The sequence below is a fragment of the Sceloporus occidentalis genome, unplaced genomic scaffold (genome assembly GCF_023333645.1).
Source record: "Sceloporus occidentalis isolate IW3139 unplaced genomic scaffold, rSceOcc1.0.p SCAF_191, whole genome shotgun sequence".
NCBI lineage: Eukaryota > Metazoa > Chordata > Lepidosauria > Squamata > Phrynosomatidae > Sceloporus > Sceloporus occidentalis.
In genome coordinates this window covers 1,583,137-1,639,330 of record NW_028317171.1, presented here as the reverse complement: position 1 = coordinate 1,639,330, position 56,194 = coordinate 1,583,137, and the positions used below count along the sequence as shown (strand labels likewise).

The window sequence follows — 56,194 nt, the reverse complement described above, 5'->3', positions numbered from 1 at the left end:
GACTTTGCAGGGACTAGAAGAATACTATTAGCCAAAGTAACCTTCTAAACTGCTTAATTCATTTTATTTATTTCATTTATATACTCTATTTCTCCCAGAGTGGGACCCAAGGTATTTGTCAGAAAATCAATTTAAAAACTTTCACAAGATAGTCAGGTGTTTTTTTTTTTAAATCACAAACCTTCACATTGTACCCAGAAGGGACCATGTAGGCATGATGTTATGGTGGTTCTGGTCCTTTCTGGAAAGACAGATCAAGTCATCCCTGCTTCTCTGGAACCAACCCACAGAGGTTCATATCCTGTGTAGATGTGACCTGTAAAGCATCAGTCCTTAAGCAATGTGAAAATAAGTTCTATTAATTACAATTAAACTTATTGCCTTGCCCGGTCTTAACTATGTTTACTCTTGAGTTAGCACCACAGATTGCATTAGGACTTATTTTGATGTCATTATGTTTAAACTAAGATTATGGCCTTCATCCACACAGGTGGAGTATCTCTGGAGAAGCCATTCATATTTATTACGTTTCTTAGACCTGTGCCATGTGAAATGGGGGGAGACACCCCAGGTTCTCACATTTTAGATAGGCCCTCAATACAAGTTCCTGCTCAACTTGTATTGGCTGCTACCACGCTTCAGCATTAATGCAGTTTGGCACTGCTTTAACTGTCATTGCTCTGTCCTATGGAATCCTGGAATTTGTAGTTTGTTGTGGCACCAGAGCTCTCTGAGAGAGAAGGCTAAATATCTCACAAAACTGCAGATCCCAGAGTTTCAAACCCTTGAGTCATGGCAGTTAAAGCAGCGTCAACCTGTATTAATTCTGCAGTACAAATGCAGTATGTATTTAACATAAGAGGTTTGCAGTCATCCAAAGCTGCCATCATCTTCTTTTTGGCAGTACTTCTGTGACTTTTAACAGCTACATAACGGACAGAGCTTCACCCAAGTGGTGATGTAACAATGGAGAACATTTCTCTCATCAAATTTCTTCTAGCATGTAGGCCCAGAGGTGCTGCCAGTAAAAAAGGTGCCAACCCAAGAATACTCAATGAATGGACAAGTTCTCAAAGTTGTAGATAGAGGTGGAGGTGAAAGAGATTGGCCAGGCATAGCTTTGCCCTTTAAGAGCAAGGTTTATTCATATTTTATCTTCAATGGAAAGGAAGGGTGCTTCTTTAATTTTGTCTCTGGGTTCACTGTCAATTCTACATTTTACCAGTTTCCTGCAGTTGTAGGTAGACTTGTAAAATCTTTTGAGAATCTGTGCCTAGCATCATCAAGGTAAAAGCATCAAACTCTCCCCCCCCCCCCCCCAAAGTTAGGGCCTAAACAGACAGGCGAAAATAAAGCTGCTTCAGGTCACTTTGGAGGTATGCTGTTTAAATGATGCATGCATCTTAAGAGGACGGAAGCCACACCAAAGACACATTCCAGTCCTAAGGACTGGAGTGCAGCTCTGGCACAGTTTCTGGCCTCTTAAGATGTGTGTGTCGTTTAAACAGCATACCTCCAAAGTGACCCGAAGCAGCTGTATTTTGGACTGTCTGTTCAGGCCCTTAAACATATTTAGTTAAGTTTCATTTCCAACTTGCATGCTTTTTAATTATCAAGTGCAGATGTTTAGGGATAATTTATTAAATCTTGTAAAAAAAAAAGAAGGAGAAAGATATACAATATCTTGTTCGGAAGATCTGTTTGGTTCCCTTTTTATTCCTTTTTTTGCTTGTGGTATCAAAGCTGCATCTTGTTTTACCCTCCTATTCCTTGAATTTTAATATCTGCTTTTATATTCTGCTCATTTTTTGTTTTATCTATAATATTTAATAGAGTGTATATTATTTTAGCTGAAGTTGGAATATAAAATATTTTTAACAAAATCAATGCATAAAATATAATCTCCACTGATTCTGCAGGAGAGCACATCCATGCATGCTCATCACTAGTCAGGAATGAAGCAGGCATGTAATTAGGCATTTAACACAGAAGTACTGGTAAATAAATCAAGCAGATTTGAAAGAGAACCTTTAATGTAGATTTTAAAAGATGGAAAATAGCATAGTTGGTGAGTCACCCAGATGTCTTCTTTGTTGGCCAATGCTGAAGTTGAGCAGTAGTGCTAAAGGCATTTCTCAACTTTTTGTGGAGGTCTTCAAATGATGGTGCAAACAAATAGAGTTCAGCAGACCAGATAGGTCTTATATATTAAGATCTTTCACTGAGGAGGGAGAGTTTTTTCCTTTTAAGCCTTTGTTCCCTTCATAATGATAGTTAACTACCTAATTGTTAATTATGGTTTCATAACCTGTGTACCGATTTTGGCAGGTTTCAGTTAGAACAAGAGTTTGGGGGGGGGGGGACCTTTGGGATGACAACTTCCAGAATGCACCAACCAACACTTGTCCCAGCATGAAATACCAATTAAACTAGGCAGTTTCTAAACCTGTTGTTGTTCTGTGCCTTCAAGTCATTTCATTTCTGATTTATGGCAACCTTAAGATGAACCAATCACAGGGGTTTTCTTGACAGAATTTGTTCAGAGGAGGTTTGACCTTGCATGAGAGCTCAACCAGTGGGTTCCATGGTTGAGCAGGAATTTGAACCCTGGTCTCCTAGAGTCCTAATCCAACACTCAAATCATTACTTCATGCTGGCTCTTTAAGCGTACCTAAAGGTGACAATATGTAAAAACTGACTAGCTATCTGATGGACAAAAGCTCTTTCTTCACCCTAAAATTAATATATTGCATTAGAATTAGAACTAGTGGTATTAGCTTGTACAAGAGTAGGCCTCTAGATAACTACTGTATATACTCATGTACAAGTCGGCCTCATGTATAAGTCGAGGGAAGGTTTTAGGATCAAAATCTTGGATTTTTATATGCCCCGTGGATAAGTCGAGGGCAGAATTTAGAAGACAGATTATAAGGTTGGCTTCAAAGTGGAAGTGGAGGGGGAAAAGAGAAGTTTGGTTTTCAGAGGAAACGCAAGGAGGAGGAGGAGAAGCAAAGGTTTGGATATCAGTTTGCAAACGGAGGGAAAATGGGGAAATGCAAAGAAGAGGCAAGGTTTGGAGACAGTTTGCAAACAGAGGGAAAATGGGGAAATGCAAAGAGGAGGCAAGGTTTGGAGATCAGTTTGCAAAGGGAGGGAAAATGAGGAAATGCAAAGAGGAGGCAAGGTTTGGAGATCAGCTTGCAAACAGAGGGAAAATGGGGAAATGCAAAGAGGAGGCAAGGTTTGGAGACAGTTTGCAAACAGAGGGAAAATGGGGAAATGCAAAGAAGAGGCAAGGTTTGGAGATCAGTTTGCAAAGGGAGGGAAAATGAGGAAATGCAAAGAGGAGGCAAGGTTTAGAGATCAGCTTGCAAACAGAGGGAAAATGGGGAAATGCAAAGAAGAGGCAAGGTTTGGAGATCAGTTTGCAAAGGGAGGGAAAATGAGGAAATGCAAAGAGGAGGCAAGGTTTGGAGACAGTTTGCAAACAGAGGGAAAATGGGGAAATGCAAAGAGGAGGCAAGGTTTGGAGACAGTTTGCAAACAGAGGGAAAATGAGGAAATGCAAAGAGGAGGCAAGGTTTGGAGATCAGCTTGCAAACAGAGGGAGGGGAAATGCAAAGAGGAGAAAGAAAAGTTTGAAGATAAGATTGAGAAGGGAATCACTCCATGCACACTCACACTGGTGTCTCACAGCTCTTTCAGCAAGCGCTGCCGAGGCATGGAGAGTGGGACATCAGGGCTACTTTTTAAAGGAGCTTTATGAGCATTATTACTGTTTGTTGTTGTTCTTAACTGTCCTCCAGTCAATCTCAAGCCATGGTAACTGTATTGACCCTTGTATAATTCAACCCCAGATTTTAGAGTCAATATTTGGGCATAAATTTCTCGACTTATAGTTGAGTATAATATACGGTATATGTTGCATGTGATTCTTGTGCGTGGAAATGCTACTCTAGATGTCAAATTGCAACTCCCATGATCGACCATTGCCATTTGCTCTGCTGGTGAGGTCTGCTGGGAGTTGCCACAACTCCCACCCTTAATTTTGGAATCAGTAGACAAAATTCACATCATCAATCTTGCTCTCTCATATATGTATGCATGCACACCCACATTCAAACACACTTTTAAACAGCACACTTAAACAGCACTCAGTCCCTGCCACTTCACAAAAGTTTTCCCCCTTCTCACAGGTTTTGGACCTGTAGTTTCAGGGAATGGGAAATTGTTGACCTGGCAACCCTATCAGCATTTCTAGTATAAAAGGGCCCGTTTTTGCATGTGGTGAAAAGATAACTGTGTCCACTGCCATTAGATCAGAAATATCTGGAACAGCAGAATAAATGAGCAAATCTAGAACATAGCAGCTTCCTAACAGAAGGGGTGTTCAGTTCCTCCAATGTTATGATACTAAAACCATTTGCTTATGTCACAGTGTGTTTGACAGTTCAGGATCATCCCAGGCCCTGAAGCTTCTGAGCCAAAACTGAGACGTAAGCATTATGCATTAAGTACCAACTACAGTTGTTCACAGTTCATTATTTAAATGCACAACATATATTTTTGTTTGAAAAATTAGACAGAGATCTTAGCTAAAAGGCCTGTTCCCAGATCAAGATAATATAATGGAGTTATTCTCACTTACTTAAAGAGATGGGATAAGGAACATTTAATCTATCCTATTTGACTTCAACCTGAAGGTGAATGCAGAACAGAGCTTTGGATTCATGACAACTAGGATGGAAGAAGGAAGCTAACTATGTAGACCCCTTGAAGAATCTTTGCAAATTGCATCAATGAATCAGTTGAGCCTTGGAAATCATAGCAGGCTTCCGCTTTAATAGCTGAGCTGCAGATCTGCACACATTTCTCTCCTCTTATTTAGAGGCAAGCTCACCAAAACTAGAGAATTTGCAACCCTGTCTCCCACCTGGAGATGACCCACAAAAACTGGTCAAATATCAGGCCTAGAGATCTTGAATGGAATCTCAATTAGAGTAGAATCCCTGAAATCAATGGGATTTATCAGTTATGAGTTACATAAAACCCATTGAGTTCAGTGGACCTAATCTAAGTATATTTGATTCTGAGTCCAATCCCTTCTCCATTATAGGTCCTGGATAATTCATTGGAGCTTGCACTGTACTTTTCTTTCTCTTTTTCATAAAATGGCATCTTTAATAAAATAGAAGAATCAAGGTTCAAGTCCTTGGGTAGATAACAATTGTCATATTTGGTGTATGTCTGTTTTGCATTTTTGGAATGACTATCATAGACGGAGCGCTGCAAATTGTGTTTCTATGAAAGTAGTTCAAGTGTTCTGCTTTCAAATCATCATGAGCTTAATAATCAAACAAGGTGAACACTAGTAATGCTCATATACATATGAGCAAATGAGTGGGCAGATGTAGTTGGCCAGATGTTCTTGGACTGCAATTTCTATAATCCCTTATTATTGACAATGCTGGCTAGGGTGATGGGAGATCTAAGCCCAAAAACTTTGAAAAGGCCACACACGGTTGCTCACCTAACTATCTGCACATAATGTGGTCACACACATGTATTTCTTTTCATGAAATCAAGTGATCTCAGACTTTAGATGCTACAGATTCTGCAGATACTACAATACTTCAAGTGTGTGTGTGTGTGTGTTTTACAATACCTTGATTGTTTGTCTGTTTATTTGTTTATCTCCTAGGCAACAGAGACTTTGCAGTAAATGATCCTTTGGAATTCAAGTCAAATCAATGGTTTGGGGCATCGGTGAGAGCAAAAGATGACAAAATTTTGGTAAGTTCACATGTCATTGTAGATGTGTGCATGCATGTAAATAGAGTGGTCTGAGTTACCTGAGTGCCAGTGCTTAAGTAAGCAGTTCACACATGAAACAAGTATCAGCAAGCTTTAGGGAATCCAAAAGTTTGCAGATGTATCTAATATATGGGGGCGTGTGTGGGGAAATTTAAGTGGGAATGCAAAAATATCCCTAAATATCAGTGAGAACCAAGGATTCTCATTGGACAAAGAATGTTGACTAGCTGTTGGAAGGAAAGGTGAAGAATTGAGAGGAAAATGCACTGGACTGTCTGAAGCACCCCACTCTGTCAACATGAGTGATGTAAAATCTGTTATTATTGAAGCTGCAGTATTATTATTATTATTATTATTATTATTATTAACCTTTAGTTATAAAGTGCTGTAAATTTACACAGCGCTGGACATACAGTCTTTTTAATTAGATGGTTCCCTGCCCTCAGGCTTACAATCTAAAAAGACACAACACAAAAGGAGTAGTGGTGGGGAAGGGGATGAGGGCCAGCAGTTTCTCTCTACCTCCAAGGCCTGGACCAAGGCAGGTGGACTAGAGGGAGGGCTTGACTTCATAATGGATGGTTAATCTTCATCCAGGGAGGCAAGTGACAATTAAGCAAGGCCTGGGAACGCTTCTCTGAACAGGATAGTCTTCAACTCCGTTTTGAAGCTGGTTAAAGAAGTGATAGCTCTTGTTCGCGGGGGGAGAAGGTTCCAGGAGTGAGGGGCAGCGAGTGAAAAGGGGCGAATCCAAGATGGGGCAGAGGAAATCCTGGGCTGAGACAGTAGACCTTGACTACCAGAACGGAGGGCCCTAGTGGGAAGGTGAGGAGAAAGAAGGTCTGATAAGTAAGGAGGGACCAACCCATGGAGGGCTTTAAACGTGGACAGCAGGAGCTTATACTGAATATGGAAAGGGAGGGGGAGCCAGTGAAGGGATGCCAACACAGGAGAGATATGGTCAGAGCGGTGGGTGGAAGTGATAATGAGTGCAGCTGAATACTGGACAGAGATTAAAGGATGGAGGTGAGAAAGAGGAAGCCCAGCCAGGAGGACGTTACAGTAATCGAGTCGTGAGACCACTAGGGCATGGACCAGGATCTTGGCAGTAGAGGCGGAGAGATATGGTCGGATTTTGGCAATGTTGTACAAAAAGAATCTACAAGCCTTGGTTGTGGTCTGGATCTGAGGGATACACGGCAGAGAAGAATCAAAGATGAAACCAAGACTGCGGGCTTGCTGGACTGCTTGAATAGAAATGTTGTCCACAGAGACAGAAACGGAGTGTTGAAGGGTGGGCTTAGGAGGAAAGTCAAGAAGCTCCGTCTTGGACATGTTGAGCTTCAAATGCCGATGGCACATCCACTGTGAGACAGCTGTGAGACAAGATGAAACTTGCTGGTCAAGCCTTGGAGAAAGGTCAGGGATGGAAAGATATAACTGGGTGTCATCAGCATACAGATGGTAGGAAAAACCAAAAGAGCTAATAAGTTTACCTAAGTCTTCTAGCTTTGTCATCCATTAAACACACCTAGATCATATATGTGCCTTATCTGCACTAATGGGTAGATATTATATGTAAACTAATAAATTTCTGTGGAATTCTGAAACAACAGCATAGTTCTGTGGGAAGTTAAACCTGGCAGAACTCCTAAAGCCCCAGAGACCTGTTGTGATCTGGGGCATAGGAGATAGCATCTGGAGGATCTGGAGGCAGATTTAAGTCCTTTGAGAAGAACCTTCTTCCAATGTTCTCATTTAGAGGCTAAGGAAATAACCTTGTGGAATTGGGTGCAGTTATCCATAATGAGACATAGGTTCGGCATAGAGCTGCCAGGCATTCAATTTTTCCAGGACATCCCATATTTGGGGGCTTACAATCTGGTCACATATTGAGGGGATACAGGGTGCCCCAAATCCTGCTATCTCTTGATCTGTTGAGAGTGAGCATCAGCTGCTCTCACAACTGACCAATCCCCAGCATTTGATGTTTGCAGCACATTGGGCTGTTATATGCCAAATGCTGGAGGTCCATCAACTGTGTTCACAGCTGGCATGGTGAGACAACCGTTCTTTTTCTGCTCTGGCAAGTCCAATAAACTTATTGTCTTGTGATGGCTGGCCTACTGTTATAAGATTTACATTAGTTTTGTTGGTTCCCATGGGAACCTGGAGATCTTGCAAGAGGCTTCTCTGTCACAAGACCTGAGGAAGCCTTATATAGATCTGCCTCCCATGTTCCCACCCAGTCTTGAGCTGGCCAGGCAACCAGGTCAATGACAGACCTCTCCTCCAAGAGCAAAACACTGAAGTTCTTCATCTTTGGGTGGCCTGAGGAGCTTTCTTAATTTGCTTCCACTAAAGGAGGTGCTTTCAGCCCTTCTATTTCCAGAGCCAGAGGAATGGCTGGCAGGTTGTCATTTGCTTTGGCTTTTGGGTCAGTACAGCTATTTCAGGTCTCATGACAGGCAAACATTCCAGGAAAGTGGAGGCAGGTACCATCATGCAACTGCTAGACATTTCCCACCAGCCTCCTCAATTCAGGGGGAGAGGGTGAGGAGGAAGAGGAAGAAAGATAGCTGGAACTTGTCAGGCTCATCAGAAGCCAGCAGCTTATTTTTCCACCAAATGCAAAACTGAGGCATGAATGGAATACCTCCAACACCCAGTTACCATGCTCTTATAACCCCCACAGGTTTCCCACAAAACTTCATTTTCAGAGAGAGTCTGTCCCATATTGGTGTTAGGGAAATCTGGCAACCAGTTCCTATTCCTCCTGTAAAACTAATTTGCTGTTGTATGTCTTCAAGTCATTTTAGACTTATGGCAACCCTAAGACAAACCTAACGTGAGGCATTCTTGGCAAAGTTTGTTCAGAAGAAGTTTGCCTTATCCTTCCGTTTCCCTTGAGTCTGGGTATAACTTGCCTAAGATCAGTAGATTTCCATGGCTAAACAGGGATTTGAACTCTGGTCTCCAGAATTGTAGCCCAGTACTCAAACCACTACTGGCTCCTATAAAACTATATATATATATATATTTTTGGTTTGTTCTTATGTGCCTTCAAGTCATTTCCAAATAATCGTGACCTGAAGGCAAATGTATCATGGGGTTTTCATGGCAAGATTTATTCAGAGGAGACTTGCCATTGCCATCCCCTGAGGCTGAGAGCATGTAAAAAAAATAAAACTTTTATTTTCATCCCATTTTTCTGTAATAGAACAATCCAAGCATCTAGCAACAAGTTAAAACATCCACATACAATATTACATAGCAACATCCCCCCCTTAAAAATAATGAAACATAATACATTTAAAATAGAGTACTAAAATATCTATTAATGATAAACATAACATGGGTAGTGTTGTACATGGTGTGAGAGGGCAGTCAAACTATGGCCTGGCAGTTTTATTCGGGAAAGGCCTGCTGGAAGAGATCTGTCTTGACAGCTTTTTTAAAGCTGTCTAAGCTGGTCATTTGACAGATCTCGTCCGGCAGGTCATTCCATAGTTTGGGACCAATTGCAGAAAAGGCCCTCTGGGAGGTTGCAGCTAGTCTGGTCTTTAAAGGCTGCAGTAGATTCCTCCCAGAGGACCTGAGTGTGTGGGGTGAATTATATGGAAGGAGACGATCCCACAAATAGGTTGGACCCAAGCCATGTAGGGCTTCATCATGCAACTCCCAGACAATGTGATTTGCCTAAGGCAGTGGTTGCCAACCTGTGGGTCAGAACCCCTTTGGGGGTCGAATGACCCTTTCATGGGGGTCGCCTAAGACCATTGGAAAACACCTATTTAATTACAGTTATGAAGTAGCAATGAAAATAATGTCACCACAACATGAGGAACTGTATTAAAGGGTCATGGCATCAGGAAGGTTGGGAACCACTGGCCTAAGGTCACCCAGTCGGTTTCTTGGCTGAGCTGGAAATCGAACCCTGGTCTCCAGAATCATAGTCCAACACTTAAACCACTATGTCATGTTGGCTGTCTATAAGAAAATTAGATTTTTGGCTCTAAGTGACCTGTATTAAAATCCCATTTTTATCACTGAATGCCTAGCATGACAGTACTGTACAGTATCTCTCATCCAAACACACTCATCCCAGTGACACGTTTATTCCACAGGTCATATTTCTCATCTGTGCAGTTGATGTTTTGAGGAGCTCCAGGTTATGGCAGATGCTGACACAGCCTTGGCAGTTGGGTGGTGCCAGGGAATTAAGAGTTAGAGCTCACTGGAAGTCAGCTGGCATTAGGAATTTGACTTGCATATTTCTTTTAAAAGCCACAGTCTCCACCCCAGTTGCTTTACAGAGTAATTAATTTACAAGAGCTTTCATCAAGCAAATAATTTTCTTAAAGCTGCAAACAAAGCAGTTTTCCCCCTATGTTCTTGATGCAGCTAGCCAACGTGTATGTAAATGCAGTTGTAATATTTTGTTTTGTTAGTTTTGCCTAACTGTTGTTCGCTACAGATTTTCCCAAGTCTGTAACAACTTGCCTATTCTGAAGAAACAGAATTCTAAATGCTGCCATTTTACTTTATCCTCAGGCATGTGCCCCACTATATCACTGGAGAACTGAACAGAAAGCAGAGCGGGAACCTGTAGGAACTTGTTATCTGCATGACGGGTCTAATACTGTTGAATATGCTCCCTGCAGGTCAAGTATGTGGAGAATGTCTTGCTGTTGTAATTACAGCTCTGAATCTATATTATGTGTGCTTTCATCTTTAATGCACAACTTGAAGGGATGAGTTTTCCTAAAATCCACAACAGTGATTTTCATAGGCGCCTTGGTGGGGGTGGAGGGATGAAGAGAAGACAGAATCTTCTTCAGCACTCCTTGAAATTCACACTGGATGCAGTTATCAGAGTAGACAAAAAGATCCAAATTTAGTAGTGAACTGAAGGTAGTGATGGAAATGTGGAAACAATGATGTGTGAGACTGGATTTTGGCTTTTATTTTTTCATAGGACCATGGCAGTTGACTAGGCAGTCCCAGTGGGCCAAATTAAATATGTTGTTAAATCTGTGGCTGATATGATGCTGTCATAAAGGACAAGTGTTGATAAATGTGTTATGCGTGGCTTTTAAAAATGGCAAATAGCTGTTGTGGGGGTTCAGTCAAAGTAATAGAAAACATTGAAGGAAATTAACCTTTTCCTCTCATGCTATAGCCTTGATGAAAATCATTCCCAAGAGCTGCTGTTTGGCATGTTAGAAAAGCATTCACACAGGGTTAGTCAAACTATAGCCCGAGGCCTGATCAACTGTGTCCTGCAGCTGAATTTTGAAAGCCCTCTACAAGTGATCAGTTCAAGCCTCTCCAAAAGCAATTTTCCCTTCTCCATCAGCCTGTTAGATGGAGGGGAGAGGTAGAGATGGAAGGAAGGGGAAGGGGAAGAGAGAGAAAGAATAAGGTGGGAGATGGAAAGATGGTGACAATGAGAGAATGAAATTGTGACTTGGCTGCTTTGTCGTTTTGTCCCATCAACTGCTGGTTCCAGCCCTATCTGTTATTAGTATGATAGCCTGACATGTCACATCCAAGTGAATGTGGCCCTTGACAGAGAAGAGATTGCACACCACTGTTTTTATAGATGTGGGAATAAATGTTGAGATGCTCCTTCATATTTATCTGTATAGGTAGGTCATAGAAATATTTAGGCTAGAAATCTCTTTCTAAAAAATGCTACGGGTTTATTTTTGCAAGGTATAATTTAAACAGCAACAACAGCATTAAAAAACACACTAAGGCAACATCCACTGATATTTTCATAAAGCCTGCATAGCTGCTCAGCATGTAGAAGTTGAGATACAAGATCCATCTTGTTTGTTCTGTCAAATAACGTTGTGACTTTCTAGGTCACACAGGCCATTGTTCATTGGACTGTGACAAACTGGGCACCCAGAAGACTTTGTAAAAAAAGGAAACCAACCATAATAAACTAGTCAATCCAAATTTATTTGTGAATTATAAGAAATACATTTCACCCATCCTTATGGAGGCTCAGAAGAAGTCAGAGGTATGTTTTGGAATGACTAACTTCTCTCCTCCCTGCTCTGTTGCATAAGCAAGAGATAAAGAGGGAGGGCATTCCAGAATGTTTTCCAGGATCCAAGGACCATAAAATGCAAAGTGAGCATTTCATTCTAATCAGTGATAAAGATAAGAGATTGTTGGTATTTCTGTTGTAAAGCTCTGTACTCAGAGGATTAACCACATCATAAAAAGACTCCTCAGACTCACTTGTGGTATGCAAGGGATCAGCTCTGGAATTCCCTTTCTTTTCCTATTTTAAAGACAAAGGATATCTCAGAACTATGCATGGGTTCCCAATCTGTAAATAGAAAAGAAGAAGAAAAGAGAGCACATACTTACCATTTTAGAATTTCCATACACTTTGAAAAAGGAAATATTTTAATTAAATAGTTATTTTATTATATTCAAAGGGATCTGGTAATGCCTTTGAGACTAGCTGTGTGAAAGAAGTTGTAGCATAAGCTTTCGTAGACTTGGGGTGAAACAGACTGCCCCTTTGAGTGCTGGATTGGGGCCGTGGCAACCACATGCTGTGGCCCCGATCTGGCATTTTTTTTGGACCAAAAAGAAGTGGCAAAATATTGCTTCTATTTGGCTCAGAAAAAGGCTGCCCTTGCCACTGCAGTGGCACTTTCCCAAGCTCCTTTTGGCATGCGGCGTGCGAACACTGTGCCAAAAGAGTTCCGTAATGCCACCCGCTATGTTGTCAGGCAGGTGACATGACGCTGGCTTGGGGCTGGCGTCAGGGCATGCATTGTCCAAACACTATGCCCCACACCACCACCAAGCTGGCACTTACTGCCGGTCTGTACAGCCTCTTGGTCTACCTCAGACCAAGACTATGAAAGTTTATTCTACAACTTCCTTTGCACAGCTAGTCTCAAAGGTATTACAAGTTCCCTTTGTTTACTGATATTCCAGACTAATATGGCTGTATCTCTGGATTCTACCCCCTTTATTTTATTGTATTTTTTAGTACTTTAAAAAAAATCTCATTTTCTATTTTCATTGAGATAAGGTACTTGGAAGTCAGTCTTGTATAAAATACAACCAAAAAGCCAAATGAAGCCTATTAGCATGGCAGGGGGTCTAATAAGGCTATTTCACCAGGCGTATTGAAAAAGCCATCTTCCTGAAATACTATGGTTCAAAACAACTGCAGAAATAATCCAGTTAGAGACCACTTTAACTGCCCTGCAGTGTGTTTTGGATTTTTGTCTCTTAATTCTCACCACAAGCAATCATTCCAGTTGGCTATAGCAGAGAGAGATGTGGCCATTCCTCCAGCCCTGCTAATGAACAATATATTTTCTCCTTTTTCCCAACCCCCTTTCCTTTTGTGTTGTATCTTTTTATTTTTTAATCCTGCAGGCAGAACAAGATCCCCCCCCAAAAAATATCTATATATAAAGTAATCCTGTAGTATTTTTTAACTAATGAGTGAGATAAAAAGAGTTTAAATATCTTGGGTCCCCAGATCTTAGTGGACTACAACTTCCAGAATTCCTGACCACTGGCTACATTGACTGGGGCTTCTGGAAGTTGAAGTCCAACAACACTGGGGGACTGAAGTTTGGGAGTTGCATGCTTTAAAGATGCCTCCTTTTACCACCTAACTGGATCTTGTAAAAACAAAATAGTTGACGCGATCTGTAGAAGCTATGGCTCATGGACTATATTGTCCATGGCAGGCCACAGGTTGTGAAAGCCTGTCACACTGGGACCCTTTAGCACAGCTGCTGGTGCTGGAGTTAGGCCTTGCTTTCACAAGGAACAGGTGAGGTGGTGAAGCTGTTTCTGGATTGTATGGCTGCATTTCCCAGGCTCATTTAACTTTAAAACAACAACAGCAACAAATCATGAGCATGGAAGATGAGTGCAGGTGAGGTAAGGTTATACTAAAAACTGCAGGCTGCTTCTCTCTTGCTGGAGAAGTGAAGTAAAAAGGCTCCAGTTGTTGCAAAGAATCAAAGAATGGAAAACTTGCACACTCTTTTAACTTAGAGAAACTCTGAGAAACTAGGGTGGCACTGTCTTTAAGAAATTGCAGGGAATGTGAACTGCCTTGGGTCCCACTCCAGGTAAAAGGCAGTGTATAATTAAAATAAATAATAATTAAATAATAAATAATAATGGCCTGGTCCAGACGGGCCAAATGCGCCATGCTGGCGGCCTACTAGGGTTAAGGGACCGTGCGGCAACCACATGGTCCCTAACCCTAGTACAACGCGGCGCCATAACAATAGTGGCGCCCGGTGTATACGGGCGCCGCCATTGTGACATGACGGACGCATAGCATCCGCACGTCGCGCCATGTCAGTTACGTCATGAGTGCACCATTGGCGCACTTGGGCATAACTGGTTCAGCACACAAAGAACCTGTGGCTTCCCTGCGGGGGGGGGGGGGAGGCACCAGCAGGCCTCCCTTTTTGGGAGGTCTGTACTGGGCCAAAGTGACCCCTGGCATTTTCATAAGGTAAAGTGGCTTAAGGGTGTTGCTGTGTGAGGAAAAATGGAGGACTAAAACTAGTTGTCTTCCTTTCCATGCACACATTCACAAAAGTTACTTTCTGAAATGGAGAATTTTACAAATTTGGAACAAAAACTGCAGACTGATAATGTGGCAACACTGAATAGACCTTGAAGGCTTCAATTATTGTTTAATCTAGGTTGCCTCTAAAGGCAGAGAAAGATGGGGTAAAAAGGTGGTTTAAATATCTTGGGCTCCCAGAAAAAAAGACAAATCCATGTAGATGCCTTATTTAACAGCACCACTTGTCTCCCTCTAGTCCTTCCACCTCAAGCACTGTTAACAGCCTCCTTACCATTCACACAGGGGTGGTGGTTTTACGACACTAGAGTTGTGTTGTAATATACTTGCAAATCAATTTCATCTCATCTTCTTTCCACAGCAAATATTGATGCAGAAGGGCAGGGCTTTTGTCAAGGTGGATTTAGCATTGACTTTACCCAGGTATGGAAGCATGTATTGTGTGTCTTCTTCTTTCAGTACTTGACAGCAAAGGGGATAAAAGATACTGTAGAAATCAGTTCTACACAGCCATACGGTGTCATGCCTTTGTGAATTCTTATCACTTCATTCCTGTTGTCTTAAATTTATACTTCTGGAAGTCACTGCAAGACTGAAACAATTTATTCAGTTCAGAATTTCAAAGGAAATGTGAGCAAGTCATAAACAATAGAAATTAATAAAGGGAAGATAGCATCTTTCCTACCATGTTAGCCCTGTTACAGAATATAAAAACCTATTTAAGAATTTCCATTTGCTTTTGTTCAACAAGCTTGTTCAATCTAAAATCATAATTTTGGGATGTTACAGCAAGAAATATATTGGTCACTATAGTGATTTCACAGTGTAACAAGATGTGCATATATTATTAATTATGGTAGCTAAGGATGAATCCTTTGTAGGAGAGGCAAAATGTTTATTTCCATTCTTGTATGTGCACACTTGGAATAGTTCTGGTTAATGCATTCAGAAAAGAATATTGTAGAAGTAGGAAAGATGCAAAAAAATGGAAATCAGATGACCAAGGGGCTTGAGTAACTCCCTTAGGAAGGAAGATTGCAACACCTGGGGATTTTTAACTGTAATGGAGAGGAAATAAGAGGCATGATAAAAGTGTATAAAATTATAGATGATGCAGAAGAGATATATGTTTTTTCTTACTTTCCCATAACAGTAGAACTTGGGGTTATCTACTAAAGCTAAATGGGAAATTCAGGATAGATGAAAGGAAATACTTCTATATTTAACACAGCACATAGTTAAACAGTGGAATTCACTGCCACAAGACGTCGTGATGGCCTACAACTTGAAAAAATGTAAAGGACAGTTAGACAAATTTATGGTGGAGGTAGCTGTTGGCAGCTCCTAGTCAAGTTGGCTATATGTGTCCTTCAACAAAAGAGGCAGTGTGCTTCTCAATACCAATTCCTGGGGAACATGAGTAAGCTAGTGACCATTTTCCTTTTGTCTTATTTGTGGGCTTTCCATATACTCTTGTTTGGCCGCTGTGTGAACAGAATGCTGGATTAAAAGATCCCTTGGTCTGGTCCACCAGGGTTCTTACAGAAATGTTAAAACAGGGGAAGGGTCTCCCCAGTCCATCATGGACATCTGGATGGTCAACTGTTGGAAGTATAGTGCTGGACCTGATGGTATTGTGGCTTCTACTTCAATGAGACGATAGCCCTCATCTCAATATCTCAGATAATATCTATGGCAAACACACAAAAGAGGAGTGGAAGTATGCCCCCTGGCCATTTCCCACCCTTCTGATGCAGACACTGGACTAAGGGGCTGTGCAGACAGGCGGCTAAATGCCACTCGTTTTTGCCCCAGAAGGAAGCTGTGGCAACCACAAGCCATGGCTGCCAGAGGGATCACAAAGAACTTGCTTCTGGCCCAGTTCTCTTTGCGTCCCGGAAGGGGCACCATAGGCGTGCTCACACACTATGATGACACCCCTTGTGTGCAGCGCCGTTTGGGCACTGGGCATGACGAGCATCATCATAGTGTGTGTCGTATAAATAGGCATGCACCAAGATAGCACCCGGATGGAAGGGTGAGGGCTTGGAGCGTCCAGATGCTCAGCCCTCACCATGCCTACAGGCCAGCACAAAGTGTAAGATATTATCTCATGTAAGGCCACACACTCAGTTCATAGCAAAGAGGTGACTTAAATCATGCTTTCTTGCTTTGTAGCCCAGTCTCCTGAGGCTTAAATAAATAAATAAATAAAAGTTGCTTAGAGGTCAAATGATAAATACATGAAACTTTTAGAAAAAGTAGCAACTTGGAGGTTAAATAACAAAATATAAATACAATTTAATATAATACAAGATAAGTCTAACTAATTCCCTACCCTAGGTTGAAGAGGAGCAGGAAGAAATTTTACCAGCCTACAAAGAGAGGCGGGGGGGGGGGGGGAGAGATGATATTGCACTGTGATGAGAACAGTTGATCAAGGGAATTCAATATCTAGGAATGTCCCTCTTGTTGCTCAGGTCTCTGATAGTTCTAATTCCAAAATACAAAGAGCTCATTTTGGAGTGTATTGAGATACATGTTCCTTTACATATTGAGCTACAATTTTACTTATCCTAGAAAAACAAAAACTGACCTTTTATTTTCTTTGTAGGGAGACAGAGTACTTCTTGGAGGACCTGGCAGTTTTTATTGGCAAGGTAAATCAAGGCACATGGCTAGCAAAATGATGAGCATCTGACTAATCTTCTGGGGGCCTGACTACATGATATGCATATATATGTAAACACCAGTGACTTTTTTTCTTATAAAGTTGCCAGCGTGGTTAGTGGTTGGAGTCTTGGGCTATAGGAGACTAGAATTTGAAGCTCTGCTTGGCCGCTGAAACCTACTGTGTGACCTAGGACCAGTCACATTCTGTCAGCCTCAGAGGAAGGACATGGCAAACATCCTCTGAAGATACCTTGCCAAGAAAACCCTATAACACGGTTGCTATAAGTTGGTCAATTTGACGGCAAGTAACAAATGCAACAACAACCATTTTGCTTCAAGAGAGGACAATAGACCTGTCTGCACTGGCCAAAATAAAGCATTCTTCCCCTGTCCTCTTGGCATGGAAACTTTTTTATAATTTGGAGTCAATTTGTTGGCATGTATCAACAGCAACAACAACCATTTTGCTTCACAAGAGGGCAATGACCCTGTCTGCACAGGCCAAAATAAAGTGTTTTCCCCCCTTCCTCTTGGTAGGGAGACCAAATGAGACATGGCCAAACCCTGTTTCTGGTGCAAACAGACTGAAAACCAGCCCATATAGCACCAGAACCAGGGTGTACCCCTCTTAAACTATATTAATACCTCCCTCTTTGCTCCAGTTTTTCCAGGAAGATCCAGAGCTCTCCTTTCCAACACTGTGTGGCTGTTTAAAACACATCATTTTAAGCCAATGCCATCACTGCCAGTCATTCATTCTGAGATCAGAACAAGGTGCCCAGCCATGCGATTGTTGCTGAGCACTTCATTCTGACTTCAGAGCAAAGCAACCTGTGGCAGCATCAGGTGTGCCAGGCGTGGAAGCATCAGGTGTGTCAGGCAGGTCAGCAGGACAAATATGTGAACAGCTGCCCCATGGTAGAATGGAGGGTCTTTGTAACAGGGAGAGGTGAGGCAGATGCCTGGCCAAAATACAGCAGACTGTCCCCGGAGTATCTGGCCAGTGCAGGCAGGACCAAAGTAGGCCTTAACCCCTAGTAGTTATCAATGCTAGAATAGAAGCATTGAATCAGTTATGTAGATCTCATTGATTCAATGAGTCTACTCTAGCTGTGATTGCCAGTAGGATTTAGACTCCTGAGCAAAAGAGGGTATTGCGTGATCACTCACTATTGGCGACACAGGCTAGGGCTACCAACTGTATCTGGAGGGCTGCATGATTCCCACCTTTGGCACAGTGAAGAAGTGGGAAGGAGTGCTTAAGCCCTTTCCTATCTGCTTTTTCTTTATTCCAATTGCCTTCATTTGTAATGCAGCATCACATTTTCACCATGTTTTATCTTTTGCCAATATGTCTTGGATGAAGAGTGTGATGGGTGGGTAGGGGAGAGATTTAAAGAGGTTGGTGAGGAAAGGGTTTCTCTGTTCAAAATTCAGAGGTGTTTTAGAGGTGAATTATTTGAAGGATAACAATTACACATCTCCATGAAATAGATGTTGTTGTTATTAGTTCAGTTTACATGCCACATAACTGTATTTCAAATGTTGTGGTGTATAAAAGAAATTAGATAAACTTAAAGTGCAATCTTCACATTACAAAACATGAAAAATCATTGAAGTCCAAAACACACTGCAGAAATAATCCAGTTTGAGACTGCTTCTTCCTACCTATGAGTGCTTATGCCACAATGTTGGTCTTAAAATGCCACAAGACACTTAATTTTTCTGCAATAGGTTGGCACAGTTACTTTTCTAAAATACCTATATATTACTTCCCTATTTTTTTTAAGTTCAAGGAGCTTTCCCCTTATTTTAGCCAGAAGTGGAAATCATTTGGCCTTCCAGATATTGTTGAACTACAATTCCCAGTATTCCTACCACAGGGCTATGTGATTCCCACCTTTGGTTTGGTCTGATCTCTCTGTTATAAAAAGCCTTAAAAAATAAACAATATAACACAGAAGCACTGTTCTAGGTGGCTGTTTGAGGTGTGCCTCTTTTGTGTTTCCTTGTGTTGTAGTGTGATTTTCTTGGTGCTACCCTCCATTACCTGTTTACCTCTGAGTCAGTGGGACTGACAGCTAAGTAGACTTGTATAAGACTGTGCTGTGAAGGGGCAACAAAATTCCTCTCATTTTCCATTTCATAATTGTACTCTTGCTTATATGTCCTCCCCTCTCCTTTTCTCTAGGTCAGCTTATTTCTGATCAAGTGGCTGAGATTGTGTCGAAGTACAACGCTAAAGTCTATACTACCAAGTATGAGAACCAGTTAGCAACACGGTCAGCAAGTGCTGTATTTGATGACAGTTATTTGGGTGAGTTTCTTGAAAGTCAAATAGTAAGTTGAAGGTACCTGATTAAAACTGCAAATTCTTTTAGTGGTGTCTGTCTGCTCTGAACCCTGATGGGTATAATGTGCTGGAAAGAGGGATTCTGGACAATTATGAGCCACCTGATGAGGTAGTAGGCATGCAGAAGTCTCACTATTGGTGTTGGCAGTAATCAAAATAGTCAAATTAGTCATGACAGCATAAACTTGTATAAGACTGTGCTGTAAAGAAACAACAAAACTTGTTTCTGTCATGACAGCATAAATCAGAAGATCTGAAAGTTCAACGTTCTGTACATCTTATATTGTCCTGTATGTATAGCTCATTCTTATTTCCAGGTAAACAAGCAGAAACACATATTTTTATATTTCTTGAGACTGGCATTAGGATATTTAAAAAAAATATCAACTAGTTTTGCACCTCTTTTTTTTTTCTTTATTTAAATAACATCAGTGTTAAGTTCTTTGTTTAAAGCAAGGATGGTCAAAGCACAGTTCCTGGCTGTTTTTGGCAGCCCTTCAGACTGCACATTTTCCGGCAAAAAATTGTGAAGTACTTCTCATGGAAGAATCAAGAGGAGCAATTCACCATTTAAATAAGCCATTGCTGCCCCCCCTTGCACATTTTAACTTTGGGAAATACTCTTTCTCCTCCCTCTGAACCAGAAATCAGTTTTTGATAACTACAATATTTTTGGTTTGTTTGCTTTCTTGCTTGCTTGTAGTCTTTGTATAGCCCCTGATGGATCCCAGGGCAGAAAATTAGGCCCCAAACCTAGCCCAGTTGCCCACCCCTAATCCAAAATATGTTGGCTAGATAAGACTAGTCTAGAAGTAGACTATCCCACTTCTTCTCACTGACCACATGGTGGAACAGCATCCCCTACTGGAATTCCTGTTTATTCATGTGATAATCGTGGGAAAATCATGATATCACGCAACATCAGGTGAAAACCTCCTCACTGTTGCATGGTATTGATAGGACCATCCCACTATGGTCCTGTCTTTTTTGTCCAAGTGATAAAGTCCCAGAACTGGGTGTGTTTGTGTTGTGTGCCTTCAAGTCTTTTCCAACTCATGGCAACCCTATCATGGTATTTTCCTGGCAAGATTTGTGCAGAGGAAGTTTGCTTTGCCTTCTCCTGAGACTGAGGCGCTTTACAGACTGCCCTTGTTTGCTGCGCGAAGGAGCCGCAGCGGACAAACCGCGCGGCTCGTCTGCGTAGCAAAAAGAAGCCGCAAAAAGCGCTGAGATGTGCGGACGCTAGGCGTCCGTCACGTCAAAATGGCGGCGCCCATCTCTAGGGCGCCGCCATTTTGAAGCCCTCGTTACGTGCGAGGGGCAAGGCGCGTCAGGAAGCGCCGCCCCTCGCGCGTAATGACAGTGCCCAATAGGGCCTGTCGGGAACACACCTGAGATTGTGTGACTTTCCTAAAGTCACCCAGTGGGTTTCATGGCCAAGCTGGGACAGTACATATACACTCTTAAAATACAGTTATCATACATCTAGTAAGTTAAATGAATGGGATTTTTAGTTGACAGAATTTTGAAAAATGGAACTTCACCATACAAGATACATGTGCCCAAACAGACAGGAAAAAATAAAACTGCTCCAGGCTACTTTGGAGGTTTAAATGACACACACATTTTAAGAGGCCAGAAGCTGCGCTCCAGTCTTTAGAACTGGAGTATAGCTTTGGTGTGGCTTCCGGCCTCTTATGCATCATTTAAACAGCATACCTCCAAAGTGACCCAAAGCAGCTTTATTTTGGCCTATCTGTTCAAGCCCACATGACAGCTTTATAAAAACATGGCTTGCCTAACTCTTTATTTTTGCAGTGATTATTAAGTTGAACTAGGTCTCCATTCAACTACACTGGATGATCTTGGTCCACTCACTATGGGCCCGAACTAATAGGCCGAAATAAGCTGTTTCGGGTCACTTTGGAAATATAATATTTATATGATGCATGCATCGTAAGAGGCTGGAAGCCACGCCAAAGCCATTCTCCAGTCCTAAGCACTGGAGCACAGCTTTGGCACAGCTTCTGGCCTCTTAAAATGCATGTGTAATTTAAACAGCATACCTCCAAAGTGATCCGCAGCAGCTTTATTTTGACCTGTCTGTTTGGGCCCTATGTTTCAACCTAACCTAACTCACATGCGGTATAACAACTTGCAATTATTATGTAGCAATTGTCAGAAGCAAAGAAATGCCTCCATGTAGCTTACCTCAAAGACCAAAGAGCATCATATATACCATTGTGAGATCCTTGAAAGAAAGGCAAACTGTAACCATAATAAATTAAAGCGCTTTCATCCTGAGAACCACAGCTTAGAAAAATTATCCAGAATCTTGCCCAACAACACCCAGTAGGTTTTGTGGCCGAACTGGGAATCTAACTCTGGTCTCCTGAGTTGTAGTCCAACCCTCTACTACAGTACACTGACTCTCTGTAGGATTAGCTAATTACTATGACTTATATGGAAGGGGGCACAGTCCTTTTACACCACACAGTTACAGTGCTGTTATTCCACTTTAACAGCCATGGCAACAGCTTATGTAATTCTGGGATTTGTTGTCCAGAAAGGGACATTACGAATTTTCTGCCTGGGAGCTCCTTAGGTACCTTTGACCATAGCCATGGCACTTAAAGTAGAATGAAAATTCTTTAATTGTGTTATGTGAAATGGGCACAAATGAATGTACATAGATGCTGAAAATTATCTCATGGTATTTCATATTGTAATCCTTGGGTACTGATGACTCCTGATTTCCTTATTCTTCCTTGACAGGTTATTCAGTAGCTGTAGGAGATTTCAACGGTGATGGCATAGAAGGTATGTCTCATTCATAGGTGTACAAGGTATGAAAAAATACTTTTTTGATTAGGAGGAGGTGGATTGAGGAAGTGAATAAACAAGGTTGTCTTTTAACCTACAGTGTACAACTCCCAATGTAATGGGCACTGCAAATGGAACTGATTCTCTTTCCTCTGCCATGCTTGAATTTGCTTTTGAGTGTTGGGTGGGGGACTGCTAAGCCTCTCCTTATTTGCACCCCTCTCTGGCTGTAAGGAACTCTCTCTCTCATCTCAATTGCCAATATTTGTGTGTCATTGGTGAATTCATTAGAGTACCTTCTCCAAAGCAGTCTTATAGACTACTGAAAAAAGAAGAGTCCCTTTCCATTGTGACTCCCTGCTCATGAAATGGATCCAAAACACACTGCAGAAATAATCCAGTTTGAGACTGCTTTAACTGCTTTGGGTCAAGGCTAAGGAATCCTGGGAATTGTAGTTTATTGTGGCACCAGAGCTTTGGTAGAGAAGGCTAAATGTCTCACAAAAGTACAGTTCCCGAAATCCCCTAGCACTGAGCCAGGGAAGTTAAAGTGGTCTCAAACTGGATTATTTATGCAGTGTATTTGGACCATGCTCACTCCAATAAGGGCTGCATGGCCTCAACATTATTATCTTTCAGGACCAGGTTAATATTTCTCATTATTGATGAAATAAATGTCTTAACCAATTTTAAAATATATTTATTATATTACCATAGTTTTTTACATTGTTTTTAACATTTATATAATTTATTCATAAGAGGTTAGATTCTTATTTTTAAAAGCTGCCTGCTTGCCTGTCTATTATTTGTATGTTCCTCTGTATAGGAGCTATGAAATTTATTCATACTGTATATCCTAGTTCACTGCTGGACTCCTGTTCAGACTTCAGTATTGAAGCTCAATGCCAATAAATAAAGTCAACAAGGTTTACTCATGTACATCCAGTGGTGGGACTGTGACCTATAAGTGACTTCTAGAGGTCATTGATTCCTATCTGTATAGGTAACAAAAGCCTCACTTTTCTCTTTGATTTTTAGATTTTGTGTCTGGTGTTCCAAGAGCAGCAAGGACTTTGGGCATGGTAAAGGAACTTAAATATAATACGTTCAATATCAGATTTTTTTCCTCAGCAGCTGCTGACATAAACTTTAATAGAGATCTTATATTTATTTATATTTTTTGTGCAGGTGTCAATTTATAATGGAAAAAATATGGCATCCATGTATAACTTCACTGGAGAACAGGTATGGGCTTTCTTGTGTGTTTTGGTGAACATGCCTGCCTATCATGTCTGTTTTTGGCCAATGAAAAATGAACAAATTGGGGATGATAGTTTTAGTTTGTTCTGTTCTGTTCTATTTTTTAAAAGTAGGAAAGAATGGCCATAAGCTACTTTACCTGGAGGAAAATAGCAACTTGAGGCATCATGGCCAGTGCATGAGAAACCTTTGGGAAGGGAGATGGTCAATAGTAGATGGTCCCAGATGAGCTGATATGGAAGATCCTTGTTATTTCATGTTTATTCTGTGATGTATCCACATGAAATGGCTGTTGATAGAAGCTGATCTACAGGAGGCAAATGAGATAGTAATATACATGTGCAGCTGTGGTAATTTTGTTGCGGGTGGGAAAAAATCATTTTTTCCTCACGCTTTGAGTAAAATAAAATGCAGAGAAACTGAGAATGCAAAAAGAAAGCCGCTATTTTAGTAGTACCTGTGAAGTATACATAGAAAGGGAGCTGTTACTGCACAAAAATACCATAATGCTGTAAATGTTATTTAATGCAACATGTTTCCATTAACACTTGTCTCTTAGATGGCTGCATACTTTGGATATTCTGTAGCTGCCACAGATATCAGTGGTGATGGGTAAGTTGTGCTATTCTTGTGGTTTTTGGGGAAAGTTGCCTGTCGTTTAAAACGTTGCCTAAGAGAGCCATTGTGATGTGTTCTGATTGCTAGAACAGGAGTCTGGAAGACCAGAATTCAAATTCCCACTCAGCAATGGAAACCCACTGGGAGATCTTGGGCCAGCTACACACTCCCTTAGCCTCAGAGGAGGGCAAAAGCAAAACTTCTCTGAACAAATCTTGCCAGCAAAACACTGTGATTAGGTCACCATCAGATGGAAATTATGGGAAGGCACACAACAACAATGAAGGATTAAAATACAATCTTGAGCATACCATTTGAAAACCAGTGTTTGACTTTTTATTTTTAATGGCATATTCTGTCTTACCTCTGGTACTTTATAAACATCTTTAAATATTTAATGTATTGTGTAATTTATTCTATAAAATCTTAAACAGTATTGCCACAAACTCTTCGAAGGAGAAATGATTCATATTTCACTCCATATAATGTGTGAGCAACAGCAGCACGGCTCAGGCCCTATTTTTGAGATACCTCACTTGGTGTTCTGAGAGTGTGATGCATCCAAAGTTTGGCATGGTACATTCCATGAATTTTATAAGTGAAAAACTGTAGTTGTTAGTGTCGGAGTAGGTTTTGAGAGATCTGTGTTCTAATCCCTGTTAAGAAATGCACTGGGTGAGTCTGGATAGTTATTTGACCTAACTCGCAGCATTGTGGTAAGACCAAATGGAAGAGCAACAGCATCATGGATACTGCCTTGATCTATGTAGAAAGGAAGGATTAAGTTAAAATAATAAGCAAATTAAATAAGCATATGTTTAAGTCTCCCACTGAAATCTAGAACTTTCAAGTGCATGACAATACTGAATTGTGGGTACCGTGGTACAAAATCTCATGACTCTAAATGTTGGAGGTTTTGTGGTTATTAAAAGCCTCTCTCTTTCTTCCCTCTTCTCCCCGTCTTTCCTTCAGTTATGCAGATTTACTCGTAGGAACCCCACTCTTCATGGATCGTGGTTCTGATGGCAAGCTTCTAGAAGTGGGACAGGTGTCTGTTTACCTTCAACAATCCTCTGGACGCTTTCACCGTCCAGTCATGAAGCTGAATGGCTTTGAGGTCTTTGCAAGATTCAGCAGTTCAATTGCACCTTTGGGAGACCTTGACCAAGATGGCTTCAATGGTAAAGTGTTCTGTCCTCTTTTGGGGGGTGGGAGGCATTGTTTTTTACCTTGTGACTGAGTTACCTAGTTATTTCCTAATTACATCTTTTAATTCAGTTCAACCTGGCCACTAATTCTATAGGGGAATTTTCCTCTAGAAACCCCAAGATTCCCTAAGATGTAACCATGACAGTTAAAGTGGAATAATAGCGCTGTAATTGCGTAGTGTGGATGAGCCCCTGGTCTGATTCAGAATGGCAAATTTTCTTCTCATAATTAATGCCCTGTCTTTGCAATGCTGTTTATCTCCAGTTTTGCCAGCATATTGATACCCTCTTGCATGCTCACCAGCTCCCTTCAAAGCATCCTTGAATATAAATATTAAATAAACAATAGGTGTTTTATATTTGTCCATCCATACACTTTTTTCTATGGCTCTGCAACTGTCTTGGATTACCTTTTACCATAGCTGCGCTGACTGTGACTTTGGAGAGTTGCAAGTCAAAATATATGGGGCAACCCAACCTCTGTTTTAAGTCTCTCTTACTTCTAATTGAAGCCCTACTGAAGCAATTTACAGTTCAAGTACAGTTTCCTTTGAAACAGACCATTAGTGATTGAGGCCCCCAGGTTTGCTGAAAGTTACTGAAGAAACTGAAATTCTCATCAACCTGAAAACTGGATCTTTTATCTATGTCCATCCAGATAGACAAAATCATTAGAAATTCAGTTAGGAGTTTTTTGCATGCATGAGGAAACCTACAGGATGCAAAGCTTTCCCCTTTGTCAAATGAGAGTATTTGTTTTTGTCAAAAGCATACTGGTTTACATTTTGAGACATCAAGGTTTCTTTATTTGGCTTGCAGACATTGCAGTTGCAGCTCCTTATGGTGGAGAAGATAGGAAGGGCCTGGTTTACATCTACAACGGGAGAGCCACGGGTTTGAATGGAGTGCCATCTCAAGTCCTTGAAGGGCAGTGGGCCTCAGAGACAATGCCACCAAGTTTTGGCTACTCACTGAAAGGAGCTACTGATGTGGACAAAAATGGCTATCCAGGTGATGGTTCAAGAGTTACAATTCAGTCTTCTGTATTGTATATACAAATGCAGCATTTAACCCATAGAAAGCCCAAGTTTAGATCTTCTTCAGGGACAGGTGGATTTTCTCATTTCCAACTTATTGACATTAAGATACCTCTTGCTTTACATGTCTGGTAAAGTATACCTTCAGAATCCAGCAGATGTGGATTCTATAAGCATGTCTTATGTTTCCTTTGAATTTAGAATCAGTTTCAGTTCTGATCACCTTACCATGACAACAAAAGTATCTGTATTAATATGCACCAGAGATCTGATGAGAATTGTAAGCTTTAAAATTCAATCAGGCATTGGGTGGTATATCTGCAATTATTTATTTCTATTTCTAGACTTGATCGTAGGAGCTTTCGGTGTTGACAAAGTTGCTTTATATAGGTAAGTGCTATAAAAAAGAGTGGGAAAGGTCAGCAGTACCAAATTTTTAAATAGAAATTATATTATGGACTATGTTAGATCAAGTGAGATTTGTTATTTCAACATGCTTTGCTTGCTTTGAGGTTGTAGCAGAAATATCAGATTTAGAGATGTCTTTACTCACTCTGCCAAAGCTTAGCAATATTGCAACCAGGCATGACACTTGAGAGGGACAGTGTGTCTCTGGACAAGCTGCTAAATTGAAGGCAAACGTTTCTCAACCCCTATTATAGAATACATTGTGATTTTGTTTCATGCGGGTGTCCATTTTTACTTACTGACTGATTTTTTTTCCAAAAGGGCACGGCCAGTCATAACTGTAAATGCTGTACTAGAGGTTACACCAACAATTCTAAATCCAGAGAACAAATCCTGTGAAGAAAATGGTCAGAAGGTTTCATGGTGAGACAACTTGCCACTAACATTCTACTACAATGTTCATGGTAAAAACTACTATTGAAAGGTTAAAAAGCAGACCAGGAAATGTCTTCATTTGATCAAAATCAACAGTGAGAGTAGAAGAGCAAATGATGTATGCTTCTTCCTACTCTTCATGGATGCCTTATTTTCTCCTTGGAGAGAGATAGATTAGGACTAATGTGTTTCTTAATTCCCCTCCCTCTGAAGCAGAAGCATACGTTCAAGTCTAAAAACATGGTGAAAGAAGTGAATTGACTGTGTGTGGTGTGGAACCCCACTGAAACATTACCACTTCCACTGGTGCATCTTTTAAGCCCTCTTCAAAAGGGCTGGTGCCCAACCTTGAGCAGAGCCAACTCAGAGAACTGATGGTGAATGGAATGATTTACTATTAGAAAACTGACATTTAATAGAGAACTGCTTGCCACAATTGGTTGCCACCCCTTCTGACTACACTGTAATGGGGAATGTGTGGCCCTCCAGGAGTTGTAGTGCAATGTGTGCCAGGGGTAGAAATTGACCACCCTAGACTAGCTATAGGAGCACATAGAAGGAAGGGGTGAATTGATTGCATTTCATCTCTTGCTGTTTGTTTCGACAGCTCTTGGGCTCCTAAAAATTTAATATAAATGCTCTTTTGCAGTTGTCAGTATAGCTCAAATATAAAAGCAGAAGTTTGCTGCAAATTAACTTCTGCAGAAAGTATTTTTAATAATTAAAGGTGGAAGGAAGAGTGATCCAGTCATCTGAAAGTGTGTTTAAGCCTAATGATTCTGATGCAGTCACTAGGACACACAACTGGATCTTATTGTTGGTATGGGAGGTGAGACCTGAGAGCACAGTATTATGTCTTCTGCAGCAACAAAGTGCCTCCTACTCTTGTGTCTGCAGCTTGGTCTACTTTTACACTAACATAGGTTATGTTTTCATCATTTCTTAATTCTCCCCAACAGCTTTAAAGTGAAGTTCTGCTTGAAAGCTGATGGCAAAGGAAATCTCCCCAAAGACCTAAGTAAGTCATGCAGATTTACTTGCTATTCACTGAAGCTCGTTGTATCAGCAGGCCTTGAAAACTGGCAATTCTTTTATTGGTAAAGTTTTTTTTCCACCAGTGTCAGGCATACACAAACTAACATTTACATTTTCCAGTTCAAATGTCACACCAAAGTTGTTCTCGGAGTATGAGAGATAACTTTGTGCTAGTCTTCTGGCTAAAACAAACAAAAAGTTTTTTCCACTCAAGGTTATTAAACACATCCCCCCACATACATATACACACCTTGGCTTCAAAATTTCAGAAGAAATTTTATGTCTTTAAGAAGACCTAAGAATTGCTATTAAAAGGATTATCGAATACAAGAGTTGTAACTAATAAGGGCTTGAGATTAGAGCTAGGAAGGGGCCATCCCCATTACTGACAAACTGGGAGTTGTGAGGTGAAAAAATGAAATACTATACTGTTTGAAGAAAAAAAATGCAAATACAGTTGGTCATCCATATCCACTGATTTTTTGTCCACAGATTCAACCATCCACAGCTTGAAAATGTTTTTTTATTATATAAATTTGAAAAAAACCCACACCCTACCTTGTGTGAAGTCGAAGGCTTTCATAGCCGGCATCCATAGTTTTTTGTGGGTTTTTCGGGCTATGTGGCCATGTTCTAGAAGAGTTTATTCCTGATAAAATTTCTTCAGCATAGTGACACAAGAGGAGTGAAGTCGAAGGCTTTCATGGCCGGCATCCATAGGTTTTTTTGTGTGGGTTTTTCGGAGAAAATGCCAGCCACAGATGCAGGCGAAATGTCAGGAATAAACTCTTCTAGAACATGGCCACATAGCCTGAAAAACCCTACCTTGACTTTACCATTTTATATAAGAGGCACCATTTCACTATACCACTGTATTTAATGGGACTTGAATATCCATGGATTGTGGTATCTATGGGGGATACTGGAACCAAACTCCAGTGGATACCAAGGGCCTACTGTATGTAGAAATGGGAGAGCTAGTGTTGTGTAGTAATTTGAGTGCTGGATTACTGCTCACGAGACAAGGATTTGAATCCGTGCTTGACCATGGAAACCTACTGGATGGCCTTGAGTAAGTCACATTCCCTCAGACTCGGAGGTAAAACCAAACCCTCTCTGATGAAATCTTTCCAAGAAAACCCTGTTGGTTCACCTTAGGGTCACCATAGGTCAGACATGACCTGAATGCAACAGCAACAGATGTGAAGTAGAACTCAGTTGCGTCCAGTGTCGTGCTGGTGCATGGCTTGTAACTGGCCAAGAGCACCAAATGGAGGCATGGGCACTTACAACAGCAGTCTTTGTGGTACCCTTAGTGATAGCAGCCCTGTGGATGGTTGCCACTGAACTGTAGCTTCTCTCTTCATCCCTTGCCAACTCTCATCTTCTACCATGAAGGGTATTAGGTTCCCCTCCTTCATTGGCAGCTCTACCATTTCTGCATACCCTTATGCCAACTATTGTTTTAGTTGTGGTTCTTGCTTTTATTCCTGCCAGCCTCAAGATTGTTTAACTGAAATGCTTTTGTGATTATAGATTTCCATGTAGAGTTGTTGTTGGACAAACTTAAGCAAAAAGGGGCCATAAGGAGAGCCCTGTTTCTTCACAGCAGACAACCTGGTCACTCTAAGAACATGACTGTCCCAAGAGGGGGTCGAATGAGTTGTGAAGAACTTCAGGCTTTCTTAAGGGTAAGAGTACACATACAATTCTTTCTCCCTTCCCTGCTTTCTATAAATGAATATAATATTTCTGATGTCCAGAAACAGAGACAGATAATATAATAATAATAAACTAATAAACTGTTTATTTATAGCCCACTTTTCCTTTGCAGATATAAGGCTTGCCTGCTGTTCTGACCTATTTTTATCCTGGAAAAGTCTTTGTGGATACAGTCGTCCCTTGACATTCATGGGGGTTAGGGGCAAAAGACCCCCACAAAAAAGCCTTATTTTTGTTGTTGTCCCCATTTAGGATGAATCTGAATTTAGAGACAAGCTTACACCAATCACCATCTTCATGGAATATCAACTAGATTACAAAACAGCGTCTGATTCTACTGGTTTACAGCCCATCCTCAACCAGTTTACTCCTGCAAATATTAGCAGACAGGTACATTGCTGAAAGCTATCTGAGCAAAAGACATTTTTAACCAGTATTTTTTCCTAAAGTTAATCCTTTTGGATTTTGCTTAGAAATGTGACTATTTTGTGAATTCTGCTTAGAAATGTAACCTGGGCCATACAGCTTATTTGGTCCCTTACGTGTAGCATTGGGATGGAGATGGAAGTAGTGTGATCTCCATATCTCAGACAAATATTATTCTTAACAGATATCATTAAATTTTCCCAATAGCTAAATTTTCCCAGTAACAACTGCTATTACCAATTTATTTTAAACTTTTTAAGGAAAAAAATCAAGCATGTAAAATACCATGGCCTCCTTGAAGAAAGTGGAGAATAGACTTTCTACCTTTCCTTTTAAAGGAAAATGATTCTTGAGTGCTGCCTCCCCATCATTTTCAATTAGCATATGTACACAGTTGTTCTCGTTAAAAAGCAAGCAGTAAATGCTCATTCAACTGTTCTCCCTTACCCAAACATTGTCCTACAGGGGAAGAGTTTCATGTTATTAGCAACTTGTGCACTTAAAGTTTAAAAAAACAGCAACAACAACCAGGGGATGGCATCCATAAATACTGTAATAGACCTAGACCAATAAAGACTCAGATACTTTATTTTGTTTCATTTTTTCCAAATTCAGGCTCATATTCTTTTGGACTGTGGTGGTGACAATATCTGCCGACCAGATTTGCAAGTGACTGTTGACAGGTAAAGACTAACCGTTGTGAGAAATAGACAATTAGGACTGTAAACACATTGACCTGATTTGAATAATCCTGTTTTAGTTTAATAAGCTAATATATTAATGAGGCTTTTACAGCCCTGCTTTCTTCACAGCATGAGAGATGAATCCCAGAAGCCTCTAAATAAGCTTCTCAGAAGCCTCAACTTTTCATTCAAACTGGGATGGAGTCTGTGATTTTCAGATACATTTCAGAACAAGCCAGCATATTTCAGACCAAGTTTTAATGGTTTAATGTCCTGACTTGTTCTAAAGCTGGGAACCATGGTTTCCCACTTCAGATGAAATAAGGAAGGAAGTCTTTTTTTATTCTTGAGTCAAAGAAGATAAGAAGACAAGATGAATATAGATGATTAATTTAGGTGAGGATGTTTAAATATATTCAAAAATTGAGATGTATTTTTTGTTCTCAATTATTTTAATCCGTGTAAGATGTATTTTCTTCTTTTCTGAAACTTAATAAAAATTATTATAAAAAAAGAAATAAGGAAGCCATGACTAATTAATAATAATAATAATAATAATAATAATAATAATAAGATTTATTTATAGCCTGCCTTTTTAACGGGGAATCAAGGTGGGTTACAACATGTAAAAGCAATGTGTTACATATCAAACCCAATTAAAATTTATCCTCCTCCCAACCTCCCATCCCAAATTATAAACCAAATTAAATAAATTACAATATAAAATCAACAGAGTTGAGGAAAGGAGTCTATAGTAGGATGGAGAAGATGCTATCTTGCTTGGGGAGGGGAGGCTAATTTGGAAAGGCCTGGTTTAATTAATCAGGGAGAAACAAATCCAAATGCAGCCATTGTGGTTGAGTGTGTCAGCAAAGTCTGTTGTGAAACAAGAGGGGAAATGGGATATTGAGCTATAGTGCTGTAATGGTAAGGACAAATTAGATGTTCTGTGATAATTCATATAACAATATTTCTCTCCTTTACAGAAGAAAGGAAGGGTGAGATTTTTTAGAAAAATATTTAATTTAGGGAGTTAGCAAGAGGTCCTTAATCCTTCATCTGCTTTCCCTTAAGGAACTTTCTCCCCTGTAGAATTTCAAATACATATTTTCAGTTTGACCTTACAACAGGTAAGATTGTTGGGTGGTGTGTGCAGAGTCTCACTAGCAGTTAAAGTGTTAATCTTCTCCCTTCCTCCTCCTCCTATTTCTTCAATCTAAGTTCGTTCATCCCAAAGTGTCTTTGCTTTAAAGACTAAACAAACATACAAACAAAAAGACTGGAACACACTAACATATATTTTATGATACAAGAAACTCCCGCTTATCTGATGGGTTAGGAACTGGAGAATTGTCAGAAAGTGGAATTGGTTGAAAACTGGAACAAAAGGGTTTTTTTAGCTTGCAAATGCATTTTGAAGGCAAAAAAATATTGTAATATACTATATTATAAATAGTTTCAACCCATTATATATCACTTTTGAATGCATGCAAAAGCTAAATAATACAAAAGTAAAGTAATATGAACAAAATATTATCTTTAATATCCTGCATTGTATATTAGTGTATATATTTATTATAATCTATTACCATATATATTAAATTATATTATACTGTATACCAGTGATCCCCAGACTGTACTCTTTAAGAAATTTTGGACTTCAACTCACAGAATCCCAGACTATTAGCCAACGTGGCTGTGGCTTCTGGGAGCTGAAGTCTAAAATCTCTTAAAGGGCACAGTTTGGGGACCATTGCTGTATAATGTATTATAAGCACAAATACTATACAGTAATACTGTAAGAGATACACTGGCCACAGTCTCAGAAACACCATAAACTGGACACAGATTGAAAGGGCAAAGATGGTACACAGACACAGAGAGAGATGGGATCGGCACCATGCAGCACTTGCTTGGTCGGAACTGAGCCTTCATAGTTGCCTTGTCATCTTTTCTTCTTCTCAGCTTAATTTGCCAGCAATTTGCACATGCATACAAGCAGTCCAAAGCAAGCCCCCATACGAAGAAGACCTGATAATATTTTGCTGTTTCCACACTTGCAGATTACACAGATAAATTCCATTAATTCAAGTAGGGATATGCTCTTCCGTAGATAAGCCTTGGGACTTGTGTGCGAGCAAGCTGTCGCAAGCAAACCTCGTAGGCAGGAGGTACTGTTATTGAATTAATGGAACTTGTCTGTACCTTGCAAGTGTTGAAATAGCAAATTGTCAGAAAGGCGGAGGAATCCTATATTAATTATCTTCTTATAGCACATCTTCCTTAGCTGCTTTAAAACAAGAGGCTAGTTCTGTGTTGTTTTATCCAGCAGAGGGCAGCACTATTTCTGTATGTTTGTTTTGTGCAGTCTGGCTTTCTATAAATAGTTCAAATCTAGGTTGACAGAACTGAGGCTTTGTAGCTTTGACAAGTTTCATATGCCTACATTATTTTCTTCTCATGCACAAAGACTATTATCTCTATTCCGTACTCAGATGCTTTCAGAAGTAGCTGATTGATTACAGATGGAAACCCAAATAGGCCTCAGTCTTCTCTGAGAAGGCATTTCTCTGAGGTTGTTATAAAAAGTACTAGAGTAGTATATATCTTGGACACTCAGCTGCATCATATAGCTTTGCTTGTTTGTGGAGAACTTTTGTAGTACATTAAAGAAGCTGTTTCTGGAAACATTTAAAAAAGATGGGCCACAGCTGAATCAGATGTCATATGCCCAGGCCTTTTGTAGTTTGTTAAAGAAGCTGTTTCTGGAAACATTTTAAAAACTGAATCAGATGCCATATGCCCATTGTATTCTCATGTGGTATGTATGGGAGAATTAGGCCTGAAACAGACAGGCTGGGCTGAAAGCATTGTGTCGGCACAAAATTAGGATTCCAGAGCACATGCAAACGCACGCTCTGGAACCCAAATACGTTTGGACGGCGCCATCTTTACATGGTGCAGTCCATACGTGGCACACGTGCATGACGCAAGCGTGGCACCGCATCCACACCTCCAGGTACCGTGCTTGCTTCATGATGATGTCCTCCCCATGCACCCAAAAGAACCCGCTTTTAGTGGGTTCTTTTCAGAGCAGAGGGAGCTTGCGTGATTTGGTTGCTGCGGGCTCACTCCGGAGGGAAAATGGGCTGCTTCAGACCGCCCCTTTGGGGCAGTCTGTTGAGTCCCTTAGTTAATGGGAGAAGGGTTTCCTGAATTCAGGAATATCACACACACATACACATACACACACACACACTCTGTTGGACTGCCACTGTCATTAGCGTGACCCAACAGAGCCAGTGGTGAAAGGTGAGGATAGGAGCTGATGCTCAGTTACATCATGAAGATTTCTGGGGGGGAAATAACCAGGAGGGAAAATTGATTTAAAAGACCCGATTTCTCTCTTATTGATTTTATGCAGTGATCAGAAGCAGATCTATATTGGGGATGACAATCCTTTAACTCTCATCATCAATGCTCAAAATCTTGGAGAGGGAGCCTATGAAGCAGAACTCTTTGTTACCATCCCACCTCAAGCAGACTTCATTGGTATAGTTCGCAACAACGAGGTAAGTCTTGCAAACATGCTACAAGTAGTGTTATTGAAGCCACTGACTGAGTCAGTTGTACAGTTAGGCCTGCATCAAATGTCACACCAGTTTCAAAGTATTGATCCATTTATTTCAATCTTCCTGAATTTTTGTAATTATTAGAATCTAAAAGCAGTGGAGACTTTAAAAGCCTCACTGAACTACAGGAAGGAGGGAGGGGGTAAAATCTTTTGTTCTCAGTTACTAACAGGGTAATGTGGAAATTGGATGTGGACCACTCACAGACCATGTTAGACCCATAGACTGGAGGTTCCCCATATACGCTTTGTTCTCTGGTGGACAAGCTCTGAGGGCCATTTTCTCAGACCTTCGATGGGCCAAAAATGATATCAGAAAGTCACTTCTCTCTCTTTGTCTGTGTGTATTTTTAAACTGCTTCCATTAAAAAACACACCAATAAAATAGATTTTGAGCTAATATTAGGTATGGTGGTTCATCTTTTTTAGAGGTCATCCCCAAGGATGACTTCTAGAGACATGATTTTCCTGTTTTGGGGAAGGGAGAGAATTCAAAAACATTTTTGTGGGAAAAGTTTCTTTTGGGGAATTTGGGAGCCCATGAAAATGGCCTTGGCCGCTGCATGTACCTCAGGGGCCACATGGCTCCCACATGTGCTTTATACTTTGATACATAAATATAATTTGTCTTTCAATACTTTCACCTGTGTTTAAAATAGTGAAGAGTATCAGGCAAACTAAACCAATGCCATTACCATAAAGCTTTACTGGCTCTCCCTCGTCCTTTCACAGCTATTTTATTTCATCCCTCAAACTGATTAGATGGTGTTCATGACCAGTGTGGGCCCACCAGCTGGAACTATAAAGCTGGATGATCCTTATCCTAAACTGGATAAGTGGTGTCTGTCTGGAAAGAGGGTTCAAACTGCACACTGTTGAGCCAGTCTGCAAAAGCAAAGCTATTTCTATTGAGGCGCTTAGAGCCACACATTTGGTAATTGAATTAATTCAGGCTCATCCTCTTATAGCTTGGAGAAATGAACAGAACAATCCCAAGAGGCTGACACTAATGTCAGGCTGTCATTCTTCTTCTCCTCATATGACCATAATTTATGTTTAGAAGATTAAATTAAATTTGGCTGAAAATTCTGTTGTGATAACATTTCTAATTAAAACCCACCCACATCCCTATATTGTTATTTTTTAAAGATACGACATATTTTTCTCACTTTGACCTTTTGACTGAATAAAATATTTTTTTGAATATTAGACTACATCATGGAATTTGTCAGTATACAATCTTGAGAACTGAAGGTTTTCTATCATCTTATTTATGCTTCCAAGTATCTTTTTATATCTAGACTCTGAAAGTTTTGGTGTATCCAGAAGGAGTTTATTCTGATCTCCTTGTTCTTTTGGGAATGGTTGAAAGTATTATGCTGTTCTTTGAAAACTTTTCTCTTTGCTTCACTTCAGGCTTTAGCAAGACTCTCCTGTGCTTTTAAAACCGAGAATCAAACTCGGCTGGTTGTCTGTGACCTTGGAAATCCCATGAAAGCAGGAACAAAAGTAAGAATGAGTGAGCTGCTTGTTTGCTAATGTTAATAAAAGAACAGAGAAGCTTGTGTATGGCAAAAAAAAGAGAGCACATTGAATTGGGGTCACTATCTCAAAAGCAATACTGGCTTTTTTTGATGTCTGGATAAGCCACACATAGGTTGCATTTTTATGTAACTGTATGCCAGATGTGTGGTGAAGGAGCCAATACACTTGTGCAGTTCCTTGACCTCTCTTTCACTAGTTTCTCCAATAATGGTACTGGCTAAACAAACAATTGAGCTTCCCTCCCTGTTTGCTTTGACCTGTCAAGTCTGGGTTGTTTTCCCCCAGAGAAACCGGAATCATCAACCTTCTTCAGGCTTGTAGGAGATGTAGGAGATGGCAGAGAAACAGTAGACAAGCATTCCATGTTTGTTTAGCTGCTCCCACATAACAAGATGCACCAAGCATCAATAGTTGAGCAGGGCACACCAGCAGTACACTGGGTTGTTCACAGTAAGAAGCAATTACTGATATGTATGAACACAACGAACAGGTACAAGCAAACTTTCCTCTGCCTGTTACCTGTTTTAAAATTCTGTGCATCTTTTTGTGTTACAGCTCTCAGCTGGTCTTCATTTCAGCGTTCACCAAGAATCAGAGATGGACACCTTTGTGAAGTTTGATCTGCAGATCCGTAGGTAAGGAACCCTTTTCCTCTCTGTTTTTACTTATGTACTTAATATGATGGTTACCAAAGTGACAGACAAAGATGTAGAAATGGTGGTTATTGGTAGTATTATAATTAATATTGAGTCTCAGAAATAATTAGCATTCTCCAATAGGGGTAGAGACAATTCATCCAATGCGCCATATTTTGGTCCCTAGGCTGTTTTTGAGACCTCTAGGACACTCCAATTTTTGAAAAATGTTGTGCCCCAAACAACCCAAGAATTATTGGAGGGGGAAAATTCTGCCATATTTTTTACTTCAGTGTGGACATCCAGTGCTGCCCCATAATCCTCAACAATTTGGGAAGGAGACTAAACAGCAAAGGAATTGTAGTTGTATGCCTTCAAGTCATTTGCGACTTATTTTTCCCTATCATAGGATTTTCTCGGCAAGATTTGTTCAGAGGAGTTTTTGCCATTTCTGAGAGAATGTGACTTGCCCAAGATCATCCAGTTGGTATCTGTGGCCAAGTAGGGATTTGAAACCTGGTCTCCAGAGTAATAGTCCAACACTCAAACCACTAGGCCACACTGTCTCTCAATGATATCCTTTCTCATATTATATAGACTTCCTTATATAAAGGAATGATCTTAATATTTTACACTTGATGTGAAAAATATATGTTTACAGTTTAATATAATTAACTTGCTTTTGCAGCTATGTTACCCATTAGTCTGGTAAAGAGAATATTTATGAGCGGTCTTTTGCCTGTGGCCTTGGATTGGCTTGGCACTTAAAGGGTTGTCTGCTGTCTTTGTTCGAAAGCTGCTGTTTTGAAGATGCACAGTTTGTGCACAGTCAGGCTGTCATGGCTAATCCATTATTTTTTAATCACAGTGGCTTAGACATTGGATGTTATCTGTCCATATCTGAACATTTGTGCTGTAAAGAGAAAAAAATTGATTCTCAAGGCTCTGAACATTGGAACTACAAAGAGAATGAGGGAGAAATTGAGAGAGAGAGTAATTGTGTTTGTGGCAAGTAATGTTTCAAGTGACTGTTTTGAGCTACTGAAAATGAAACATTTGGTCACTTCACTTTGACGTCAGTATTTCAGCACCAGATAAAGACATGTTTACGGTACTTTCAGAAGCACGAGGACTCTGTAGAACCTTTTTCTGGGTTCCTGGTTTTCTGGTGTTCACTAGTGCCACATGTCACCAGGTGTATGTGTGTGTGGGGGGGGGGGTGCTGCTGCGGAGGCAGTCAAAAGGGCACACTCCTCCAGCCCTAGGCTTTCTCCTTGGGTTCTGGAGCAACAGGTAAAACAATTCAGTTTGTATTAACCTTGTTATGTCCCAGTTCAGGTGTAGGACATGCTGGACATTGACTGAACCATGGTTTGGGCCATGTATTGTCCAAACAAGATGAAGTCAGAAAGGGGGGAGGCTTTTGTCCTGTGCAAACAAGGCCCAAGTTTGTATTTTATGTATTTATTAGAATATTTCTTTTATATACAAAAACAAACAAAACAAACAGCTTCATTTATATACCACTTCATACTGAACTAGCAGTGTCTTAGTGGTTTACAACCGTAAGCTAATTGCCCCCAACAATCTGGGTACTCATTTTAGCGACCTTCTTGGAAGGATGCAAGCCTGAGTCAAGCTTGAGCCCTTTTGCTGGTATTGAACTCGCAACCTTATGGTTTTGAGTGAGTGGCTGCAGTACAGACATTTAACCACTGCACCACCAGGGCTCCTTTCTCCCAAAATAGGTTATCCCACCTCATCCCACCTTTCTCCCAAAATAGGTTCCACCCATCATGGCAATGTACAAGTGAAATTGATTTAAGCAGTTTAAATGAATTAAAATACTTTAAACAAACTTAAAACTTACTAAATAATTAAAAATGGGCTCAAACAGTTTAAACCCCTGTACACGTGCATTTTGGAATAAATCCATTAGGTTCAAAAGGCTTTTAGTAAAAATGATGCTTTCACTTGGTGCTGGAATGAAGCTAGAATTAATAGAGTCAATCAGGGTCCCCAGACAAAGACATTTTAGGCTGTCAAAGTTTAAAAGAGTTACTCTCATGTCCTTGGACACTTGAGAAACATATGTAAATTAAAGGGCTGCATTAGGCACATCCCTCCAGCCAACTGGTATCTGCACTATTTTTGCTGGAATTCAGTGACTACTGCTAAGATTCCCAGCACAGTTGCCACAATAATTTGCCAGCAACTATGAGCCCTTTCACACTGAACAACTATAGCACTTTGATACCATAACTGCCATGTGAAAATCCTATGGGATCCTGGGATTTGCAAAGAGCCCTAATTCCTCAAAACCTACAAATATTGGGATTCCATAGGATGCAGCTGTGGTACTTAAGAGGAAATAATGGTGCTATAATTATGTAGTGTGAAAAGACTCTGTGTTGCCCTTTATGGTGCAAGAGGGCATCATATTGGAAGGGCATCTCATTTCCTTCTGGGAGGGAAAGAAAGGAGGAAAAGGCCTTATTTTTCTTCTCTCAGTTGCCTTGAATCCCATTGTGGGAGAACGGCGGGAAATAATTTTTTGACATAAATAAATAATAAATAAGTGAGTTCTGGGGCAGGCCATATGTGGCTTTATGTTACCCATCTCTGATTTAACAGACATTATCAGAAGTCATTTTTCTCATGATTATACTCAAGTATCTCTTGGATTTCTAAAGTGTTTTTGGAGCATGCTGTTTGCAGGCTCAATCTACAGACTCTTTCTTTTGACAAGAGTACATAATTGGGGACTCTTTATATTGTTGGTCTGTTTTACAGCTCAAACCTGTTCAACAATCAAAGCTCCATGATCTCATACCAGGTGGATTTGGCCATCTTAGCAGCAGTAGAAATCAGAGGGTGAGTTCTCATCCTAACACCAGTTTTAGCCACTGACTTCTTTTTTAAAAATATATATATAATTCTATGTTTTGCAATGTGTGCTTAATATCTGGTCCTCACTTTCTGTTCCTTGCACAATTTAGGGTCTCTTCACCTGATCACATCTTTCTCCCAATTCCCAACTGGGAACCCAAGGAGAATCCAGAAACAGAAGATGACATAGGGCCTCTGGTTCAACATATCTATGAGGTAAGTGAAGTCAAGAGTGTAGCGTGTGAACAAAGAAAGGAGAACTTTTGGCTCTATGGATGTTTTAGCCTACACTTCCCATTAACTTCATGGAGCAAGGCCAGTGGTGTTGGATACAGAAGGTGTGATCCAAAGCATTTGAGGGGCCAAACATTTTCACTGCATAAATCATGCATGTTTATTATGCAGATTTTTTCCACCAAGAAGCTGGTCAGATGACTTTGTGGATTACACATCTTGTTTCAGAGACTAAGCAGAAATACTGAGGTTCCAACAGACTTATTCTGCTTGAATCTGGTGATACCATACTGTGTTGTCATCCTACACTAAAACCACCTTTCTGCTGTTTTGTTTTCCCCAACAATGGAACAGAGAGCCTAAAATGCTAAAACAAAACAATGTACCCTACCAGTTAAAGTACTATGGCTTTCCAGGTGATTGCCAGTCTTTCATGTTTATACTACCAGTTGAGTCTCCTTTATCCAAAATGTTTGGGACCAGAAGTGTTTGGGATTTCAGATTTTTATTTTTTATTTTGATTTTGGAATAGCTGTATTTGCATATTCCTATATAATGAGATAGCTTGGAGATGGGGTTCAGGTCTAAATTTATTTATGTTTCATATAGGCCTTCTACACATAGCCTGAAGGTAGTTTATAATTTGATATTTGGGGCATGAAACAAAATTTGTGTACATTGAAGCATCAGAAAGCAAAAGTGTCACTATCTCAGCCACACACAAAAACATTTTGGTTTTTGGAGTATTTTGGATTTTGAAATTCCAGATAAGGGAGACTCAACCTGTATTCTAGGCTATTTATCAATCCTCTGCTCTGTGTGGCTGGTGAGCTTTCCTAACACTAGTTATGCATAAAACCTTACTGCTTACTTTCTTGTTAGATGCCCTAAAATTGGTTCAGACTCATGGCTAACCTGTGGATGAGACATCTCCAAAAATCCCTATCCTCTGCTGCCCTTCCCAGATCCTGCACGCCCCTACCCATAACTCCCCTGATTGTGTCTATCCATCTGGTTTGTGGTCTTCCTCTCTTTTCTACCCTCTACCTTTCCTAGCTATTTTTGTTTTTTCTAGTGACCTGTGCCTTATCATGATGTGGCCAAACTACGATAGTCTCAACTTGATCATCTTAGCTTCCAAGGAGAGCCCTTGTCTGATCTGTTCCAGAACACATTTGTTTGCCTTCTTGGCTGTCCATGGTATCCTAAGTTCCTTCACTGTCCATCTCTCACATCTGTACGTGGTAATTGGGAATACAATGACCTGAGACTTTAGTGCTCAATTGTATGTCATTGCTCTTCAAGTATCTTTTCTAGTTCTTTCATAGCTGCCCTTCCCATTCCTAGTCTTCTTCTTATTTCTTGACTGCAGCCTCCATTCTGGTCAACATTTGATCCTAAATATGGGAATTCTTTAACTATTTCAATTTCTTTGTTGTCTGGATTGAATTTGTGTATTTCTTCTGTGGTCATTATTTTTGTTTTCTTTATGTTCAGCATCAGACCTGCCTTTGCACTTTCATCTTTGATCTTCCTTATTAACTGTTCCAATTCCTGAATGTCTTCTGCTAATATTATGGTGTCTTCTACATATCTTAGGCCTGTTACAGACTGCCAAAATAAAGCTGCTTCGGATCTCTTTGGAGGTATGCTATTTAAATGATGCATGCGTCCTAAGAGTCCGGAGGTCATGCCAAAGCCACACTCCATTCCTAAGCACTGGAGTGCAGCTTTGGTGCAGCTTCAGGAGTCTTTGGATGCATGCATCATTTAAACAGCATACTTCCAAAGAGACCCGAAGCAGCTTTATTTTGGCAGTCTGTAACAGGCCTTAGATTGTTAATGTTGCTTCCTCCTAGCTTCACTTCTCCTTTTTCTGATTCTAATTCTGCTTTTCTTATGATGTTTTCAGCATCGTAAGGTGATAGGATGCAGCCTTGCCTGACCCCTTTGCCTATTGGGAACCACTCTGTTCCCCCAAATTCTGTTCTAACAGTGGCTTCCTATCCTTGGTATAGATTTCTTATCAGAATTGTCAGATATAGTGGCACACCCATGTCTTTGAGTGCATTCCATAGCTTTTCATGAGCTATACAATCAAATGTTTTACTGTAGTCTATGAAACACATGTTGATTCTTTTTTTTTTTAATTCTTTGGTGCACTCCATTAGTCATTGCATGTTTGCAATGTGGTCCCTAGTGCCCCTTTTCTGAATCCTGTTTGCACCTATGCAGTTTCTCTCTCCATGTATGTGTGGAGTCTGTGCTGCAGAATTTTGAGAATTATTTTGGTTGTGTGGGAGATTAGTGCTATTGTCCTATAGTTGCTGCAGTCTTTTGTATCTCCTTGTTTGTGGATTGGCATGTATATCGAGTGTTTCCAGTCTGTTGGCCACTGCTTTGTTTCCCACATTTGTTGGCATATTTCAGTTAGCACTAAATCTGCATCTGTCTGTAGGCACTGTAGCAGTCTAATTGGAATATCATTGTTCCTGGTGATTTATTTTTTCCCCATTTTCTGTATTGCAGATTCCACTTCACTTCTTAAAATGTGTGTTTCATCTTCATATGGCTCCTCATTCCAAACCTCATTCATTCCCTCATCTCTTTTGTATAACTCTTCTAGTATTGCCTCCAGTGTCTTTTTATTTCTTCTTGTTCTTATATTATGTTATTTTTTTTCTCCGTAGAGCTTCCCTATCCTCGGTTTGAACTTGGCTTTAATTTCTCGGATTTTTGATACAGGTCTCTCATTCTTCCCTTTTTGTTGTTTTCTTCTATTTCTCTGCATTGATCATTGTAGTATTTCTCCTTATCCCTGTGTGTCAGACGTTGGACAGTTGCATTCATGTTTCTGGCTTTGTTCCTATCTCCCTTTCCTGTTGCTTTTCTTCTTTCTTTTATTGCATGAAAGCAAGGTAAATATTTTTAAAAAACCAAAAACTTTAAAACAGGAAAAAAAAAACCTTGCATTGCTTTTATGACCCTTTTTTTCTTCCTAGCCAAATATTGAAGAAATGGTTGGCTTTGATGTTGTCTTGCTGTGAAGCACAAATTATATTTGTTAAGTAATAATGGTGAAAATGGTAGTTGCATTAAGAAGAATATCTCAGGTTTGTTAGGTGCTTTACCAAAAATTAGTCAAGTTCCTGAAACTCATGAGCCCCAAGAGAGCCACTGAGAACCCCTCATCTTGGCGTAGAACCATATACTCTTGTTTTACTGCATATCTAATACCATCCTCCCTGTAGCAATGCTAGAAGAACATTGTCTAGAAAAGCAGGGAAGTTGCACACATTGTGCAGAGGGACTTTAGAAATAGGATGGGATTTCCCATGCAGGAGCATACAGTGGTGGGCACAGTTCTCAATCACATTTTACCTGGTAGATTCTTCGAGATGTAGTCCAAAAAAGGAACTTTCCTATGGTTTGAGATGGCTCCTGATAATCCCACACATCTTTAAGGTGGTTAAAAGCTATGGCAAGAAGGTTTGCACTTTTTCAAAGATAATAACTATCTACAAATTTAATAAACTTAGCATGGCAAGAGTGAGATGGCAAGAGTTCTTCATTGAAATTTCTTTTTCTCACCAGCTCAGAAACAATGGCCCAAGTGCCTTCAGCAAGGTGATGCTCAATCTACAGTGGCCCTATAAGTATAAGAATGATACTCTTTTGTATATTATCAAATACGAAATTGAAGGGCCCATGAACTGCACCTCTGATATGGAGATTAACCCTCTAAAAATAAAGGTAAGGGGAAATAATCTTTATACATTCTGTATGCTGAGCAAACTGCCCTGTACAAACTGAGTCATATGGATTGTTTATAATTATGATAAAGAACATTCATCATCATCTTCAAACAGGGTTAAAAATGCCATTTCTATTGGGGTGTCAATTTGTGGAGCGCCAGCACTGCAGTGGTTAATGCAACTGATAGTGTTGTATATGAGAACGACCTGTTTTAAAAAGTATGGCTGAGGGAATCAGCTTCTTCAATGGAAAGAGGCACTCCAGCATCCCCTGAAATTTCATGGAGGATCTGTGGGCAGTGCAGTTGGCTTCCAATATGTGATGCTACATGAAGTCTTGGTTGGCACCTGTCATTTCCACACCCTCCAGCTAATTCCTCTGACCTCTGTTGTGAGTGGACATACTTAGTGGTCGACTTTAGAGGAGAGCGGTTAGCTCCCTTGGACCACACATTTGTATGAACCACAAATGGAATTTATTTATGTATGTATTTAAAATCACTACATCTTAAATCACCCATCATCCTTATGGATATCAGGACTGTATACAAATAACATTGACTGAAAAAAATTGAAATAATAATAATCATAATAATAATTACAAACAGCAAGAACAGACTGCAGGAAGCAATTTCAGGATGACAGTTTTGAATACAGTGAACCCTTCTCATCCACTGAAGTTTTGTTCCACCCCCACTGTGGATGGGGGGAAAATATGAGAGCTCAAGCCCATATTAGTCAATGGATAGCAACATGTGTGCACCCACACCATGGTTAGCTTCATAAATCAGATGCAGTTCGGTGTGTTCAAGGTGTGGTGATCGTTTCATCTCTTAGATGATTTGGCAGGCAAAGGTTAACATTAAATGGAAGTGAGAGTTTCTGAAGTCCTCTTTGTAGCCATGCTGAAGGAGAGAGAGGCAGGGAGTGATTAATCTAAAACTCATTTCAGTCCTAATAAACTATAATTAATGAACACAGACTTTTTAAAATGTCAAATTTTTTTATATCTTCACCATCTCTCTTGAGATCCAATGTTTGTTTTTTAATCTTTGTTCACAAAATCTGTAGAGATGCTTCAAGAACTATAACAGTAATTGAACCTTTCTTGATATAGATGTCAGCTTCACAAGAAGATGAAAAGAATGAAACAATTAATGTGGAAAATAACAGGGATCACCATATCAACCGGAGGGACGTCAGTGCTGCTGAGGGAGATGTGCAGACTTTAGTAAGTCTTTGTGCTGATTTCTTCAGAAGTTGTCACTTGCCACTCATTTTGAAAAGTTCTCTGAATTTTAGAAATTTCTATTGTTTCATAAAGAGTTGCTTTATAAAGCAAAAGACTGGAATATATTTGTTGGCTTGGTTTAACTTGATTGTTGGGTGGGCTGTGAAAGAGTTGAGATTGCTAAAAAAAGCTGATAAAATGGCAGGTAAATCTCTATTTGTCTGCCTGTCTCATAAACATAGAAAATAAATGCCTTACAAAATGGGTCACAGGACTGAAATTCCTCAGGGGCTTTCTCATGAGCAGAGTCCTGAAATGTGGTAGGTGTGTTGTCCAAGACATGCCCTAAATACAGTTGACACTCCCAAATAGAGTAGACTTATTGAATCCCTAAAGAACTTGACAAGTCAACCCTTATGTAAATTCAGTTGATTGGTTGGGATTGGCAGTTGAATTAAGGTCATTCAGATTAATTCCAAAATCAAAATCGATTTTCACATGTATATTTTTCCCTCAGTAGTAGGGTGGAATTTAGAAATTTGCTTCTAAATCGAGGGTGGACAAAGTGTGGGTGTGGGCAGTATGCCTCCACCAGGCCTATGGGAATGTGTAAAAATGACCTATCCACACTATGGGAGCATTTTTGTCACGTTTGTGACCTCTCTGGCTATTTTTTAAAACAGGAGTGAACAAGAAGTATGTTCCAGAGGCCTTTTTTAAAAAAGAAGGGGTCCTAAAATGGCTGGTGGGATGAATGTGGCAAAAATGCCCATCACATCTCGTAAAGGTCATTTTGGGACAAAAAATTTACTTGTTTTTTTTTTGGTAGGTGTTTGTAGAAGAGGGTATACTGGGGAACTAATATGGTCTCTTGGTCTCCAACAGTGGGATGCCTTTTCTCTAAATGATTCACCACAGCCTTGAATCAGGCTTGGATCTGGGATGGAGGAAGGCAGGCAAGGATCTTTGGTAGCGCTCAGGAACAAAACCCTTGCTTGGGGACTGCAGACTTTACTTTTTTGCGTGTTTGTGCTTGTTTGGTATGCAGAAGAAACATGCATCTCCTTTCCTTAAACAGTTAACTTGGAAAGCCTCTATTGGTGAGCCTAGTAATTTTGGAGCCTGGTAATTTTGTCTTTAGTGCTTCCAATGAGTTGAAATCTGCAGTTTCCTCGGGGGCTTTGTTAATTCCCATTCTGAGTGGCAGTCCATTTGATTAGTGGGATCAGTATGGGCTAGCAGAATCTAAAGGTGAAGGAACCATCCTGCAACTTTCATTTTCTCTGTTGTTGGCCATGCTTTAACAGTAGTTTGCAGCCCAGGAATTTGGCATCTTTGTGCCATCATCAATGCCATGAGATAAAATAAATGGTCTCCTAGCAACGTGTTTTGAGGATCATTAGATAGTGATATTACCATATATTGATTAGTATGCTGCATTTCTTCAGTTTAAAGCCCTTAAGTCCTATGTTCCCCAGAGTCCAGTGATCTCTATCCTCAAAATATCTAGAAGTGGATGGGGAATTATATATAATTTGTTGTTGTTGTGTGCTTTCAAGTCATCTCCAACTTCATGTGATTTTCTTGCCAAGATTGGTTTAAAGACAGTTTGCCTTTACCTTCTTCTGAGAATGAGAGAGTGTGATTTGCCCATAGTCAGCCACTAGGTTTCCATGGCCAAGTGGGAAGTCAGACTCTGGCTTCCAGGATCACAGTCCAGCACTCAAAGCACTACAACACGCTGGCTCTGTATTTATTGCTATTATAATTGCTATTCCTCTGGTGATTTATCTCCCCTTTACAGTTGTAGCCATTGGATTCCACTTTAACTGTTATGGCTCTATGCTGTGGAATCCTAGGATGCTAAATCAGGTGTACTTCAAATCCTCTGCTAGAGAGAACTCTAGTCCACTCCTTTGAGCTACAGCATTAGAGCTCTCTCTAGCAGAAAATTCAAAGTACCCCTTCTCAAAACACAGATTTAAAGATTGCATTGGATGGAGCCAGGGTAACATTTTTATCATGTGTGCTACACTAACAGAAACAATAGCGTTCTAGTAAGGCGCAACCACATATTACACACTACTGTTATACCTTATTTATAATATTTCCATGGATACTGACATGTCTGTCCCATTTTGCTTCCGCAGTTTGGAATGCAATATACATGATGCAGCCACCTCAACCATTTTTCCAGTTAACATCATCAGGAGCAGGGGGTAGTGGATTACCTCAGCCACCGCAGTATAGCAAGGATTGGATTTTAATAGGCCTTACTAGGTCTGATTTAATGCCACATGTTTATTGCACTTCAGATGCCCATGATCTATGATGTGCAAGCCACAACACCTGATTTACCAGCTTGAGAGATAACTCATTGTTCCAAGCATTTCCACAAATGGTAAAGTCAAGGACACTGGATTTCTAAAAGAAAGTGCTGACGACTTACTTTCTGTCTTGTGCACTCTCTCATTTCAAGGGTGATGGATTCAAAAAGGGCATCATTGTTACAAGTATAATGAAAAGGAAATAATAGAAAAGAAGCATCCATGTCCTTGTCCCTATCTTAAGACTGCTTGAATTGTCACATAACATGGATATTAACTGAGGATGAAAAACGAGCAAAATGATCAGCATTCTAAATTTCCTCAGCAGCTGGATAGCCATCTGTCAGGAATGTTTTGATTGTGTGTCAGGGAATTGGATTATATGGCCCATACAGTCTCTTCCAACTCTATGGTTCTACGGAGAAGGGGCTTTTTGCCTTTACCTGACTAAGCATCTTGCAGATAAATTTTACAAAAGATTCAAAACAATATATAGTATGATAGAGTATTGTTGCTGCATCACTGTAGCGACATGGGCACTACAAACATTTATTAAAGTGATCACTCAAGTTGTTTAAGCATACCCAATGTGTAGTGGCTACAAGAGTGGGCTGTGAGCCATGAAATCTTTTGAGTTGGACCTCATTTCAATGGTGAAATCATTTGTAATTTAAATTTGAGGACCTCTAATTATAATTTTAAGAGCCCGCATCATTCAATGATTTGAGCATTGGACTACAACACTGGAGACCAAGGTTTGAATTTGCCCCTCAGCCGTCGAAATCCACTTGATGATCTTGCACAAATCACACACTCTCAGCCTCAGAGGAAAGCAAAGGCAAACCTCCTCTGAACAAATCTTGCCAAAAAAACCCCATGATCAACGTAGGGTCACCATAGGTCAGAAACAATGTGAAGGCACGCAACAACAATGAACATTTGACTGTTGTTTAGTTATTAAATTTATACCCCATTCTTCTTTCAAGGACTACAGGCATAAGAAGCAAAACCTAAAGTAGTGTTAAATGTGTTCTGTGTCACCCAAAAAATTCTGTGTCACCAAAAACACTCTGGTTGGTGAAATGTGTGCATGTCACTATGACATGCATATCTATGGTCTTTTTCCCCCCTGGAGCTCCTTTAAACCTGGCAGGTCATTCCACAATCTTGGGGTGGCTGAAGAAAAAGTCCTCTGGCTGACAGTTGCTAACCTAGTTCTGGCTGTCAATGTTCCCCAGAAGATCTGAGTATATAGGGAAGATTATATGGGAGGAGGCAATCCTGTAGATAACCCAGATCCAAACCATGTAGGGGTTTTAAAGGTACATTTTTTTTAGCCCTGTCTGCAACATCCAAAATCCTCCCCTCCAATTGTTATCCCAGCCATTGCTGGTGCTGGCTGCCGGTGAGGCAGGAAGAAAAGGGAGAGGCAGTTCAGACAAGATAGATTTGAGGGATAGGGACAGAAGGGTGAACTCCCATCTGTGGGGATCCTCACATTTCCATCTCCTTTGAGCTGAAGTTAGCTGGTCCTTCCCTGTCTGACCCATTTCCCCACTTCTTGAATGCCCTACCAATAAGCCCCAAACCCTTCTGGGTCTTGTTGGTGGGAGGTTTTGATTGGGGCATACGGCATTAGACAGTCCTTTGCATCCTATCAAAACAAAAAACGTGGGGAGGTGGACACAGAACTTTTTTATTTGGGATCTTGACTTCTATGTTATCAGATAAGATAATATTGAAAAAATCAGGACTTACTTGTTCCTTCCCATCTCCCCCAATTTTAGGGCTGTGGAACTGCAGAATGTTTAAAGATTTTTTGCCAAGTTGGTCGTCTGGAGAGGGGGAAGACTGCAGTTTTGTATTTAAAGTCTCGCCTTTGGACTCAGACCTTCATGAACGTGAGTGACTGCTAGAATTCCTACAATTCCTCCGTCTAAATAATATAAGTTCTGATTTGATGTTTTTCTTTATTGTTCACATCCCAGAAAGAAAATCAGAACCATTCCTATTCGCTCAAGTCATCTGCTTCTTTCAGCGTCATTGAGTTCCCTTACAAAAATCTCTCCTTCCCTGAAGATGTCCACAACTCTACAATAGTAAGTTATTTGATATGCAAAATTAATTTGACCTGGGGCAGAATAATTAAGCTGGAAAAAAAGGTTAAAATACAACATATGTCTGATTAGCTTTCCCCTTTTTTGCTAAGCAATATTAAATCGTTCGTTGTTGGGCCTATTCGATTTGATCATGTTGCTTAAGCTTTTAATTAAATTTTAGCCTTCAATTAAAAGCTTTTGATGTAGTCTTCCAATTGTTGTGCCACATCAGACATAGAGGCTTCACTGGCACACACAATAACAGTGACTGAGAACGCAGACTGCCTGATATTACAACCCTCAAATCACACACAGGTTGATCCTATGCATGTTTACTCAGAAGATAGTCCAACCAATGTTATGTGAAACCTATTTCCAGACAAATGTATATAGGAATACGATGTAGATGTGGCAGAAATGCATTTTAGCGAGTTTAGTTTTACCAAAAGCAGTGGGATTAAACCAGAAAGCATGGCATGTTAAATGGCTTCTGGTTGACTCTCATCCATGATAATGGTTTGAATCCTAAAATAGCCTTCTGCAAATAGAAGGACCCCTTTAAGTTACAGAAGGCATTCGCTCTAGTAGAGCAACCTGCCTGTGGAAGTGGGGAGGCAGTTCCCCCCTCGTCTGCAGCCTTCCTTACACATTCAGTTCTAATGGTTCCCCAACCCCCAAAGCAAAAGCTGCAAGGGAAGGAGAATATAGTGAAAATTGTCTATCTGACTTCCTCTTACTGGCTTCCTTCTGCTCCACTGTGCAGAAATCTATTTCAGGAGAAAACTCGGTATCCAAGCCTATGCAACTTGTATATTATTTTGTATTGTAAGTGTTAGAAGGCCATTTTATGTTACATTACAGAATGAGTTTTTATGTCATAACCCACAACAGGCAAACTGCATTGTGTGAGGTTCAGCAAGTGAGGAAGGCTTGAATTCATCCTGATGTTCTCCTGGGGCCATTTTAGGATTAACCTAATAAAATTCAAGCTTCTAGCAGACAATCTTTCCTCCATCTTTCATAGTACTTTGCTGTGCAAATAAATGTTTAGGGCTTCAGCTTGTTCATTTACCTGAAAGTATGCCACTTTAACCACAGTAGGATTTACTTCTGAGTAAATGTGCATAGATTGCATTGCACTAGATATATATCAACCTATCACCTGTCCTGAATCTGTTAACACATATAATGTTTACCAGAGTTCATTTCTCCAGACATTTTAAAAAATCTTTCAAATGTTCAACTGGACTACTCTTAAAATAGGCATATGACATATTTATTTGCATTTATAGAATCCATGCTCTGCAGAATTTGGTCCAGTATGTCTGTTGAAAAAAAAACTTACTTCTGGAACATGTATCACTCATACAAATCAAACAAATTTGCACATCTTTTCTTGTATAATTGTTTCCATCCTTTAGTGTTGTGCTACTCAAAAGTGGTGGTAGCTGGGCCAGTACTGGTCCACGAGCCATTGGCTGCCAGTCTCTGGCATGTTTCCAGGAAAGAAAGAAACAGTTGTACTCAGTAGCTGGGCCAAATATGGTGCTGCTCTCTGACACATGGGGGGGGGGGGGGGATGGATGGTTGACTTTGTGGATTTAAAAAAGTCCATTGATATAGAGGGCCGACTGTATGTCCCAGGGTTCTGAGACTTCACCAAATATTGTCCATGAGTTGCCATGCTTATCTTCATAAATACTGAGAGACAGGAGAGAAAGGGGGACCACTACCCCATACCTCCTCAGTATGCAGAAGTCCCTTTCAAGGTTTCTCCCCAAGCCTTTCATATCTTCCACGTCTCTCAGCCTAATTGAGAGCAGCATCTCCACTGTTATCTTCAGTCAGCAGGGATTTTGCTTTGCACCTTGATCACTATCCCAGTTGAGTCAGTATGTGTAGGGGCTCAGCCTGCACTTGGGGAGAAAAAACATTCCTCCAAGCTGCAGTTTATCACCTTTCTTGGAGCAGAGAGACTGTGAGCTCCTTGTGCTTCTCTATGCCCAAAGAAATGGGATTGGGAAAGAGATGGATCTTCAATGATATCAGGAGGATTCAGGGCAGAGACCAGTTGTTGATGTCATCCAACCGACTGGGCTTATTGTGGCACACAGTCCCATCCACAGAACCAATGAAGGTCCTTAGGTCTGAACTCAATGCTGTTTCCTTTTTTCTTTACATAAAAGCTGAATCCTGCAAAAAGTACCAGATTCCTCTCCCACCTATCATATGATACACATACAGCTTCCTTCATAAGCCAATAATACTCTTCCATCCATTTTATTATTCAGTCTTTGTTTGAGCCTTTCGGTATCTACAACTTACGAATGATACTTTTGGGGCTACAACTTCCAGAATCCCCCTAGCCAGCATAGTCAGCAACAGTGAAGGAGTTGTAGTCCAAACCATAGCTTTCCCATCATGTGCGAACATGCCATGTGACCCTCTCCCCAATCTTGCATTGAATCATTATGTATTTCCAAATTACAACCTTAATACATCCTGTATTGTTCTATAAAACATTTTATCCTTGTTTATTTTTACCCTTTAGGTAACAACAAATATCTTGTGGGGCATTCAGCCAGCTCCCATGACAGTGCAAGTATGGGTGATTATACTAGCTGTCCTAGCAGGATTATCACTTTTAGCACTTCTTGTCTTTATAATGCACAAGGTAAGTGATGTTTTTAATTAATCCTGGAGCATTTTTTAAAATGCTAATACAGTACTAAGTGTTTTTCAAAGATAGATAGATAGATAGATAGATAGATAGATAGATAGATAGAACTTTATTACGGTCAAACACCAGCATCAGTAATAAAAAGCAATACATAAAAATACAGTACTAAGTGTTATTCAAAGATAGTGGATTATGGCTCTGACAAAATGGATTGATGGAGATGTTTGATTGATGACTCTTTTTACCTAGCAATTTTTCAGAGGGCTGTGGAAGCCTTGCAGGTACTTACTTGGGTGTGAATCTAAGCAACTCTATGAAAGCTTGCTTCTAAGTATATATGTGTAGAGTTGCATTATATGTGACTCAACAATTGTAATGCATTTATTACAGTCTAGATACACAGAAACACATTGTTGTTGTTGTTGTTGTTGTTTATCACAAAATTGGGATACAAAGTGGCTTACAAATGAAAAAACAATACAGTTAACAACATGCAAAAGTGGGCAATGAAATAGAATTAAACTAGTAGAGTATTAAAATGCTTAAAAGAGGAAAATGCAATTTAAAAGATAAAAGTGTTTGAAAACATTACATAGTAAAACAGTTAAAAATCCTAAAACATTACAGTAGTAAAAATAAAACTATATGTGGACCACTTATGAAATCAAAGCCAGCATTGTAGAGCACTTAATATGTTGTAAAGGTACAAATGTAGTTAAAACATGAAACATAATGGATTTGCAGAATTTTTTTATGGCAATTTAATTTAAACATCAAATAAGAAACTGAAATGGACTGAGATAAAAACTTGCTACAGCCTTTGAAATTTCCATAGCTGTTGGCTATGGGAACACTGGCTTCAGCTGATTAAAATAAATTATTTCTAACAATTTTATATATTTGTTTATTTATTAAACTTGTTTATTGTAAGTTTAATACCGTTTTTCAGGTCACCCTCATAACTGGTTTCAATCCAGTTTGTCTGTTGGAAAAAACTTAACTTTGGAACATGTATCACTCATGCAAACCAAACAAATTTGCACATCTTTTCTTGTATAATTTTTTCCACCCTTTAGTGGTGTGCTATTCAAAAGTGGTGTTAGCTGGACCAGTACTGGTCCATGAGCCATTTCTCTATACAGAAAATAATATTCCTATGCAGAAAATACAACAGTCGTCCTCCTGATTCGCAGTCTTACTGTTCGCATCCTTCAGTCTTTTGGGGATGGCAAACTGGGAGGGACATAATGGCACGTGCACAGGAGTGCACCCCCATTGTAATCAATAATAATAATAATAATAATAATAATAATAATGATAATAATAATAATATTTATTTGTATCCCGTCTCTCCCTATGGATCGAGGTGGGTAACAGCAGCATTCAAATACAATATATAATCAAAAACATTCTCACAAGCCCCCCCAATCCTCCAACCCTCCCTCATCACAATAAAACAATCCATTAAACAATCAGAAAGTTAAAACAGTTAAAAATGGCAATAGGAGCGGGCTAATTGGGGTGGACAATACTATCCCAATCTGGTAGAAGGCTAGTCTGGGAAGGCCTGCCTGAAGAGATCCCTCTTAATTGCCTTTTTAAAGGCATATAAAGATGTAATGTGACAGATCTCCTCAGGCAGGTCATTCCAAATTTTTGGAGCGGCAGCTGAAAAGGTCCTCTGGGAAGTTGCAGCCAACCTAGTCTTCTTTGGCTGCAATAAATTCATCCCAGAGGACCTGAGTGTGCAGGAAGGATTATATGGGAGTAGGCGTTCCTGCAAGTATGCTGAACCCAATCCGATGGGGCTCCAATATTGGTGATTTTCCCGATTCACTGGGGGGGTGGTGGTGTCTGGAACGGATCCCCCATGAATTGGAAAGGACAACTGTATTTTCTGTGCAAAACAAACGCATCTGAATTTTGCTCACAGTAAGTTTTGAATTGTGAATAGGCTTTCAAAATTGTGTGGATTTTGAGATTTTATCAAAACAGGAAGAAAATTGCTAAAATTATCATTGCTTCCTTTAAGAAGGAACTCAGTGAAAATTTGCATACTGTTTTGAAGGTGTTGCTTGTTCCCAGTATGTGCAGTTGCCTTCTCTCCTACACATTCTCTCTCTCTTATTCAGGTGGGCTTCTTTAAACGTGTGCGACCGCCTCAAGAAGAACAAGAAAGGGAACAGCTGCAGCCTCATGAAAATGGGGAAGGGACATCAGATGCTTAAGCAGTGTTTTAGCTGTGTCATTCACCAAAAGATGGTCAACATCTTCCTTTGAATATATGTATTTTCTTCCTTGAGGGACAGCCATCCAGTTCAACACTCTAGATATCTTTTGGCATTGGCAATAGTCTGAAATTAACTCCAAAATGATAGCAATATATTTTAGCTTCCCACATATTACTCATGTTCACAAATATGACTAATAACATGCACTGAAGAACGCATTTTAGTGCCACAGTTTTGCTTATCTGGCTTAAGAAGCAAAGGTGGCATTTTTTAGTTTGTTGATCGGTCCAACTTGAACTGCTACAGAGTTTCCAGACTAAAGAAATTGCATTTGTTTAAGGAATACATGGACACTAGTTGAAGACCTACAATTGAACTTTCCAACTAGACTTTCCCAAAATGATTGCCAGTTCTGTGAAGCACAGATCTCCTTCAGTTGTGTCTATGTTGAAGAGTCCCTCCTGGAAGAGGGCTACAGTACGACCCTGTACCCATGAAGGATACATTTGTGGACTTTCCATGGATATGTGAAACCATGGAATAGCAAACACTGTTTTTTAAAATGAGAAAATAATAAGAGAGGCTGGCAGACTTAACCAGGTTTTGGCATAGTGTGGCTTCTCCATGACCCGTCAATGGCAGGGGTAGGTAGAAGATGGTGCATCTTCTAAGGTGGTGTCACTGGGTGACTGTTAGCCACCCAGAGGTGGGAGACCTGTGCCAAGTTGGAGCCAGGGCAAACTGAGCCCAGCCAATGATCTCCACCTTCACTGAGCTGCCCTGCCTTTCCTTTCCCTTCCCTCACCAGCCCCACAAGGCCACCTGTCTGCCAACCCCGAGCCAGGGCTTCATTGCAGGTAAGTGAAACTATGGATATTAGTCCCACTGATGCAGGGTTGTACTATGTATTTTATCTGTAATAAGGCTTTCTAAATCTGCATTTAGAAAGTCGATGCCAACTTCCTTGAATCTTTAATGTAGAAGCTGTACTGCATTTTCCAGATTATTATGGAGCTCATCAGCTTCTTTTAAAGACACTGGCTACCAGGTTTGCATGGCATCAGGGGACTGATTGGTTCACACAACCATTATCTGTTACCTTTTCCAATCTCTCATAGGTATTTTGCATTTAAGAAAATTCAGTCTTTTCAAGGTAGCCCAAATTATGCATTCAGAATAATTTATTCAAATTAAGTATATTTGCTTACTTTGTATATGTTCTGCTTGATTTTCAGAATTCATGTTTTAAAACTGAATCACAAGAACCTACATAAATGTAGTAGTAGCACTTGAATTTTTTACTTTGTATCTGCAGCCCTCTCTGGCACTGAAAATGTCCTTGGGCAGTTTTTGAAGGCTTTTTGCTCATGTGGGAATGCAGTGGGGACCTGGGGCTTTGAGAAGTCAAAGCGCCATGGGTTGGGCCCCCTAGAATAGGAGGGAAGAAAAAGATGCTTCAAAGAGGTCAGTGGCGTTCCGAACTGGGGTGTCATGTGGTGTGGGGGATGGGGCTTTGGGGCAATGCTTGGGGGCAGAGTTGTGCATGGGGCGGGTCTGGCGCCCTTCTTGTCCCTGCTCCGCACGCCTTTACTCTAAAGTAAAGCTGGACAGGGACTGGGGACACTGGGCCCTTTTCCTCCCTGCCCTGCGAGGCTTGGAAATGGACCAACCTTGCAAGGCGGGGGCTGGGGACGTTGGGTCCACCACCTCTCTGCTGTGTACCATGGCACCCAGCAAGGTGGTGGGGGAACACTTAGTGGCTGTCATCCCCTTTGGTGGTGTCACCCAGTGTAGTCCTCAACCCCCAGTGATGCTACTGTATGAGATGAAGTTGTAATCCTGG

At 40.3% G+C, this 56,194-nt stretch overlaps 1 protein-coding gene across 1 annotated transcript; it reads left to right on the top strand.

Moving 5' to 3' along the window:
- Positions 1 to 5,701: 5,701 nt before the first annotated feature.
- ITGAV (integrin subunit alpha V) lies at positions 5,702 to 55,832 on the top strand (the record flags this gene model as incomplete). Its single annotated transcript, XM_089502046.1, has 28 exons — positions 5,702 to 5,793; positions 10,369 to 10,483; positions 14,775 to 14,836; positions 17,028 to 17,073; positions 19,278 to 19,403; positions 22,215 to 22,259; positions 23,301 to 23,344; positions 23,451 to 23,507; positions 24,082 to 24,134; positions 25,113 to 25,321; positions 26,168 to 26,359; positions 26,730 to 26,775; positions 27,115 to 27,216; positions 28,188 to 28,246; positions 29,800 to 29,954; positions 30,238 to 30,375; positions 31,027 to 31,094; positions 34,519 to 34,666; positions 36,142 to 36,234; positions 36,826 to 36,905; positions 39,699 to 39,779; positions 39,905 to 40,010; positions 43,623 to 43,781; positions 44,901 to 45,014; positions 49,129 to 49,242; positions 49,330 to 49,440; positions 51,992 to 52,114; positions 54,253 to 55,832. Coding segments are annotated over 28 exons (2,834 nt in total), but the record flags the coding sequence as incomplete, so codon positions are not given.
- Between the last annotated feature and the right edge of the window lie 362 nt (positions 55,833 to 56,194).